Raw genomic sequence first — 72,089 nt, 5'->3', positions numbered from 1 at the left:
TCTCTGGATGCTTTACTATAGTCCCAGGCTGCAATGATCAGCTGTAAGGTGTCTATAATGAAGCTTTATTGATAATCCTTGGTCCCGTTACAGCAGAAAATTTTTAAATCCAATTGTCACTGGGACAAAAAAAAATTTGTCTGGAGCTACAATTATAAAATATACAGTTCTGACATACAAATTCTTTTTTACTATGAGAACGGTCAATCTGTGGAATAGCCTGCCTCAGGCGCTGGTCACAGCAGGGACAGCAGAGAGCTTCAAGAAGGGTCTAGATGCCTTCTTACACCTAAATAACATTGATGGTTATGTTATATAGAATTGTTTCCCCTAAATCCCTTCCTCATCCAATCCCTTCCCTTCCTTGGTTGAATTATGAAACTATGAAACTATGAAATTCAACTTAAGTACAAACCAAAGGAAGCTATCTTGTCCGTAACCCGGGAACTGCTTATTTGGAGTTTTCTGGCAACAAGTAATTGGTATCCAGTCCTACACAGATTCCTACAGCTGAAGGTCAGACTTCTGAGATTAAAAACGGATGAAATGGCGCCAGGGCTCAAGTTTGCATTTATAACTACAATAATAATGAAAATCTTAGCTATCAACCTTAATGGGGCAGATTTGCTTACCCGGTCCGTTCTCGATCCAGCAGCGCGTTCTCTGCAGTGGATTCGGGTCCGGACGGGATTCACTAAGGTAGTTCCTCCGACGTCCACCAGGTGTCGCTGTTGCGCTGAAGTTCCCCGGAGGCGCACTGGAATGCCCTGAAATTCACTGGCCAATACCTAGTGAAGGTAAGTGTAATTTTCGCGACACATTTTTTGCTTTAAATGCGGCGTTTTTTCCGAATCCGTCGGGTTTTCGTTCGGCCACGCCCCCCAATTTCCGTCACGTTCATGCCAGCTCGGTTGCGCCACAATCCGATCGCGTGCGCCAAAATCCCGGGGCAATTCAGGGAAAATCGGCGCAAATCGGAAATATTCGGGTTATATTGGAGAAACCCCACTGATTTTGATGCAATTTATATGCCTCTGTATGTCAGTATGTTTTCTTTGCTACCATTTTTGGGATCATATGACCTTTTTTTTATGTTTGCAAAATGGCTAAAAAGGGCCATTTCAAAGATTTGGGTGCTATTTTCCATTATGGGGTTCAACGCCAAGAATGACCGCCATAATATTCTAATAGATTGAACATTTTGAAACTCACACGAGGATTAGAAGTGGATCCCAGCACCAAAAGTAAAATTTCTTGTTTTATTTAGTACATGTTAAAATACATACAGGTCGATGTTGCCATCTGTAGTAGATGACGCGTTTCGGGGCAACAGCACAAGTTGAGTGGCTTTAGTCATAGCACACATTGTAGCATACGTTTATCAATAACAGTGCAGTCTGTACTATGTGCAGGTTCCTGTGTATAGTGCAGGGGCGCCATATTCAGTATTCCTGGTGCCCCTTCTTCATAAATATGGGACCCCCTGCACTGCTTCCAGATTGTGCACCAAGTTTTTTTTACACACTTCTGTTGGACTCTGCATAGGCTTTAATTAATCTAGGTCATCTTATGCTATGACTAAGGGCACTTAACTTGTATTGTTTATCAGTCACATGTCCTTGTCAGTAAGTCTTTCTTGAGATGTTTCATGTTCTGGCAGTGATTTTCATTCTTCAGTTGCTCTTCATATATCTTCACCCGGCTGCAGTGTGCATGTCCTCCATATGTGTGTGAGAGCTCGTGAGAGCATGTAAGAGTCTATGTGAGATCCATATGAAATTCATGGGAGCAACAAACTGTGAATAAATTTGTAACCAAATATATTAATTAATATTATATAGATAGAGCAGTGTAACTTCACAAATTAAATTGTTGCTGATAAATGTTTTATAATTAATTTGGTCTCAGAGTATCATCCAATTTACAAAAAACGTGTTTGAAGTACAATGAGAATTATCAGATGAAAGTAGGTGACACAATGGCCCACATTTATTACAAACAATGCCGTCTATGCTGGGTGCAGTTTGCCTGTGTAGTGTACAGGGGGCTCACTGAGAGTGGGGGAATAGAGAGTATCAAGAGTATAAAATATGACTTTTAATAGATATGCACTAAAAGAATAACATGAATGTGTTGAGGTAACCAACCTTCACCACAAATAGGTATTTTTAAAAAAAAAATATCGACAAAACTGGCCCCAGCTCAAAACCTGTTGAGGTTGAGCTAGACTGAGACCAGAAAAAACAGCGGGGGTATGGGCTACTGAATGTTACCATAAGCCCTGCATATAGCGGATGTCGGGTAAATATGGCAGAGCCACCCCTCTCACAGATGGTTCGATAACATGCGGACAGCTACAGATTAGCACCAGTATTATAGCCGTGTATTTGGCCTGACCTGGAGTAAACCTAAAATGTATCTGCTCGTGTCATTAGAGGATAGGGGACTGCTAATAGGTCTAACTGGAGTAAAGATAACTCCTAGCTGCTCGACCCCTACAGCTGTCAAATATTCGCTATCCTGAGCTAGCACTCCTAAGATACTAGGACCCAACGCGTTTCCTGACTCACTAACATTCATCAGGGATCAGATATATTATAGAGAGATATACACATATTGTGTGATGTTACACATTCGCATAGCGTGTCCCCGCATTGATAACAGCGGCAGCGCGCGCGAGGGGACGCTAGGTTTTTAAAGCCAAAGTCCTTCCCCTTCATGAACAGAGGAGTGGCCCACGGCCAATCACGAGGGTCGGAACGGGCCCAGCCCTCGAAACAGGAGACGCCCCCAGTGTGTTCGATGTTCCGGCCAATAGCAGAGTCGGAGGCGGAGGTCCGCCCACAGTCACGTGATCGAAGGCGGGTCACGTGAGTGTGCGGGCGGGACACGCCCCCAAACTCCGAGTCACATGGTCGCAGGAGCCGAGTGGACCGGAGGACCGCCCAGGCCGCGCCCCAGTGTGTGGTCATTGGTAAGCCGGGGGTGTATAAACAATACAAAGGATATAGGACCACTCCCCCCTATGGAGACACGAATCAGGGGGACTAAACGGCACAATAATGAAAAGAAGGGTAAAAAGGGATGCTCGTCACCTAGCATCCTTGATCGGGTCTGTAAACAGCCTGTACCCAACAGAGACGGGGGGACAAGCCGAGAAACACAAAGGTACTTGCGAGTACAGAAGACGAAAGAGGGACAAAGAAGGAGCCTGCAGTAAAGCAGCACTCGGAGATTGTCCTACTACATAAAGGGACAGAAAATGGGGGTCACGTGTAAAAACGGCACCATAAGAAAGCAGGGGACACACGTGGTGAGACAGGGGTGGGAACTTATTTCTGGGAGTACTGGTGCAGAAAATTGCTTACCCATGAGTGATAGAAAAAAAAAAAAAAAGTGTACAGGGGGCGCCAGATTCAGGATTTCTGGTGCGCGGTCTTCATTAATCTGGCGCCCCCTGCATTGCCCCGACAGAGTGCACTAACTTTTTTTGGCCAAACACAACTTTTTTCAACAAAACCCGAACTTTAAAGGGTCTCCCTACCACATATCTAGCATTGTAGCTAAGCCACATGAAATAATAAATGGCCCACACTTATAAAAGTTTTTGCACCAGTTTTCTGTCTGCACTGAAAAGAAAGTGGAAACTGCTTGCACGTGTATTTATAAATTGTCTGAACCAGTTATGTGTCGTGGCTGCACTGTGTCTGACAAGACAAAAATAAATGTGCACCTAAAAGGGCATTCCAATGCAGAGTCGGACCATGCATCAAATTTAGTACTGCGACTTGACCACACAAAATGGTGGTACGGACTTCCACACATGTATTTATAGATTGTCTGCACCAGTTACGTGTTGTGGCTGCACTGTGTCTGACAAGACGGAAAAAAATGTGCACCTAAAAGGGCATTCCACTGTAGAGTTGGAACGTACATCACATTGAGTACTACGACTCAACCCCCAAAGAATGGTGTTGTAGACTTCCAGAGCAGTGCAGGGGGCACCAAATATATGAAAACCGTGCACAACTTTTGATGAATCTTGTGCCCCCTGCACACTGTACAGGAAAACTACAGATAGTACAGACAGCAACGGTTTTGATAAATGCCGGCCAATGTATGGACAGTAGCGGTTCTGTCATTGGGATGATGTTCTGAAGAAACAGTTTTTTTTTACATTCTCCACTGTACTACAATCTTCAGAATTATAATTCCAACACTTTGATGGAACCTGGGAACACAACCCCATTGTCATCTGAGGACCTGCGTAAAATATATTGTGAGAATTACACATGACTGATGCCATGAAAAGTAATTTACAAAAATGCATAAGAATTTTACGAAGTTAGACAAAGGTAACATTTCTGCTGTATCTGGACATGTCAAACCCAAAAAAAGTGTAAGGATGCATCAGTTACGGTGTAGCATTGTATATACAGTAGTCGTTTATCTATTTACAGTTACTGGTAGTGATGAACGGACCCGGATCATAATATTTGGGTCAGAGCCGAATAATGCAGGTTCAGGTCCCTTGACACAACTTTAGACTTTAGTCCATATTTGAGTTCATGTTCGGCTCATGGGTAACACCTGCAATCGGTGCTGGCACTGACCGCAGGTGTTAACCCTTCTATGTAATCCCTTACAGCAACTTGGACTTAACCCGAACCTGAACGGGTCTCCTCATCCCTAGTTATGATCAATTTACTTTTGTGAGCTGTTACAAGCAGGAGGAGGAGCCATGTGAAGCAACAGCTTATAAATATGTAGAATATATTAACTATTTCCCTGCACTGATACATTAAGATGTCCGAATAAACTGCTAAATGTCTCATTGTGTGAACAGGTACAAAACAAAGGATCACATGCACAACAGGATACAATAGAAGTCATTAAATTCTCACAAACAATGAGGAAAAGGTTATTGTCACCTCGCAGCAAGTCTAAAGCTCGGAATTGTAGATTTGTATATTCTCCTCCCTTTTATCATTTTCTAGTCAATATAAACAGTCGAGAGACTGAAAGAGGCAAATAAACCCCCAAGGAAATACAAGGTAGGTACAATACGGACAAATGCTTTAGATACATTGTTCATCTGCAATAGATGCTTTCAGGACAGAACTATAACCATGGGATGGAGAGTATAAAATAACACGAATATTAACTATTATTAATGAATAAATAAATTAATTTGTTAAACAATTATATCAAATTATTTTATGTTATATGAACCTAAATGTATTTTTTGTGTTACTGTGTTATGTACTAGATTTTTTTCTATTTTATAATATTGCAGTTTCATTGTTAATCATTAACTAATAATTTATTAATTTGTTGAATGATTATATAAAATTAATTTATTTGATATATGATCTGAATTGTATTTTTGGTGCTGGTATAAGATATTTATATGTAATGTACTAGATTTTTTTCTTGTGTTTTTTATGTCACTTTTCCACATTTATTTACAGGAATCAAAGGTCACCTCATTAAATATTTAAAACACATAATGTGGGCGGAGTTTAATTTTTTCATAAACAATGATTGGTTTTAATGTTTTCTAATTTAAATTTATTTAGAATTGTCATATAGAGAATGTAAGTAGAGTTTGAAGGTTTAAACCCAAAATGTCCATCTGGAGAAGTCTCATCTTTCTTCATCTTGTGAGTATTGGTAAGAATTATTCTACTTTATGAAGAACTGAATATCTTAGGTCCATTGTGTCTACATGAAATTAGTGATGATGATACTCATTCTATTCCCAGTTTATCTCACTCCGACAGATAAAGATTTTCCTAGTAAAAAATGTAAGTGTTATTTAAATACAGGATTTTTACTGCTAACGACGCATGACTGTATAAAATATTATAACCTATAAATAGTGGTAAGCGGACCAGGGGGTTCTTTCAGGTTAGGCTGAACCTAGACCAAAAGTCCTGGTTTGTGTACCTGGACTCGAATCCAAACACCTGAGGTCAGTGCAAATGTGTTGGTGGCTTTTGAAATAAGTCCACAGGTTAAAGAAAACCTATTTCTGGCTAGTACACATAGGGGCAGATTTACTTACCTGGTCCATTCGCGATCCAGCGGCGCGTTCTCTGCGGTGGATTCGGGTCCGGCCGGGATTCATTAAGGCAGTTCCTCCGACGTCCACCAGGTGGCGCTGCTGCGCTGAAGAGCGTCGGCACGCACTCAAGTTCACCGGCCTATTCCTAGTAAGTGCAAGTGCAGGTAAGTGCAAGCTCCGCGACACATTTTTTTTTTAAAATGCGGCGGTTTTTCCGAATCTGTCAGGTTTTCGTTCGGCCACGCCCCCCCGATTTCCGTCGCGTGCGCCAAAATTCTGGGGCAATTCAGGGGAAATCGGCGCAAATTGGAAATATTCGGGTAACACGTCGGGAAAAAGCGAATCGGGCCCTTAGTAAATGACCCCCATAGTGTACACATTTCCAAAGAGTTTTGTTTAGTAAAACTGACTTTTTCCGATAAAAAGATAAATTGGATAAAAGTTTACCCCTCTGTATGCAGAGCTACGTCCCTAGTCCCATGGGAGTGGCCATTGAGGTGGGGCAGACACGTATGATGTTCGGAGGGGAAAAGCGACAGGGTTAGCAGATACGGGGGACATGGGATGTTTTTTTTTTCATTTGAAATTGTTGCATGATGGAGCAGTTTCCCAAGGGGATGGGGAACAGCTCCTCACTGGCCATTCCCATGGGACTAGAGGCACAGCTCTGATACAAAAAGCTCGTTTTATGATAAAAACTCTTTGGCAATGTGCACACTATTCTCTATGGGCTCCTGATGACAGGCTTCCTTTAGCACCTGTGATTATTGCAAGTACCCATAACGGGTGCTATCCCATACATGCCACGGGCCACATCATTTTGTCTGAGATCTTGATGCTCCCCGTGAAGTCATGTCAAGATTTTCTGAAAAATGGTGGCATGCATGCATGGTACGTACAGGTAAGGGATGACATCCGCAATCAGCACCGATGAAAGTTCACCCGAAAATGGAACTCAAACTTCTTGCTGAAGTCTGTGTTCAATATTGCAGCTCAGGTCCGCTCATTACTACCTATAACTACATGAAAATAAACTTATGAATATATAAAGTGCTATATGGGACCACCCTGGACCACACATCATGTCCAAATTCTTCCATGTAGCTTAGTTTCAATGTTAGGCCCATAGATAGCGGTAATAAGTGGCAAAATTAGGGATTTCCACAGAAATGAAGCCTACCTGAGAAAAGTAGGCCATTGCAGGAGTCCGATTGTATAATTAATTGCTGCTTATATTTTCTTCTCACAGTTAAGCGGGCTATACCAGGTGAAGAAATAGAAATTGATGATATATCAGGTAAAGTTATATTTAATGCATAATTTCCAAAAAGTCCATTCCTAGCTATAGCTCGTATTAAGTGGACCTGAACCACAATATTCAGGTCCATGTCGAATAACCATGAACACATACTTCAGCTGGCACAGATCTTGGGTGTTATTCCTCACATGTCATTGGCAAAGGCGTCAGTGACATGTAATTCCCGGCGGCACATGAGTGCTACAATTTTTTGGAGGATTTTGTCACTCCCTGTGAGGTAACGGGGAGAAACAAGATCCCAGGAAAAATGGCAGTTGTCATGCCGACAATGAAATACCACTGACGCTTATGATCATGTCACAATTACCTTTCCAAGATCCTGGTAGAAACAGTCAAAAGGTTCAAGTTTTGGAAACAAAAAGTTAAAAAAAAATTGTGTTTTGTAACTTTTTGGCTTTAGTTTGACAAAAAAAGAAATAAAGATTGCAACTTTTTGAAGTTCACCACCACGAATTCCACTTTTGAAATGTGGGTGGGACAGGTTAGCTTTCATACACAACATTTACCAAGTACTCACAAAAGTATTATTGCAAGCTCATAGTGTAAGAGGACGGGCCAGAGGGTAGAATATTATTGTAAGGCACACTCCAGGAAGATTGATTTTCAAGGATTCATTTTCAGGGGTGGAAGTGAGTGACATGAATTAAGATTTTATTAAACATCCTCCAAAGGCTCCTTAACCCCTTATCGCTCCGTGCCATACATGTACGCCGCAGAGGTGTGGGGATGTATGAAGAGGGCTCAAAGGCTGAGCCCTCTTCATACACAGGTGGGGTGATGCCGCCACCAACTTGGTTCCAATCGTCGAACCCCCGAATGGTATCGGGGGGTGGCAATCGGTTGCAATAACAGCCACGGGTTTTCGGCAGACCCGAGGCTGCATGGTTTCTGCAGACTTGTTACAATGAGCCAGTGGCTCATTGTAATGAATACTGTGCAAAAATGCCATATACTGCAACACAGTAGTATTGCAGTGAATGGTAGGAACAATCAGACCTTTTAGGGTAATTTACCCTAGAGGGTCTAAAAAACTAAAAGTTTAAAAAAAAGTGTAAAAAATAATTTTAAAAAGTAAAAAACCTAAAAGTTTAAATCACCCCCCTTCCCCTAGAACTGATATAAAATGCAATAAACATTAAAAATCACAGATACTTTAGGTATCACCGCGTCTCAAAATGCCCGATCTATCAAAATATAAAAACAGTTGATGCCGACGGTGACCTCGATAATGGAAAATAGTGCCCAAATGTCTGAAATGTGTCCATATACCATTTTACATCACATAAAAAAATTTATAAAACGTTATACAAATTTTGCACAGTCCTCAAAATGATAGCAAATTTTGGCTCATTTAGCAAAAATGACACATCACACAGCTCCGTACACCAAAGTATGAAAAAGTTATTAGCGTCAGAAGATGTCAACTTTTTTTTCTTTTTCGTACTCAATCATTTAACTTTTGTTAAATATAGATAAGATAATATAAAATATAGATAAGCCTACCCGAGTATAAGCCGAGACCCCTAATTTTACCAGCAAAAATTGGGAAAACCTATTGACTTGAGTATAAGCCGAGGGTGTAGTATACAGCCAGCCAGCCAGCCCCATGTAGTATACAGCCAGCAAGCCCCCTGTAGCATACAGCCAGCCCCAAGTAGAATCCAGTCAGCCCCAAGTAGTATACAGACAGCCCCAAGTAGTATCCAGACAGCCCCAAGTAGTCTACAGATAGCCCCATATAGTATACAGCCAGCCCCAAGTAGTATACAGCCAGTTCCAAGTAGTATACAGCCAGCCCCATATAGAAAACAGCAAGCCCCCTGTATGTTAAAAAAATTAACTTAATACTCACCTTCTGGCAATACTCACCCTGATCCTCGGCGGCGGCTCCCGATACCCGGCGGCAGCTCCTGATCCCCGGTGGCAGTTCCCGATCCCTGGCGGCGGCTTTTGTCTTCTTTCTTCTCTAGCCGGCAGAGTCGCGTCCATGCAATCTCCCTGCTGGTGCACACTATGATGCGGCGGTGTCGCCGCTGATCTCTCAGCCGGCTAGAGAAGAAAGAAGACAGAAGCCACTGGGAGTCGTCATCGGGGATCGGGAGCCGCCACCCGGGATCAGGAGCCACCACCAGGGGGTGAGTACAATTTTTTTTTAAATTGACTCGTGTATAAGCCAAGGTGAGGGTTTTCAGCACATCTTTTGTGCTGAAAAACTTCGGCTTATACACGAGTATTACAAAATAAGCCCTCAATGAAAAAGTTATGGATTTTTGAAGGTGGAGAGCAAGAAATGAGCGAAAAAAACTTAAGGGATTAAAAACTTCTCTACTCTTCCCACACTGATTTCTTGCCATTTTTTGGAGGGGGGAAACTCTTTATAATAAGAGAAGAGCAACTTTATAAATTTTTTTGAAACATATCAATATAGTACGTATGTCATTGTAACCTATTTCTTATTTATGACCCTGCAGAATTCTGTCCTTATCCAAATTCAGAACATCATAGATATGAAACGTGCTTCAGCAGTTGCACAAACCTAAACAGCACCCCAGCGAGTTGTACAACTCGATGGAGCTATGGATGTACTTGTAAAGATGGTTATGTCTACCAGTATGAAGATGGTAATGTCTACCAGTCTGAAACGTGTGTCCCTATCTCAAGTTGCAAAGTCATTTGTCCCCGAAACATGCTTCTTAATCCCTGTATGAAATTTTTTGAGCCAACCTGTTCCACCCTTTTCAAACCAAAGCGGCCAACTCATGGCTGTGTGCCCCGTTGTGTCTGTACCTCTGGATATGTCCTGTCTGATGCTCCTGTCCCTACATGTGTAAACATATTAAGATGCATCAAGCCAATGACAGTATAAACACTTTTCTTAAATCTACTGTATGTAATTTGAGGTCAGCCCAATAATTGAAGATCTTGATGGTACTTATAGGGGCACATGTATCATAGTTTTGTCTCTCTGTGGTGAATTTTTGAGACATTTGGCGGCTCTTTTTTGCACCTTATATATGATCACGTCTTTTTACTTGTGATACATGTTCAGTTTTTCCTATCCTGGCAGGCACAAATTTTGGCTTATTTTTGCTACTTTTTGTTGCAAATGTCTCAAATCCACATGGACACAAGCCATGTGAGGGGGTTATATACAGGAGAGAACACAAGCCACGAGAGGGTTATATCCAGGAGAGGATACAAGCCATGTGAGGGGGTTATATACAGGAGAGAACACAAGCCACGAGAGGGTTATATCCAGGAGAGGATACAAGCCATGTGAGGGATTATATACAGGAGAGGATACAAGCCATGTGAGGGATTATATACAGGAGAGGATACAAGCCATGTGAGGGGTTATATACAGGAGATGATACAAGCCATGTGAGGGGGTTATACACAGCAGAGGATACAAGCCATGTGAGGGGGTTATATACAGGAGAGAACACAAGCCACGAGAGGGTTATATCCAGGAGAGGATACAAGCCATGTGAGGGATTATATACAGGAGAGGATACAAGCCATGTGAGGGGTTATATACAGGAGAGGATACAAGCCATGTGAGGGATTATATACAGGAGAGGATACAAGCCATGTGAGGGGTTATATACAGGAGAGGATACAAGCTATGTAAGGGGTTATATACAGGAGTGAACACAAGCCACATGAGGAGGTTATATACAGGAGAGGACACAAGCCACGAGAGGGTTATATACAGGAGAGGACACAAGCCACGTGAGGGGGGTTATAGACACTACTGTTAATTTGGGATTTAACATGTTGCATTTTTAATGCATTTTGAATCCTATTACAACATTTGAATTTACAAAATGCATAGTAAACGCAATGGTAACACATGCGTTAACGTGGCGTTTATATTGCGTTTGTAAAAAGTAAGGAAATAAGGAAAATCACCTCTCCACAGCTGTTGTAATTAGTTTCAAAATGCATTAAAAACGCAATTAAACCACTATATTTGACCTCACCCCTTGAAGTAACCAATTAAAAAAAAATTAAATAAATAATTTTTTTTAGAATTATGACGAAAGAGGTTACTGTGAAAAATGTTAAACATTTAAAGCACGTGAAATAATTCCAATTTACATGTTAAAATCGGGTCCATGAAAAAAAAAAACCTTCCTTTTCACCTGCTCTGGACCAGGTGCAGATTTGCGAGCAAAAATGGCGCAAAATAGTCGAAAAAATGGCAAAAAGTCGCATGGAAGATCTGAAAAACAAAGATACTTAAGGCACACTGCACAAAGGTGCAGATAAGGCATACCTGAAAAAGTCACAAAAAATGGTGCAAAACGGCAAAAGTCTCTAAAATTTGCGAATTTTCCTATCTGAAACTATGATACATGTGCCCCACTGTGTCTTAAATTGAGTAATTTTTTAAATTTTGCATAATATTCCTTTGCTTAGTAAGGGGTAGGTGGAATTAAAAGCAGAAGCATATATTTTCCATGAGTTTTCAGATGGGGTTATGGGTAATTTTTCCAATTTCCAAAATTGTGTGATGGATCTATGGCTCTAAAGACTGTTGTAAAGCTGGGAAGGCTAAGCAATTGTTTTCGGGGGTCTTAATAAGGTATCCTTAGAAGAAGACAGCTAAGAATTCCTACCTCATTAAGAAGCCCATGGCTCAGTTGAGCCCTACGGGCCCACAGATAGTTCTATTATATATTCCTGGGTACTTGATACTCTGGCAGCCCAGCTGCTGCAGGCTCTTCCTGGAAAGTGCTATACAGTATCATGTCTGATATTCCAATGAGTTGCTAGGCATCGAGCATCGAGCATCTAGTAGCCACTTAAGAGCAATCGGCAAAAAATAAAGGAGGTAAAAGGCAGAGGCTAGAAGGTTTCCTCAACTCAAATTATGTATTTCTTATCACTAATCAAATTTACAAAAAAAATAATGTAAAATGTATTGTAAAATTCTTCTGATGGAATTTAGGGAATGATGTTTACTCTTTGTGTGTGTCGAAATAACGGGATCACCTTAAGGATCGAAGATTCTTTACCATTTAATGAAGCTAAAAAAAGCTAAAAGTGGCCGGGACAGGGCTGCTTAAAAAAAATAAAGATGTACTTACCTCCCGGTGCCCTCCCGTATCCAGCGCTGCTGTCACTCCGGTCCGGGCGCCATGTAAACAAACATGGCCGCTGGAGCAGCGCTGGATTCAGCTTCCGGACGGCCGTGGCCGGGCACGCCTATCCGTCCCTATACACAGCATTGTGTATGGGGGCCGGAAGGTTGTCAGGTCAGGCCGGAACTGAGTCCAGTTTGTTTACATGGCACCCGGACCGGAGTGACAGCAGCGCTGGATACGGTAGGGCACCGGGAGGTAAGTACATCTTTATTTTTTTTAAGCAGCCCTGTCCCGGCCACTTTTAGCTTTTTTTCAAAAACTCGGACAACCCCTTTAACAATCTCATTTGCAGAACAGGAAAAAAGGCAGCCACCCAACTACAATTATGAATAACAAAATATTTTCTTAATCTTTCTTTATCTAATGCTACTTGAATCCCGGAATAGTAAATAACTGCTTTTAGCTATATAAATATATAGATTTTACATTTTTCTCTCTCTATCTGACTGTCTCTCTGTCTCTCTCTGACTGACTGTCTCTCTCTCTCTCTGACTATCTTTTACTGTCTCTTTGTCTCTCTCTCTCTCTGTTTCTCTGTCTCTTCATCTCTGTCTCTTCATCACTGGTTTAAGTTCAAGTATGTATAAGTAAAAATATGCAAAAACACTTAACACTACACATTATAATAAATAAAAAATAAATACATAAAATATAAGCCCCTAAAATGTCACTTTCCCATAAAAACACTTAATAAAGTATAAAAAACACAAAAACACAAAAAAACCCCGCATATTTGATATTGCCGCGTCCGTAACAATCTGCATAATAAAACAGAATCATTACTGGACCCACACGGTACACGCCGTAGGAAAAAAACCGCAAAAACGTTCCGAAAAAAGATAATTTTTAATTATACCCTATCAAAAAATGCTCTAAAAAGTAATTTAAAAAATGTTATGCACTCCAAAATAAGCCCACTAAAAAGAACAACTCTTCTCGCAAAAAATAATCCCCTAACCAGATTTATCTGCCAAAAAATAAAAAAGTTCTGCATATGAAAAGATGGTGATGCTAAAATGAACAAGATTTTCTCCAAATTGGTTTTTATTCAGTACAATTGAATAAAATACACAAAACCCCCACATATTTGGTATCCCTGCGTCCGTAACAATCTGCATAATAAAACAGAATCGTTATTAGATCCGCAAAGTGAACCCCGTAAAAAACAACCTAAAAAAACTCTCTCTGATAAAGATGATTTTTTATTAATGCCCTTTAAAAATGCTCTAAAAAAGTGATTTTAAAAAGTTACGCAATCTAAAATAAGACCACTAAAAAGAGCTATCATTCTTGCAAAAAATAAGCCCTTAAACAGATTTGTGAGGTGAAAAATAAAAAAGTTATACATATGAAAGACGGTGACGGTAAAATTAACAACAATTTTGCCAAATTACTTTTTATTCAGTAAAAATGGGAAAAAATAAAAAAATATATATAAATGAAGTATTTTCATAAACGTGGCGACCCATAGAATAAAAATAATATACTATTTTCATGGTATGGTTAACGGCCAAAAAAAAAAAACACATAAAAATTTTCCTAAAAATTGATGATTTTAATTTCCTCCACCAACAAAGAGTTAATTAAATCTCACCAATTAGCTATAGATGCCCCAAAATTATGTATTAGAAAAGTGCATCTCATGTGGCAAAAGAAATAAGCCCCTATAGGTCCACAATAAAAAAAAAAGAAAAAAATTATAGCCTGTACAATGTGACATAGCAAATCTGATCTGGATGGCGCCTCCTTCCCTTCTATGCCCGGCCGTGCACCCATACAGCAGGTTACCACCACATATAGGGTATCGGTGTACTCGGGAGAGATTGGGTAACAAACTTTGTGGAGCCTTTTTTCATTTTATCCATTACAAATGTTTAATTTTCCACCCAAAATGGGTGTATTGTGAAAAAATATTACAATTTGCAGACTCCACCTCCATTTTGTTTTAACCCCTATAAAACACGTAAAGGGTTAACAAACTTCTTAAAAGTGGTTTTTTATACATTGAGGGGTGTAGTTTCCACAATGGGGTAATTTACGAGTCTCACTATTATTTAGGCCTCTCAGTGTCAATTAGAAGTTGAGCAGGTCCATCTAAATACAGGTTTTGGCGATTTTACAAAAAATGTGAAAAATGGCACCCAAATTCTGAGCCTCATAACATTCTAGTAAAATATGTGGAATCTGAAAAACCCATGCCAACATAAAGCAGACATTTGGGAAATGTAAGTTATGAATTTATTTGGGTGCTATGACTTTCTGAATCAAAAGTAGAGAATTTAGAACGTTGAAAATAAAGAATTTTTCAAAATTTTTGCCAAATTTTGTTTTTTTTCATAACTAAACGCAAAAGATTTCATCCAAATTTTTAAACTAATTTGAAGTACAATGTGTCACGAGAAAACAATCTCAAAATCCCCTGGATATCTCATAGCGTTCCCACGCTATAACCACTTATAGTGACACAGGCCAGATTTGAAAAATGGGGCCGCGTCCTTTAGGCCAAAAGATGCTGTGTCCCGTAGGGGTTAAATAAATGTGCAGCAGATGTGTCAGGTATCAGTAATACTTCCCACCACAACCACATCCAATGGTCTACAATATGGTGTTACACGTTAGCATTTTATATCCTTTTGCTGTCACAATTAGTTGTAAATATCCCATTGTATGAGCAAGACAAGGGCAGAATAAGGAATCACATGCAAAATACAGAAAGTAACAGGAGGCAAATTAACCTGAAATAAATCACAAGTTCTCGTGTATAAACAATGGCATGAAAGTCAATGTCACAGAGCAGCTGACGTGGAACTTCTAAGGATACAGTGTTTGGATATTCCCTTTGATTTTCTGGTCAACATAAATAGTCGAAAGTCTGAGACAGAAAAATAAACCTCCAAGACTGTACAACAGGTATGTACACACAATATGCTATTGAAAACCTAAAATTAATGAATGAATATAGCATTAGGTCATTTTATGCTTAAATTGTTATATGCTGCTACCTAAAAACTTTATAAAAAAAGAGGTTCCAAATGATAAAATAAATGTTAATGTTTGTATTATGAAAAGTTATACAATTTTCCCATATATTTTCTGTATCAATTATTTGTGGTTTTCTAGATCTCTGCTTGCTGTCCAGTGAATAGAAATCTGTCCGTTGTCCCACAGGTGCAGGGCTCAATGAAAAAATATATTGGAAAATTGCATAACTTTTCATTATAAAAAAAATATATATTTTTTTGCTGAAACAGGGACATCCCTTTAAAGTGAACCTGTCACCAGCAATGCTATTTTTAGCCTATGCAATGCTGATTGTAACAATCTCTTTGTCAGCATTCTGAATCATTTTAGTACTTTATAAAACTTTATTTTAATATGTTTTATTATTGGCTCCCTACCAGCAGCATATGGTGAGTCCTTGGGAGGGGCAGCTGCAGCCTGTGTGTGCCTGTGCCTCCTAATACATTTTCCTCTACTCCCCACCATCCCCCTCCCTCCCCTGCCTTCTCAATGGACATGGCAGTGAATGTGGAGGAGAGGAGACTGAGACACAGGCACACAGTCTTCTGCATCCTCCCACCGAGACTCAACACATGCTGCTAGCAGGGAGACAAGTAATGTAAAAGAAAGTTTTATAAAGTACTGAAATCATTCAGAATGTTCACAAAAATCAGCATAGCACAGGCTAATGGAACCTGCCAACAGCTAAATGTCTCATTCATTGTGACAGATTTGTTTTAAGGTCACAATGCCTAATACGGTATTTACTTTCTTACATGTTTCTCTATTTTGTAATTTTAAGTTTTGTATTGTTGAGGTAAAATCTTAGAAAACAAAAAAAGAACCAAAACCTCCATTGCATTTAACTTCAAGAAATTATCGGAATTGCATTTCTTAGGTATAAACGCAAAATGGCCTTAGGGAGATGCTTCTTCTTTCTGCAGCTTGTGGGTTTTGGTAAGTAGTTTGTTCTGTTGTATTGAACTCATTAGCCTAAGTCCTTTGTACCCTAAATCTCTACACTTTAAATAAAAGCCGATGTAACTATTTCTCTTTGTAGCTTACCCATCTGCAACACAGGAAGACCTTGATAGACCAATAGGTAAATCAGATACATTTTTTTTTTGCTTTACTCAATATTGTGAATCCTTCATAAGTTTTACAGTTATGGAATGGAAAATTATGTTCTTATGTTTTTCTTAATGTTTGTAATAGTACATTATACCTGTAGTTCTGTAAGTCATGAGTGGACCCCTTGGGACGATTTTAAAAATCTGTTTAGGTACCGAACCCAATCTTTGGTGTTGACTGTTTAAATGCTGCTGGCACAGTCGCCAGTGGTATTTGAACTATTGCAACCGTATCGGCACAAACATAGTATCAGCATTTTGGGGAGGGTCATCGCTCTCTGTGATGTCCAAATGCCAGTATCAGTTGTGGGAGTTAATGGCGGGGGGAGGTGGTTAGAATTTGAGCCAAACCCAGACTCAAACTTCTAATGAAGATCGGGTCCGGTCCGAGGACAAGAATCCACAAAGTTTGGTACAAACCTGAACTTTGCAGGTCAGATCTGCTCAACACTAGAAACTATGGCAACACAGGTGGAGGAAGGGGCCGGAGTCTCAGTGCACTTAGGACATGTATTGGGGAAACCAGGACAAAACTTACTGACCCTTGGCATGGTATGCCAAAAGTGCAAAGATTTGTGACACACAATCTTCAGACAACGGGAGACCAGTTTTGGTGTAGAGAGGGCAATATTCCATTCTTCATCAGTGGACTTATCTCAAGACTCTTTCCAGTTTCGGAAGGAGGACAAATGTAGGTTTATTTTGATTTTGTAGGCTACGACGTAAAAACATTTTCTTTGCTAAAAATTCCATATTGCTTCTTTTTGTGTACCTGCAGATCTCTGCCCTGACCCTTACACAACATTTCGCCAAAAGCGCATGTGCTACAACAATTGCGACAACCTTAACAGCACAACGGAAGCCTGTGTAAAGCCGTTGTTCTATGGATGTGACTGCATAGATGGTTACGTCTACCAGTCTGCAACCTCCAATGTCTGTGTCCCGGTCTCCAGCTGCAATGTCATTTGCCCTCCACACATGCATTTTGATCCTTGCCTCACATCATACCGACCAATCTGCGGCAAAAAGACATTGCCTGCTTCCGTTTGCCTGCCCCGTTGTGTTTGTGACCCTGGATATATACTGTCAGATACTCCTGTCCCAGTGTGTATTCGTATTATCAACTGCTTAAAGGCAATTCCGATAGAGCTGCCACCCTCAAAAGTCTAAAACGCAATTGCAGGAGAGCTTGAAATTGCTGCTTTTGATGGCACTTTTGATGTCTAAACCGAGCAAATCATACATTTGATTATTATTTTTCCTATTTGGTGGAGAGGGTCAATTTTTTCTCATTATATATTTTGGCCAAGTTTTCAGATTGCAAAAAGGTAATTTTGGTTATGCGTGGACAATTGCCTGTAGGACAGCAGGGAAGATCATAAAAGGCTAAAACAGGCAGTCCCCGGGTTACATACAAGATTGGTTCTGTAGGTTTGTTCTTCCGTTGGATTTGTATGTACGCCGTAACAGACATATTTTTAGTGCAAATTGTTTTTGGTGTCTGTGACAATTGCATTTACTCAACAAGGTTTAATAATAAAGCTTAATCGCAGAAACCCTTGATAACACTCACAGTTCATCATTACAGTCTGGAGCTAGTATTCAGTAAATAATCAGAATCCAAAGGTTAGTCTGTTACTATGAGTTGTCTGGAAGTTGGGTGTTCTTAAAGTCCATAAGTCGGTCTGTTAAGTCGCTAAGTTATCCAAAAGTTGGGTGTTCCCACCAAACAAGTTAGGCCCTGTCCACAGATCACGAGACTGGGGGGTCCAATGGCGTCCCTGGTACCTCCATCGGATCCCTCATCGCTCCTTGAGATGAATGGAGCAGATGGCCGGACATGTCCATTCTGCTCCATTCATCTCTAGCAGAGATATCCAAGCAGTGGGCCAGGGACCCCATCGGATCCCCCATTTTCATGAGCTGGGGTTGTCTTATCACTGAGACCCCCACCAATTAGCTTGGTTGGCCCCATCCTGTGGATAGAGTCTAACTTGTTTGGTGGGAAAACCCCTTTAAGTCGCGGACTTCCCAACTCATTGCTTGTATATTTGTTTTGGTTTTTGAAAGGCTTGAAATACAAATCTGAAATAAAAATCTTTCAGTCCTTAATGTTAAATTCTATTTAATTTTCAACTGTGATTCAGTTGTAGTTAGGAAATAAAAATACAAGAAGAACATAAAGGTAAAATGATTATTTTTTTACAAAAACTTGACCAGACCAATATTGTCCTTATTTTGGAAGATGTGTGAACCACCACAAATCTGACTCATCTCCTCTTGGTACATGTCTTATCGCCAACTGTCTAGATTTTTTTTTTCCTTATATTCTCTTCTTGGTCTCCTCTAAATAAAGATATAAGTAGCAGTTCTGATGGATATAAAAAATATAAAGCCTCCACGTCAGATCATTAAGTCCTAATGTATGACCTACACTTTATCAACATGCACGACAACCACTTTGACCGTGACCTGTGACCTGGTTCCCTTTGATGTGGTTTTCTTAATGCTTTCCTCAACTCCGATTTCACCTTTGACTTTAGGTGAGAGTCTCATCTAATGACTCTCCTTCTAAGATCAGATCAGCGATATAAAATTTATTTCCCCTAAACTGCACTGCAGAGTTTCAGTACATTTCATATAATGTAGCTCCAGAATGTCCCATATTTCCTGATAATTCCTGTGATAAGTTTCTCTATGTCAGCTTAAAAGCAGGAGGCAAACGAGAGGAGTGTGGATCTCATAAGAGGCCATTAAGAGGGTCATTTACTAAGGGTCTGATTCGCGCCTGTTTCCCGTATTTTTCCGATTTGCACTGTTTTTCCCTGAATTGCCCTGGGATTTTGGCGCATGTGATCGGATTTTGGCGCAATCACGCCAGGTTGCATGCAATGGAAATGGGGGGGGGGGGGCGTGGCCATCGGAAAACCCAACGGATTCGGAAAAAACTTGGTATTTAAAATGAAAAGTGTCGCTTGACACGCACTTACCTGCACCAAGAAATAGAAGGTGAACTGCGGTGAACTCCAGCGGATCTCGGAGCAGCAGCGACACCTAGTGGATATCGGCGCACGGACCTTTGTGAATCCCAGCCGGACCCGAATCAGCGGCAGAGAACCCGCTGCTGGATTGTGACTGGACCGGGTAAGTAAATGTGCCCAATTGTGTAGATGCACGGCAAGATCCAGAGAATTGTTGTTAAAGGACAATTCTTGTGTCCAATATCTAGGACTTATCCACGGGAAAAGCAATAATACACAATAAATGCCTCTGTGACCTGCACCTTGCTCCAGAACAGGAGTCTGATTACCACCCTTTAGGTAGAGCTTAACTTTTACTACAACCCCATTGTTAAGATTAGAGCAGATCTCAGAAGTGGAACCTGCATCTATAAGTATTTATCATGAGTAGTGGTGAGCGGACAGCATTTAAAGAGTTAACAGTGGCGATCTGTGTTAGCACCAATTGTGGGCATTAACGCAGGGGGAATTTGAGCCAAACCAAGCCTTGAGCTTCTTATAAAGTTCAGGGTCAGGTCCAGGGAACACGAACCTACAAAGTTTGGTAAGAACCAGAACTTTTCTGTTTGTGATCCCTCAACACTATTCATGAGAATATTTCATAAATATTATAGATGAGAAAACCTCTTTAATTGTTAAATTGTTGGTGAATCTTGATTGGTCAGGGAGGGATCTGAGAGCGGAATTGTAGATCCTGTTGTTCAATGGAAGTGAGAGAGACACCTCTCTCTTTGTACCTGACTGTCTCTCTGACTGTCTCTGACTGTCTCTGTGTTTATACCAAAAAAAAACGCAAGTAATTGTGCAAAAATAGAGCTGTAATGGGGAGCTAAACGGCCTAGTACGGTGGAGTGTCTACACCAGAGTGGCTGAAAAATCAACTGAGTCTCCTCACACCAGTACAGTAGGTAAAAAGCATTTATTAATAAAATGTAGCAGTAATTATAAACAAAGGTGCATATAACCAAAATTAATAAAAATAAAAAAGGTTAGCCCAATAGTAACGCGTTTCGGGAAAACTCGTCTATAATTATACAAAGGAGGGGCTAAATAGATAACCAATCGTTGGGGAAAACCTTAATTAGGTAAAAAATACAATGCATATATAAACAATAATTCATATAATGACAAGACACAACTGACCACACTGTGCCCCTCACATATATCATATACACCCCTCACACCACAACAGACCACACTATGCACCCATATATATCATATATACCCCTCACACCACAACTGTACACACTGTGCCCCCACATATATCATCTATACCCCTCACACCACAACTGACCACACTGTGCCCCCACATATATCATATATACCCCTCACACCATAACTGATCACACTGTGCCCCCACATATATCATATATACCTCACATCACAACTGATCACACTGTGCCCCCACATATATCATATATACTCCTCACACCACAACTGACCACACTGTGCCCCCACATATATCATATATACTCCTGACACCACAACTGACCACACATATCATATATACCCCTCACGCCACGACTGACCACACTGTACCCCCCATATATCATATATACCCCTCCCACCACAACTGACCACACTGTGTCCCCACATATAACATATATACCTCTCACACCACAACTGACCACACTGTGCCCCTCCACATATATCATATATACCCCTCACACCACAACTGACCACACTGTGCCCCCACATATATCATATATACCCCTCACACCACAACTGACCACACTGTGCCCCCACATATATCATATATACCCCTCACACCACAACTGACCACACTGTGCCCCCACATATATCATATATACCCCTCACACCACAACTGACCACACTGTGCCCCTCCACATATATCATATATACCCCTCACACCACAACTGACCACACTGTGCCCCTACATATTTCATATGTATCCCTCACATCACAACTGACCACACTGTTTCCCCTAATATATGATATATACCCCTCACACCACAACTGACCACACTGTGTCCCCACATATAACATATATACCTCTCACACCACAACTGACCACACTGTTCCCCTCCACATATATCATATATACCCCTCACACCACAACTGACCACACTGTGCCCCTACATATTTCATATGTATCCTTCACATCACAACTGACCACACTGTTTCCCCTAATATATGATATATACCCCTCACACCACAACTGACCACAATGCACCCCCACATATATCATTTACACCCTTCACACCACACCTGATCACACTGTACCCCCATATATCATATATACCCTTCACATCACAACTCACCACACTGTACCCCCCACATATATCATATATATCCCTCACACCACAACTGTCCACATGGTGTACCCACATATATCATATATACCCCTCACACCACAACTAACCACACTGTGCCCCCACACATATCATATATACCCCTCACACCACAACTGACCACACTAAGCCCCTCCATAAATATCATTTATACCCTGCAAACAACAACAGACCACACTGCGCCCCTAATAAATCACATATGCGACTCAAACTACAACAGACTGCACCGTACCCCCCACCATGACATATATACAACTCACATCACAATTGAATACTCTATGCTCCCTATGTAAATAAAAAATATAATAAGTATTAAGCAGACCACGCTCCTGAATTATATATAATACAACATGTCCCCCAAATCAATAATCGTACACTGTCCCCACTACATTAATAAGACTTTGGTACAATTCTCTAGGCTTGAATTTTATACATTTTTGCATTATACTTTACAGGACGATGCATTTTAGATACAGACTATCCCTTTAAATGTATTACTTAAAGCAAACTATCACGTGGTTCATATTACAACATCTCTCGTCATTGCCAGCACTGGCAGGAAGGAACAGACAAACAATTCAGGATCAGAAAGTTCTGTGTGATAAAGGGGGTTGTGAAAAACACAAACAATACAAATAGTCTTCATTGTCTTCTGTAGTGACTCACCCGAGTGTCATCGGTGGAGTAATAAGTTCTTACTCCTTACCCAATATTTAGCCAATGCAAATTGTGACCCATATCCTGCAGGACGGGCTCCTATATAAGGCACAGCAGTGAGACCGTCCTCAGGAGGCGTGGAATCTTCTACAAGGTATGGCCGCTCCGCTGCCTTTATGTATAGATACAGGTCTTATCTCTTACTACCTGGAGATTCCTGAGGTCACAGGTAGCGAGCGCTTAGCTTTCTGCTTTGTACCTTTCTCTTATTCTGCTCAAAGTTTCACTCACACTAAATTTCCATATTGTCCTCTCTTGACAATGTGTGTACAAGACCTTTACACCTGAACCAAAAGTTGGATATTCATTAGTGTTGAGCAGACCCAACCACAAAGTTATCTCAGGCCCAATCCCAAACTTCATCAGAAGTCTGGGTCCAGGTTTCTCTCAACCTGGGACCTATTGTGGTCATCAACTCTTTAAATGGAAGGGGCAGGGTGCCACCATTTTGGGGAGGACCGTCGCTTCCACATGATGTCATGCCACAGGTTACTTTGCTAGCTGATTTTAAACAGTTAACATCACTGATTGGTGCCAGCAACAAATATGGGTGTTACTTTTGATGGTTTGGGTTCCCGTTCGGCTCCCAGACCCAAACAATTTTGTTTTTAAATTCAGGTCATCACTCATCACGAATAGCTCATCACTATTAGGCTTAATTCATGCACACGTGTGCCCGCCGTACGGTAGCACGGTGGGCACACGGCGGTGCTGGGGAGAGGAGGAGGGGATGAGCTCCGCTCACCCCTCGCCTCTCTGCATAGAGAAACATGGAGCACGGTGCCTAATTCCGGGGAAAGATAGGACATGTCCTATCTTTCTCCCGGCTATGGAATAGTAAGGTGTCACATGTGCGCCAATTGCCGGCCAATGCGGTACGTATTTCCGCCGTATATACGTCCACACCGGCTATTTGAATAAAGCCTAAGTTGGTTAGAATGTTATGTTTGATTTTTTTCTGTACAAGAGGACAATCATATTATTAATATTATTATTACTGTTGGTATTTTATTTGCTATTTTTATTACTATCATTATTTTCTTCTGCGTTTTAATGTTTTTTTTTTTTTTCATCCACTTCCCTTTTATGTAGAATTTTCCCCTTTAACTTATTATTTTTTTTCAGTGGAAGTATAAAATCTGCTATATGTTATATACTCCTATATGCAAAATTAATATTTCAACTTTTAACTAAACTTTTTTCCTTGACTTGTTAGTACTTGCCCTCTTCATCATCTATTCTGTCCTGTTCGATGCAGAATTAGTTTCTGTGTCTATGTGATGTGTGCACTGGACTGACTATAGATGCAAGACTGAAAATGTTAAGCTTTGTCGCCTCTGGTGATTAAACCTTTTTCCTGGCTTTTGATTTGATTTAACCTGTAATAACTTAGCACCATATTTTTTGTATGGACCATTCATATATTTATGTAAATTAATCCTGTCCTCTCGTTGTCGTCTCTTTTCCAGACTAAATACATTTAGTGGTTTTAATCTTTCCTCATAACTGAGAGCAGACCCTCTCCAATAATGAAGTGTTAAATATAAAATACTTTAAAGGGAACCTGTCACCAGGGATTCATTTTCCCTAAAGACAGGTTTCAGAAGCCCATTACACCTGCAGTGTAAATCTGCCTTTCTACTTTCTCTAAACATTTGCATTACAATATAATTGTGTGTTATAACTTACCTTGCACCCTGCCAGAATCCTTTGTGTTGTCCCAGGGGTTGGGTTTTGGTTTGCATGCATTTAAAAAAACAGCATGTGACTTGTGTTGCAGACTCCTCAGCTTTCAGCCCCCACCCTTGTGCTCCCGTGCAGCTCCTTCCTCCACACTGATGACAGGCTCACCAGGCTGTGACCTCTGTGAAGGAGCAGGAGGGAGGAGCTGTACATGAGCACCAAGGTGGGGGCTGAGAGCTGAGCAGACAAGTCACATGTTGTTTTTTTGAAATGCATCCAAACCAAAGCCCAACCCCTGGGACCACGCTGCAGATTCTGTCATATTGCAATGCAAATGATTCGAGAAATCAGAAAGACATATTAGTAGAGATGAGCGAACATACTCGTCCGAGCTTGATGCTCGATCGAGCATTAGCGTACTCGTAACTGCTCGGACGAGTATTTCGCCCGCTCGAGAAAATGGCAGCTCCCGCCGTTTTGCTTTTTGGCGGCCAGAAACAGAGCCAATCACAAGCCAGGAGACTCTGCACTCCACCCAGCATGACAGGTGACCCTGGGATAGACTAGCCGCTGCCCGCGCTGCTCGGATCATTCTCTGTCTGGATGCCGCTAGGGAGAGAGCTGCTGCTGCTCAGGGAAAGCGTTAGGGTGTTCTATTAGCTTACTGTTAGGCAGGAGTGATTCTTAAAGAACCCAACAGCCCTTCTTAGGGCTACAATAACGTTATAATTTTTTTTTTTTTTTATTTGCAGCTAGTACCATATTGTGAGGAATTAGCAGGGGGACTTGCTACCGTTGTGTTTAGCTCTTAGTGACACACATATCCACCTCAAACACCAAAGTGGGAAAATTTATTAGGGGTTTGAGTAGAATTAGGCACAGTCTGCCAGTTTCTTTTTATTTTACGTTTATTTTTTTCATAACTCAGCGTCATCTCATCTGGCATAGTAGTGTGCTGTAATACTTGGCTAGAAAATAGCCATAGGAGAATCCAAATGTCTTAATTACGCCTGCAGTAGCGTTATATATATTTGATTTCTGGTTGATCTGCTGGTGGCTGTACTTGCTGCAGTGCATCTACTATCAAATTGGGAGCAATTTGGAGTCAGACTTGCGACCACTGTGTTTTAGTGACGCACATATCCATCGCAAAGACCGAAGTGGGAAAATTTATTAGGGCCCGGGGTTGTATTTCAATTAGGCACAGTCTGCCAGTTTCTTTTTATTTTACGTTTTTTTTTTCATAACTCAGCGTCATCTCATCTGGCATAGTAGTGTGCTGTTATACTTGGCTAGAAAATAGCCATAGGAGAATACAAACGTCTTAATTACGCCTACAGTAGCGTTATATATATTTGATTTCTGGTTGATCTGCTGGTGGCTGTACTTGCTGCAGTGCATCTACTATCAAATTGGGAGCAATTTGGAGTCAGACTTGCGACCACTGTGTTTTAGTGACGCACATATCCATCGCAAAGACCGAAGTGGGAAAATTTATTAGGGCCCGGGGTTGTATTTCAATTAGGCACAGTCTGCCAGTTTCTTTTTATTTTACGTTTATTTTTTTCATAACTCAGCGTCATCTCATCTGGCATAGTAGTGTGCTGTTATACTTGGCTAGAAAATAGCCATAGGAGAATACAAACGTCTTAATTACGCCTACAGTAGCGTTATATATATTTGATTTCTGGTTGATCTGCTGGTGGCTGTACTTGCTGCAGTGCATCTACTATCAAATTGGGAGCAATTTGGAGTCAGACTTGCGACCACTGTGTTTTAGTGACGCACATATCCATCGCAAAGACCGAAGTGGGAAAATTTATTAGGGCCCGGGGTTGTATTTCAATTAGGCACAGTCTGCCAGTTTCTTTTTATTTTACGTTTTTTTTTTCATAACTCAGCGTCATCTCATCTGGCATAGTAGTGTGCTGTAATACTTGGCTAGAAAATAGCCATAGGAGAATACAAACGTCTTAATTACGCCTACAGTAGCGTTATATATATTTGATTTCTGGTTGATCTGCTGGTGGCTGTACTTGCTGCAGTGCATCTACTATCAAATTGGGAGCAATTTGGAGTCAGACTTGCGACCACTGTGTTTTAGTGACGCACATATCCATCGCAAAGACCGAAGTGGGAAAATTTATTAGGGCCCGGGGTTGTATTTCAACTAGGCACAGTCTGCCATTTCCTTTTTTATTTTACGTTTATTTTTTTCATAACTCAGCGTCATCTCATCTGGCATAGTAGTGTGCTGTAATACTTGGCTAGAAAATAGCCATAGCAATAGGATAGCATCGTTTGGTTTTAAAAACTAAAAAACACAAAAAAAAAAAGTGAAAAAAAAGTGAAAAAAAAAAAAGTGAAAAAAAAAAATACAAGTTATAACTCTCATTTTCAAAATGTTTAACCCGAGGGCTAGGGGTAGAGGACGAGGGCGGGGACGTGGGCGTCCAACTACTGCAGGGGTCAGAGGCCGTGGTCCTGGGCGGGGTGAGACACCACCTGCTTATGAGGGAGCAGGGGAACGCCGCAGAGCTACACTCCCTAGGTTCATGTCTGAAGTTACTGGGACTCGTGGTAGAGCACTGTTGAGGCCAGAACAGTGCGAACAGGTGATGTCGTGGATTGCCGACAATGCTTCGAGCAATTTGTCCACCAGTCAGTCTTCCACGCAGTCCACCCATGTCACCGAAATCGGCACTCCTCCAGCTCCTGCACCTCAGCCTCCTCCCCCCCAGTCTGCCCCCTCCCAGCAAAATTTGCCATTTGAACCGGCATACTCTGAGGAACTGTTTTCTGGACCCTTCCCACAGTCACAAACCACTTGTCCGGTTGCTGATGAGCAATTTTCCGATGCCCAGGTTTTCCACCAGTCGCAGTCTGTGGGTGATGATGACCTTGTTGACGTAGTGGAAGAAGTGTGTAAAGAGGTGTCCGACGATGAGGAGACATGGTTGTCAGACAGTGGGGAAGTTGTTGTCAGGGCAGGAAGTCCGAGGGGGGAGCAGACTGAGGGATCGGAGGATGATGAGGTGACAGACCCAAGCTGGGTTGAGAGGCCGGGTGAACACAGTGCTTCTGAGACGGAGGAGAGTCCTCGACCAGAACAGGTTGGAAGAGGCAGTGGTGGGGCCAGACGGAGAGGCAGGGCCAGAGCTGGTGCATCAGCGCCAAATGTGTCAACTAGTGAAGCTCCCGTGGCGAGGGCTCCTGCGGCGAGGGCTAGATTTTCAGAAGTCTGGAGGTTCTTTAAGGAAACACCGGATGACCGACGGACTGTGGTGTGCCACATTTGCCAAACCAGGATCAGCAGGGGTTCCACCACTACTAGCTTAACTACCACCAGTATGCGCAGGCATATGAATGCTAAACACCCCACTCAGTGGCAACAAGCGCGTTCACCTCCGGCCGTGCACACCACTGCTCCTTCCCCTGTGTCAGCTGATAGTCAGCCCCCTGCCCAGGACCCTGCCACAAAAACCCCATCGTCACCTCCACGATCCTCCACAGCATCCACCAGCGTTCAGCTCTCCATACCCCAGACGCTGGAGCGGAAACGCAAATATAGTGCAACCCACCCGCACGCCCAAGCCCTTAATGTGCACATTTCCAGATTGCTAAGCCTGGAGATGCTGCCCTATAGGCTAGTAGAGACCGAGGCCTTTCGCAGCCTCATGGCGGCGGCCGCCCCTCGGTATTCGGTCCCCAGCCGCCACTACTTTTCCCGATGTGCCGTCCCAGCCCTGCACCAGCACGTGTCAGACAACATCATCCGTGCCCTGACCAACGCCGTTTCTGACAAGGTCCACCTGACCACGGACACGTGGACGAGTGCTGCCGGGCAGGGCCACTATATATCTCTGACGGCACATTGGGTTAACTTGGTGGAGGCTGGGACCGAGTGTGACCCTGCGGCTGGTCATATACTGCCGACGCCGAGGATTGCGGGGCCTACCTCGGTCCAGGTGTTTGAGGCCTACTATGCCTCCTCCTCCTCCCACCCCTCCTCCACCTCCTCCTCCGAACGACCATCCGTGGGCATGGCGCCATCAGTCGGTAGCTCTAGGCACAGCAGCAGTGCCGTCGCTAAGCGACAGCAGGCGGTGCTCAAACTGCTGAGCCTAGGCGATAAAAGGCACACCGCCCAAGAACTATTACAGGGCATCACGGTGCAGACTGATCTGTGGCTGGCACCGCTGAACCTGAAGCCAGGCATGGTTGTGTGTGACAACGGCCGTAACCTGGTGGCGGCTCTGCAACTCGGCAGACTGACACATGTGCCATGCCTGGCCCATGTGTTAAATCTGATAGTTCAGCGTTTCCTCAAGACATACCCCAATCTGTCTGATTTGCTCACGAAGGTGCGCCGCATCTGTGCGCATTTCAGGAAGTCCAGCACAGATGCTGCCACTCTCAGGGCAGCGCAGCGCCGCCTCCAACTGCCCGCTCACCGACTGTTGTGCGACGTGCCCACGAGGTGGAATTCAACACTGACCATGTTATCCAGAGTTTACCAGCAGCGCCGAGCGATTGTAGACTGCCAGATGTCAACTTCCACCAGAACTGGTAGTCAGGTCAGTCAGCTTCCTCAAGTCTACAATGAGGAGTGGACGTGGATGTCTGATATCTGTCAGGTGCTGAGTAACTTTGAGGAGTCAACACAGATGGTTAGTGGCGATGCCACCATCATCAGCCTCACCATCCCGCTGCTTGGCCTGTTGAAAAACTCTCTGGTCAGCATGAAGTCGGAAGCTTTGCGCTCCTCACAAGAGACAGGGGAAGAAGATTCCCTTGTTGATAGCCAAAGCACCCTTAGGTCTGTTTCTCAGCGCATATCGGAGGAGGTGGAGGTGGAGGAGGATGAGGAGGAAGAGGAGGAGAATGTTGGCGAGACACAAGAGGGGACCATTGTTGAGTCCTACACTGTTGAGCGTGTATGGGCAGAAGAAGAGGAGTTGGAGGAGTTGGAGGAGGAGGAAATGGACAGTCAGGCCAGTGAGGGGAGTGAATTCTTACGCGTTGGTACTCTGGCGCATATGGCAGATTTCATGCTAGGCTGCCTATCCCGTGACCCTCGCGTTCAAAGAATTTATTCCAGCACCGATTACTGGGTGTTCACTCTCCTGGACCCACGGTACAAGCAAAATCTTTCCACTCTCATCCCTGCAGAGGAAAGGAGTGTGAGAATGCATGAATACCAGCAGGCCCTGGTGCACAAGCTGAAACAGTATTTCCCTTCTGACAGCGCTAGCGGCAGAGTGCATAGTTCTGCGGGACAAGTAGTGAGGGAGAGTAGGCGAGCAGGCAGCTTGTCCAGCACTGGCAAGGGTACGCTTTACAAGGCTTTTGCCAGCTTTATGTCACCCCAGCAAGACACTGTCACCTGTCCCCAGTCTCGGCAGAGTAGGGCTGATCTTTACAGAAAGATGGTGAGGGAGTACGTAGCTGACCATACCATCGTCCTAAATGATCACACAGCTCCCTACAACTACTGGGTTTCAAAGCTGGACATGTGGCACGAACTGGCGCTCTACGCCTTGGAGGTTCTTGCCTGCCCTGCCGCTAGCGTCTTGTCAGAGCGGGTTTTCAGTGCAGCTGGTGGCATCATCACCGATAAGCGTACACGCCTGTCGACTGACAGCGCTGACAGGCTGACGCTTATTAAGATGAATAAAGCATGGATTTCTCCTAATTTCAAATCTCCAGCAGGTGAAGGAAGCTCAACCTGAATAATTTATCCACTCCTCCTCCTCCTCATTTTCCTCCTTCTCCTCCTCTTTCTACAGTAAAGCAGAGGAAACTGGCTGTTTTTTGACAGGGCCCACTGGCTCTAGGTATAGTACTTTATGCATTTAATTTTTCTGGAGGGCCACCGACACGGTCCTCTGTTTTAAACAATTTTTGGGAGTGCCACATACAGGCACTTAATCTATTCAATTTTTCTGGAGGGCCACCTTTCCGGTCCTCTGTTTTAAACAATTTTTTGGGACTGCCACATACAGGCACTCAATCTATTCCATTTTTCTGGAGGGCCACCTACCTGCTCCTCTGGTTTAAAAACTTTTTTGGACTGCCACATACAGGCACTCAATCTATTCCATTTTTCTGGAGGGCCACCTACCTGCTCCTCTGGTTTGAAAAATTTTTTGGACTGCCACATACAGGCACTATCCAAATTGAATTGTCTCCATAGCAGCCTCCACACGTTGTCTCCATTGCTACCTCCAAAAGTCGTCCATATAGCTGCCTCCATACATCGTCCCTTTATCAAACGAGGTTTGTCAGGCCGAAATTTGGGTTGTTTTCATGGATTCCACATCAAAGTTGTTAACTTTGTCGCCACCCTGCTGTGTTATCCACAAAATACACTGGCAAACTTTTACCATTTACGGATATTATTTCAGCGCTTCTTGCGCATCTGTTTACATTCCCCTCACCCGCCATATCCTAAACTTATAAGAACGCTACTACACTTGATCTTATACAGAAGGTTCTTAGAAGTGCTGTTTGGGGAGTAGCCTAGAGACAGGGGCTTGGATTGGCGAAAGCTCGCCTGGCAGCGGAGCGCCAGCTCCATGCGCATCATGCGCTTCTTGCGCATCTGTTTACATTCCCCTCACCCGCCATATCCCAAACTTATAAGAACGCTACTACACTTAACTTGGTGCAGGCTGGGACCGAGTCTGACCCTGGGGCTGGTCATATACTGCCGACGCAGAGGATTGCGGGGCCTACCTCGGTCCAGGTCTCAAAGGCCTACTATACCTCCAAATCCTCCCACCCCTCCTCCACCTCCTCCTCCTCCGAATTACCATCCGTGGGCATGGCGCCATCAGTCGGTAGCTCTAGGCACAGCAGCAGTGCCGTTGCTAAGCGACAGCAGGCGGTGCTCAAACTGCTGAGCCTAGGTGATAAAAGGCACACCGCCCAAGAGCTATTGCAGGGCATTCCACATCAAACTTGTTAACTTTGTCGCCACCCTGCTGTGTAAGCCACAAAATATACTGGAAAACTTTTTTCATTTACGGATATTATTTCAGCGCTTCTTGCGCAGATGTTTACATTCCCCTCACCCGCCATATCCCAAACTTATAAGAACGCTACTACACTTGATCTTATCCGAAAGGTTCTTAGAAGTGCTGTTTGGGGAGTAGCCTAGAGACAGGGGCTTGGATTGGCGAAAGCTCGCCTGGCAGCGGAGCGCCAGCTCCATGCCAAGAACCAACTAACATAGTTTTAACTGCAGCACCTTTAATCTACTACTAGTTCACTGCCTCCATACATGGTCCCCTTATCAAACGAGCTGTGTCAGGCAGAATTTTGGATTGTTTTCATGGCTTCCATGTTAACTTTGTCGCCACCCTGCTGTGTAATCCACAAAATATACTGGCAAACTTTTATCATGTACCGATATTATTTGAGCGCTTCTTGCTCACCTCCTTTGGTTCCTCTCTGCTACCCATTGGTTTGAAGCCTGAGTCCATTTAGGGTATGTCGCCATGCCACTCTCTAGCCTTCCGCTGCTGCCGCTGCCTCTGCATGCCGTCCCCTATAGTGTCAGGGTCAATTATTGGATGTTTTAGATGCTATCTAGCTTCATTCTGTCACTCTGTCATGGCCATGCTGTTGCCCATAATTTTGGCATAATGGTGCGATTAAGCAGCCTCAGAGGCATCCATGCATGCTGCCCCTGCTGTTTCCTGTCCATTTCCGTGGTGTTTCCATCCTTTTCTGAGGTTCCCAGGTGTTTGGCCAAGCTTCCCTGTGCAGAGCCTTGGTCCCCTTGAAAAATGCTCGAGTCTCCCATTGACTTCAATGGGGCTCGTTACTCGAAACGAGCACTCGAGCATCGGGAAAAGTTCGTCTCGAATAACGAGTACCCGAGCATTTTAGTGCTCGCTCATCTCTACATATTAGCAATGTAGCTGTAATGGACTACTGTAACCTGTCTTTAGTGAAAATGAGGTCCCTGGTGAATGGTTCCTTTTAAAGGAAAGTGGAAGTGTTTCTAGGACATAATTAGTATAGCCTGAACTTTGGTGAATCTGAATATTTATGTTTTATCCCATATTTATCACCATATAATGAGAACAGTAACAGTTCCAATATTTGGAATTTTCCAGGAAAACTAATATAAGATTTAGGACCTGGTACCATCATAGGTGCAAAAAGAAGACTCTGGGTTTACCAGTTATGGGGCCAGGATCATGTCCTATATATATTGGGGGCCACAGGCCTCAACCTGTCATAGAATAATTGATCTCTTTATCTTCTTCTCCCTGGAGGTCTTCATCCGCTTCACCCTCCTCATCTCTTACCTATTTTGCCTCTGACATTTTTACTACTTTATTTCCCTTATTTCTCTTCCCCTTCTCCTCACTTCTCTGTTATTCTTTTTGCTTCCATATTATTTTTTCTTATATAATTTTCTTAAAATTGATTTGAAATGTTTAAAGTAAATGTTAACTTTTTATTCACCTTTATATTTAATATTAATCCGATTTTTCAGATCGATATTAGAGATGGCTTCTTCTCAGAAACTCATGAAACATCTCATAGCAGGTGAGTAACAAAATACAGGCGGTCTCCTACTTAAGGACACCCGACTTACAGACGACCCCTAGTTACAAACGGACCTCTGGATGTTGGTAATTTACTGTACTTTAGTCCTAGGCTACAATAATCAGCTGTAACAGTTATCACAGGCGTCTGTAATGAAGATTTATTTATCCTGGTCCTGATGACAATCCAACATTTTTAAAATCCAATTGTCATAAAGACCCAAAAAAGTTCTGTCTGGGATTACAATGATAAAATATACAGTTCCGACTTACATACAAATTCAACTGAAGAACAAACCTGCAGAACCGATCTTGTACGTAACCCAGGGACCGCCTGTATGCAGATAATACGCACCTCCCAGATAGTCGGTACACTACTAGGATGACCTACCAATAGTCATATCTAGTGAATGGATGTGAAAACAAGGCAGGGGCGAATCCTGAACTGTAACTAGACTGATGCTCTGGGAGTCATCACATAGAGACCACTACCTCTAGAGAGACTCAACCCACAATATCAGGGTCAATGCCAAATATTGCAGGTTTGAGTCCCCGAACATCATCTTCAGGCAAAAGATAATGGGGCAGATTTACTTACCCGGTCCATTCGCGATCCAGCGGCGCCTTCTCTGCGCTGCATTCGGGTCCGGCCGGGATTTAATAAGGTAGTTCCTCCGCCGTCCACCAGGTGGCGCTGCTGCGCTGAAAAGCATCTGAACGCGCTGGAGTTCACCGGCTCGGGCTGAGAGAAGGTAAGTGCGCCCCGAGCGACACATTTTCCGTTTTTAAATGCGCTGGTTTTTCCGAATCCGCCGGGTTTTCGTTCGGCCAGGCCCCCCGATTTCCGTTGCGTGCATGCCGGCGCCGATGCGCCACAATCCGACCGCGTGCGCCAAAATCCCGGGCCAATTCAGTTACAATCGGCGCAAATCGGAAATATTCGGGTAACACATCGGGAAAACGCGAATCGGGCCCTTAGTAAATGACCCCCAATATGCTGGCACCGATCCTGGGTGTTAACTATTTAAATACTGCTGGTACGAGTAAATAGGTAACATCGCTATTTAAATACCAGCAGCTTGTGTACACATCCATTTTCCAGAGGATCGTCAGTCCCTGTGACATCATTGGTGAGCGATGATTCTCCATAATATTCCATATTAACATCACAGCAAGACATGTAAAGAGCCACACCTGAGATAGGTGCCAGCATTAGTTGTGGGAGTTACCAGTGAACCTGAACCTTAAAGGGGTTGGCGACTCTTTGACATAAGTTGCCGATAATCCCTGAATGTTCATCGAGTGTTTCAGTATACCTGCTACTTACTTCTGTGCTGTGTTCCGACCCTCCGTGTGTTATTGTTTACATGTTTGAGCTCTGATGAATAGGAGGAGATGTAGCAGGAGATTTATGAGGGATCCTGCTCCCTCCCCTCTTCCAATCTCTGTCACTGAAAATGGACAGTGAAAAGAGAGATATAGTGGGAGACGCCATGAGGATGACATAGAGCAGTGACAGATAAAGCTGTGTATATGCAGAGGGCAGCATGGAAATAATAGGGAAAGGCTGAAGCTATCAGGTGAGGGAAAGACACAGGTACAGATACATGCAGAGACATGTCTAATGGAAGAGCATCATTGAAAAGCAGCCAACCTCTAATTGAGTCATCAATCTGAAATCAGGGATATGTTAAGTCAAGGAGGACAGTGTGAAATACTGTAGGGAGATATATATGGACAGCGGGCTTAGAGCGTACTCCTAGGCATGCATTATACATTATGACCACTAGAGGGTGCTATCTGCACATATCAGTTTTAATATGTGAGCGGTAACTGCAGAGTAAGAAGAGCTGTGCACAAACAGCCTGATCATAGGAAATCAAGTTCTTATTACAGGAGATGAAATGCTGTAAAGGTGGTAGTACACACAACAATTACCAAAATGAAATGCGAGTGAGCGGTAGACACCTGATTGAATGCATTTTCTATTGCTGAAAAAAACACCCTAGTTTCCTATTAAATTACCAGTAGGGGCTAATAATAATAATAATTCCTTTCTTTATATAGCACACACAGATTACGCAGCGCTGCACAGATCTTGCCAAATTGGTCCCTGTCCCCAATGGGGGGGGGATTTTTGCAGATGTTGACCCAGGTCCCCAGTGCTGCAAGGCTGTAATGCTAACCACTGTTAGGGATTTTTATGCAGGGCCCCAACAGCCCTCTTGACTTTTGTAAGGTGAGTCCTAATTAACCCTTTAATGGAGGATGAGATAGCTGCCGGCAGCGAGCTGACAGAGTAAAATGAAAAACACAGTTGGTCTTCCAATGCACTCACATCAAACTGTTTATTTCAAACAGATACAGCTATATTTTAACACATGAAGATCAGCATTTGGGATGTTGATAAGACACTTAGATTCTATTGGCCATTATGTTTTTGTACCAGCACATTCTGGGAAATATGACTAGGCCTTGTTTACAGCCATGCTTATCTACACAATGGCTCCTAGAAGCTTCTTCATAACCAAAATAAATAACAAGAATACAGAGGCCCGAAGGACAGTAAGAAATGCCAAGGATATTGTGAAAAGGCAAACAACAGTTTAAATGAGAAAAATAGCTGAATTAAAACATTTAACTCTATAGGTTCTAAAAGGGAAGCATACCCCCCCCCCCCTCCCCAAGGTGGCCGCTGTATCTAAGATGGCGGACAGTAGTCAAGATGGCGTCCGAAACCAGTGCGACCTCCTTAACAATTCCCCCCTTTGAGCTTTGCTGGCCTGTAACTCCATCCTGAGCGACCTCCTCAAGCTCCAGGTACCCACAGGTAGGCTAAGCCCGTACCTGCTGGACTTGTTAACTCTTCACCAGATCCCCTGGAGGCTGGTCACTCAGGGGTTACAGGCCCGCACACTCAAATCACATCACTGAGTTCCCATAGTCCATAGGTTTGTAAACAGGCAGCATCATCCTCCGCTCCGGGCACTTCTCCTGTCCTGGTTCTTACCGCCTGGATGGACATCTGGGACATGGTGGACTTGATGAGGGGGACTACACAACGCGCAATAAGTGACAAGAGCAAAATCACAATCCCCAATATCACCCCCACTTAAAGGAAACCCTTCCAATCCCCCAACCACAAAGTGAAGGACAAAGTGTCCACCCCAGAGTTTCTCTTGAGTTCCCTGGACAGTCCTTCAATCTCTTTACGAGCATGGGTAATGGATCCATAGGGGGCGATGTCATCTGGGATGTATATGCGACAAGCCACTCCCACCATCTTACAGACTCCTCCCTTCTCAGCAAGGGTCATGTCCAAAGCCATGCGGTTCTGGGAAGCATCTCCGATATAATTCACAAATCTCTGTTGATTACAATAAAAACAGTTACCCAACCAACATCTTTGCTCATAGCACTCTGGGGAATAATGGACTCTAGACCTGCCCATATCTGATTGTGGGCCTTGTACTCATCTGGGACCCTCCCTTGGTGCTCCCACTGTATCTATATAAACGTTGTCATCCAGGTGCTTCTCTCTCAGACCTTCAGAATTCTTTGGGATTCTCTACCTTTTCTTTATGTGTCTGATCAACCTTATCCCTGGGGATCACGAGGAAGGAATACACAAGTGTTATCACCGTACACTCACCTTCCCAGCCTCTAGGCCTGACCTGACTCTCCTATCCCCACAAATCCTGTACACATCAGACACTGCTAATACAGGGTTACCTGTGCTGTCAATGTTAAAGAAGGTCATTGTCTTGTTGCACCAACCGTAGGTAAAGTCTCCTACCTGGGGGTATCCTGGTCACCCCTATAGGTACAGTGATAGTCATGGTTGGGGTGTCCCTGAGCATACAGTCAGTCAGAAGAGACCAGCTAGCAAGAAGAATAAGTAAGCGTGGAAGCGTGCTGACTTCCCTGTAGCTTCAGACGTGGCACTGGTCAGCAGGACTTGGAAAGGACCGTCGTAGCGAGGCTCCAGACTCTCTCCCTGGTGTCTCTTTACCGCCACGTCGTCTCCAGGCTTCAGGTTATGCGTCCTGAGGTCTCTGTCTGGATCTGAAAAAGGAATCAGAAACACTTTTGCGGACCTTTTCCAAGGCCTGGCTCAACTGTATGGCATGTTCCACCTGGTTTCCTGCCATCAGCTGCAGGGTCTGTGGGAAGTAGGGGCCTAGCCTGGGTGCACAGCCAAAAAGTACTTCAAAGGGGACAATCCCATCTTTCTGGTGGGTGTGGTCCTAACTGAGTAGTGGGCAGCAGGAAAGCCCTCGCACCATGGTTTCCCTGTTTCTTCCATGGCCTCCTGGCTCTCTAACTTAAGAGTGCAGTTTAGTCTTTCAATCCCACCACTAACTTGGGGATGCTAAGGGGTGTTCAGGGCCTGTTCTACACCCAGGAGGGACAAGGTTTCAGGTCTTTACCTGTCCAGTGAAGTGGGTTCTGCGACCGGACTCTATGGTCTCTGGAAGTCCAAACCTGCAGAAAAAATCTCACTCACCAACTTCTTGGCTGCAGCTCTGGCAGTAGCCTTGGTCACGGGAGAAGCTTCTGGCCACCCTGGAAAGAGATCAATGCACACAAGCACGTACTCCTACGTACCACTTTTTGGTAGCTGGATAAAATCCATCTGCAGTCTCTGGAAGGGATACAGCAGCTTAGGTGTCACCTTCTGTGGGGTCTTTACCACCTTACCCGGGTTGTGGCGGGCACAGACTATATAGGCTTTCACTAGTCTAGTGACAGGGGAAGTAATGCCGGGGCAAACCACTTGCGGTTTATGAGCACTAGCATGGCCATTTGGAATATGTGTGTGTTTCCGTGGGCTACTTGACTTACTGTCGGGTGCAGGGCTCCTGGCAGGCACACCCTCTCTCCCAGCATCCAGGTCCCATAGGCATCTGGGCTCCAGCTTTCCTCCACTCTTCCTTCACTTCTGATGACACTCGGGCCATCAGGGACTGGAACCCCTGTGGATCAAACTTTTAGCTCAGAACTCACCGCTGAGACTTCAGGACAGTCTCTGGGCTCCATCTGTGCAGCTGCCTTCGCCATCCCGTCAGCCACATACTTGCCCTTGGCTTGTGGAGTTACCAAATTGTGTGTGCTTTTAGTTTTACTATCCCCACCTCTTATGGAAGTAAGAGAGCATCCATGAGCTCTTTAACCAGCGTGCCATGCTTAAAGGGGGTCCCTGCAGAGGTGAGGAAATCTCTAGCCTTCCATAAGGGTTCATAGTCGTGTTTAGACCCTAGAACTATACCTTGAGTATAGATGTTCGCCCTTTTACCTTCCACCAGCTGTAGCACTTCCCTGAGTGCCATCACTTCACCTCCTGCGCTGACCTGTGTGGAGGGAATGGTTCTGCTTGTACTACCTCATGTGCGCCACTGACCACTGTATATCCAGTGTAGAACCATCTGTCTTCTCCTGCAGACCTGGAGCCATCTATGAGAAAAAACTCAACATCTGGGTTAATCGCCCTTCTCTTCCCCCCTCTCTGAATCCTGGAAGACTGGCGATAGAATGAAGGATTCAGAGCTGTGCACCTTATCAGTGTATCCTGGGGCATCAGGAGTGCACACTGGAGTCTGATCTGTCTGGCCTTTGCTCAGATGCTTGGGCTGTACTTGGGTGAGGACACTGCAAGGTATGTGGGGTTTGCACTGTAACTGAGTGATCTAGGGTCTAGGATCAACTCACTGGCCTTGCTGAGCAGATTGCTGGCTGCAGCTACTGACACATGAGGGGCTCCCCTCATGACTGAGTCTAACCGGGCCTAATAGTGAGCCACTGGGGAGGCCACCACGTTCCTAGGCTAGGACACCTGTCTCCTAGATACTCTGTGCAAAATAAAATAAAAGGTCTGGTTCAGTGGCATGTGCCTAGGGCCGGGGCAGACAGGATTTGCCAGCTTAAGGCCCCTTCTCCACTGGCGTTTTTCACGCGCGAGTTCTGCGCGTGCATTTGACGCTCAGAACTCGCATTGCACTCTGTCCCATTGTATTCAATGGGTCTTTCTCCATTTGCGTGGTTTTCAACGCGCGTGCTTGCGTTCGTTTGCACGCGCGTCAAAATCGCAGCATGCTCTATTTTTGCGAGTCACGCGCAATTTTCACGCCCCATTCAAGTCTATGGAGATGCATCAAGAACGCATTGCACTCGCAATCATTGCAAGTGCAATGCGAGTGCAATGCGTTTTAAACGTAAGGGTTGCTAGGTGACCAGTATAACAGTATTTCCCCTGCTCGCGAACGATCATTTAATTTAAAAAACACAATGAAGAACAGTGAAGAATAGAATAAAACCAGTGAACACAGTGAAAACAGTGACCACAGGATCATTTAAGATAAAAACACAGTGCAGAACACAGTGCAGAATAGATTACAGATGTTCGGCACATCTGCTTACTTGCCGGGAGATACGCGCGGAGCGCTGCGAACAAAATAGCATGTGAAGAACAATATATATGTGTGTAAAGAACACATTGCAGATGTTTCCATACATCTGCAATGTCTTCTTCACACATATATATTGTTCTTCACATGCTATTTTGTTCGCAGCGCTCCGCGCGTATCTCCCGACAAGTAAGCAGATTTCCCGAACATCTGTAATCTATTCTGCACTGTGTTCTGCACTGTGTTTTTATCTTAAATGATCCTGTGGTCACTGTTTTCACTGTGTTCACTGGTTTTATTCTATTCTTCACTGTTCTTCACATCTGCTAACTTGTCGGGAGATAATATACGCGCGCGGAACAGTGAAGAATAGATCGCAGATGTTTGCAACTGATCAGAAGACATTATTTTTCAATTAAATAAAACATTTTATTCCCGAACCTTGGTCCCTTTGAAAAAGTCCCATGGACTTAAAAAAACGCGCGTGAAAAACGCACCGAAAACGCAAAAAAACGCGAACAAAAATGAAACAAAAACGCAGCAAAAACGTCAGTTTTTCACGCATTGCACACGCACGTGAAACGCAACGCTAGTGTGCAAGAGGCCTAAGGCTATGGAATGCATCAATTGCCTCCTGACTAAGGGCAAATGGGGAAGAGGCAATTCAGTCAGAAAGGGGCAGCATTGGGCTGGAGGCAGCAGACCTTATCCCAGGCTGCAGGAGCTGGCCGGTCCTAGAAACATGTGAAGAGGCTTAATGCCTCAGGACAGGGGCACATTCTGGACTGCCAGCTTTATTCCCTCTGTCAGGTGTCTGCCTGTGGCTGAGAAGCAGTGGCCTAGGAAGACCACCTTCTCCTGGCAGTACTGGAGTTTGTCTCAGGAAACTTTGCAACCCTTCTGGAACAGAAAACACATAAGATCAATAAATGCATCCTGGCAAACAAAAACAGTAGGTCCTCTGCATACTGAAAGGAGAACATCCAGTAAGGGGCTAGTCTGCCAGTCTACTCCCTGTAGGGCCGTGGGGTATTGGCTGGGTGAGTTTTACCCCCCTTGTGGGAGTCTACATCAGGTATACTGGAATACTGAACTGGTAAAGGCAAATAGGTCCTGGTAATCTTCATGTAAGGGCACAGAGAGGAAAACATTTGCCCAATCAACAGTGAATAATATGTCATTCTCAGGGACTGCTGCCAGTTTGGGCTAGGGACCACTGGGCTTCAGTGCACTCATTGGCAGCTTAGAGATCATGGACCATGCTACATGTATCCGGCTGTTCTTTCTTGTCTTTTCTTGACCGGGAATGGGCTAAAATCATCATCGGACTAGCAGGGGAGAGTTCTACAATGAAAGGCGATAACTCTGTTTGGGGGGGCTGTTCTCGCTGACATCCTTGTCCATAACCACCCCCCTTGTCTTGCCCTGTCGGGGCCGTCTCCGCCACTCACTACAGTAATGTCTCCTCCCCGCAACGCCCACTTGGGTTGGCCGGTTGAGACTTCCGGAGATGTTGTCAATCTCACTTTGGCGTGGTCTGTGAAACATCCTCTATTCCCTCTGAACGTCAATGTCAGAGTCCTCCACCTCATCTCCAGCCCAGTGTTCTGCGCTACCTATAAAGTTCTGGCCAGACTCCAACGTCTCAATAAAATCCAGGTACACTTAAGATGGTTTTTAATCAAAAAGGAACAAAAGTCAGTCATAGGCTCTGTAATACAGTTGGGGGGCTCATTCTTGCTTAGTCTGTTCGTGGGTTACACAGGAGGACATCACATCATACTGTATTCTTGTTCCACAACCAAATAAATTCCTTCAAGTCTTTTTTAGATTGTCAGGGAGAAGTCTAAACGCAGCGATCTGCCCCCTTCTGTAAACAACTTCAGCTTACTGTAGCGTCAAGGTCAGAACAGAACACAAAGTGATAACACAGCTCAGACAGAGCCCAAGATTTTTGGAGAACTTCAGCGTCAAGGCCATGTACATGTCTTCACAAAACAAAACGCAGCTCCAACAGCCCCCACCCTTTTGTTAACCCCTTAAATGCCAGAAAGCAGGTGCCGGAGACATTGTAACACTTTTTCATAGTAAATTTTCTCTAATTGTCGGGATCAATAAATTTGAATAATACTCAAACAACCTCCCACACTCCAAGACCCTTAGCAGACGCCCCAAGCATGGTCAGCTGTTATCCTACAAAGCCCCACAACAGCTTTTATGGCTGCCAACAGCAATCAACTTTCATCGACTTGAAGGGAATATAACTTAAAATGGCCGCCACTGAAAAATAAACTGTCTTAAAATGGCCGCCACTGAAGAATGGTAGGGAGTGTCATCTTCTCTAACCACCAGATACAGGGGTGGAGTCTGGATTACAGGGGCCATTTTTCACTCCAAGGAAAATATAATAATATCTCTTTTTCTCAAATTCTTTCCGCATCAAAAACTTTGAAATGTCCCTTATTGCCTGTCTCTTTCTTCATTGGGCACTCTGAAGGATTCCTGTCACTCTGTCCTGGTCCATCCGTCAAAGTCAGAGGCTATAAATGTCTGTTTGAAAAGTTTTCTCACTTGTACAATCATCAGATCATCTGACACATCCCAAAACCTTCAAACCTTCAATATTTTTTACTTCAAACCCAAAACTACCAGCCCTTATGTCCGATCATGTCAACTTGCACTTTTCCATCAGTTCTACTTAACTCAACAACCTTTTGTCTACTTACATCATGCCAATCTTCTGTCTACCTACATCTTTTTGTCTGCAATGCACTTGGCTCAATTCCAATTCACAACTCATCATAAATGCCTACTACTGCAACACAACCAAACTTGTCCCCACAGACACAGCGAATGCCAACACCTCGATTTACTGACCCCAAAGAAACTAGATACCAGACATCCACAGAGGACTCTACACCAAGTCAACTCTGACCTGTCACTACTCTTTCACCGACTACACCAAGTCCACTCTCTTACCGACTCTTTACTAAGTCACTACTAGTTCTTACAGTCCCACGAGGCTGTTCAGACTCCCAAAAAAAAAAGAAAGCTAAACACACACTTGATCAGAGCGGGTCTCCGCTGCTCGTGCACAAATTGAGCTCTATACCTCTATGGGTAACCCTATTGGCACCAGTCAAACAGTACTAGACACTATGATAATCACAACAGAATATCTCCCACTCTCCCACTCTAGCATTGCAGACATCTAAGGGTTACTACTTCCCGTCTCACTGCTTCAGCTAACATCACAGACTGTCTGACCATCCGTCACTGTCCAGTCTCTGTCCAGTCTCTGTCCATCACCGTACAAAGTGGTTCTTTGCCAAAAACTCTGAGCTTAGGTTACAGTGAACAACAGTGGCAAATACATAACACAGAGACAGTCTTACCCGGTCCGTCCAACCAGTGAACCAGAAGTGACAAATCAAGGTAGACAAGAAAAATTAATCTCTTACCCTGAGAGCTCTCTGGTCAGTTCTGTTCACCAAGCCGGCGGGGACCCTTCACGGAGGCTGTCTTGGTGTTGTTGTTGTTTACTCCTAAGCCCACCCAGATGGACGCCAAATATTGTTAGGGATTTTTATGCAGGGCCCCAACAGCCCTCTTGACTTTTGTAAGGTGAGTCCTAATTAACCCTTTGAGGGAGGATGAGATAGCTGCCGGCAGCGAGCTGACAGAGTAAAATGAAAAACACAGTCGGTCTTCCAATGCACTCACATCAAACTGTTTATTTCAAACAGATACAGCTATATTTTAACACATGAAGATCAGCATTTGGGGTGTTGATAAGACACTTAGATTCTATTGGCCATTATGTTTTTGTACCAGCACATTCTGGGATAAATGACTAGGCCTTGTTTACAGCCATGCTTATCTACACAATGGCTCCTAGAAGCTTCTTCATAACCAAAATAAATAACAAGAATACAGAGGCCCGAAGGACGGTAAGAAATGCCAAGGATATTGTGAAAAGTCAAACAACAGTTTAAATGAGAAAAATAGCTGAATTAAAACATTTAACTCTATAGGTTCTAAAAGGGAAGCATACCCCCCCCCCCAAGGTGGCCGCTGTATCTAAGATGGCGGACAGTAGTCAAGATGGCGTCCGAAACCAGTGCGACCTCCTTAACACCACTAAGCCACTGTGCTGCAAGGCTGTAACGCTAACCATCACACCATTATTTTAATGGCTCTGTAATAAAGTGGTTTTTACTATTCCTAATGTAGGCAGATTTTTTATATCTCCCAAAAGTAAAGACTTTCCCCTACAGTAAGTTACAGATAGGAAAATCTATTTAGAAATAACAGTCAAAAACTAATGTTCCAAAATTCTGGGATTTTTGGTGAATCTAGTACTTTATACTTTTTAAAAGCAGAACCAGACCCTGGTACCGGTCAACGACATTCAGACCAAATCTAATCAGGATTCTATGTATAATATTCTGCAAATGTATTTTAGTCATTGTATTTTATAGTTTATTTTTTCTTGTCATTTTTAGTTTGCTTCGTATTTCTGGCTGAGCAGAGTTTAGCTGCTGCAAGTAAGTCCTCACTATGTGACCTGATATTCATGGCATGCTGTTATTTTGGTTGCACATCTCAGGATCACTTTTGGTCTTGCTGAATGTTTTTTTAATGTTTTTTTTTTACATTTATCAATTAATTTCCATTTTTTTCCTTTCGTTTATAATGAAATGAAATCTGCAAGAAAATGTATAATTTTTTGCTCTATTACAGGGATGTGGGTATATTTGACCCCCTTAAGCCTTTGCACTGGAGTTTTGCAACTGTATATAGAATTTCTAGTAAATCAAATGTAGTAGGAGAAATGTGGTGTAACATGCATCTCCTCTAAAAACCGTACATAGAGGGCACATTACATGCTACAGCTACAGTTACACTGTCCCATTCATCCACCTACCACCCGTTCTACCTTTATAGGTAGAATTGTGGTGGTAAGTTCCCTTTAAAGATTTTCCGTGCAACTTTTTACTTATATATCACTTTTTTTTGCTTTTTTTCAAGGAAGGATTTTTTTTTAATGAACCCTGTTTTAACATGTAAATTGAAATTATTTCACAGACTTTAAATGTTTAAAATTTTACACATAAACCTTTCCAGCAGTAAAAGTTAGTTTTTTTTAATTTATAAATTTGTACTTTTTACATCATATTGAAATGTATTGGTTACTTCCAAGGGTGAGGTCACAGGTGTCGTCGATGACACGTCCGTTTTCAAACTCATCACAACAGCCGAGAAGAGCAGATTTGTCTAATTACACTGCTGTCAACATGGTGTTTACGAAACACGTCCGTTAACGCAATTTTTAACACATACATTAACACCGTGTTAACACACTTTTTTGTTAACAATATGTTAATGAACATACATAAGCTGCAAAAAAAGCTGCCTAATGTCTTCATTATACACCAAGGAAAAAAATTGTCCGCTAATAAGTTTTCCCATTTTTTTGCTGTAAAATGAGGTGTCTCAGTTTATATTATTGGCCTCAACTTGTTTTAAGTTAGTTGTAACATTAGTTATGTGGCTTATAATGACTTGTGTCTATCTGTTGCTGCGTTCTCTTTTTGAGTTGTTGTATTTTTTGGTTTGTCCTCCTCAGGTGATCAGTGTCCTCCCAATAGCGTCTACGGCTGCAAACCCCTCTGCTACAACACCTGTGACAACCTCAATGCTACAGCCTGCTATCAGCCCTGTACGGAGGCCTGTCACTGTATCCAAGGATACGTCTACAAGTCTGAAGGTTCCTCTGAGTGCGTCCCTGTGTCATCCTGTAATGTCCCCTGCGCTGAGCACATGACCTTCAATGAATGCTTACGAGTGCCCCATTGACCTGCGCGACCTTGGGTATCCACTATGAACCAAGCGAAAAAATATGCTTGTCACGTTGTGTATGTGATGACGGATATGTCCTGACAAATGAAGACCAACCCCGATGCATCAAGACAAAATCGTGTCCAAAATTCAATTAACATTGCTGAATTATAGGGGGAGCAGCCGGTAATGTAATAAAACCATAATGGAAGTAAAAAGCCATTGTAATTCTCCATCTATGGACTTCAGGCACTGAAATAGAGCTGTAATACTCGTCCACTGATGACATCTATGAGGGTCAGATGTGAATGGCGTCCTATTCCTTAAGTACCAAAATTTGTGGACATCATTGACTGGGTCCATTTACTCAAGAATTTATTTACAAAAAAAAGGTCTACTAGTCCTCACTGAGACCCATGGGTCATAATAGTACTAAAATGTCACTTTTATTCATTATGTTAAAAAAAAATCAACAGACAAATTATGTTATAGTGTAACTCATGGAAAAGAGTTTCTTCTCAACACACTATTAAAGAATGATGTGGTCAGTAGTTGGGTTTGTCTGTATTTTGTGATTATTAGCCGCGTGATGATTGGTACTAGGAGTTTGTAACACATTCAATGTTAGACAGTATCTGTTTTCAACCAGTAGATGTCGCTGTTGCTTAATTGTGTTAGATTATGTTTGATACATTTTTGCAACATTGTGTGATTGGATCATGGTTCTAGTATAAATAACCTCCCTATTTGTTGTGCTATTGTGTATTACAAACTTAGCAGATAATTCTCACTGCCAAATTATTATTGTGGTACTTTGAGTGTCCCTATGGTGGTACAGTGATAACACAACACACGCACAATTACGTCGGCTAAGATCTCTGTATATATCTTGGGCTGCATTCACATGGCCGTTGCCTGCCGTACCATAGTACTGCGGGCACACGACGGCCCCGGGGAGAGGAGGAGGAGGTGAGCGCTGCTCACTCTCGCTCCTCTCCATAGGGATATATGGCTCCCAGCGCCATATATACTGAGAACAGAAAGGACATGTCCTATCTTTTCACGGGGTACGGAGCGGTACGGTGCCACACTTGTGCATTGCCGTCTACGGGGGACGTATATACATACGACCCCAATACAGCCGTGTGAATGCAGCCTAACTGGAGCTTACAAAGATCTTAGCTGACATATTTGTGTGTGTTGTGTTGTCACTGTGGCACCATAGGGACACTCAAAGTACCACAATAATAATTTGGCAGTGAAGATTAACTGCTGTAATACACAATAGCACAACAAATACATTTATACTAGAACCATGATCCAATCATACATTGGGGGTCATTTACTAAGGGCTCGAGTCGCGTTTTCCTGACATGTTACCCGAATATTTCCGATTTGCGCCGATTTTCCCTGTATTGCCCCAGGATTTTGGCGCACTCCCCTAGCATTACCTAATTTTTTTAATTTATTTTTTTCATTATGAAACACATCCAGCGAGAGAACCAAGTCAGAACTTTGGCTTCAGCCCCAGAACATAAAACTGGTTCTTGTCCTCAGAACAACTCAAGGTATTTGCAAGGTATTACCCAGAGGAATAACAGAGGACATAACAGAGGACAATGGGGCACATACACAATACATACATAGGTATCTACAGACCAAAGGTGGACATCCACCAACATGTGTTTTTTTTCCTTTGTCAGGGGTAAATCCTTATGTAAACAAAAGGTGGAGTGAAAGACATGACACAGGCAGCAGTAACATCACACACTCTGCCTCCTCTTGTATGAGAAGTCCGGGACCAGAGAAGAAAGCAGCAGGAGAACAGGGACAGGGGTAGGTATTTTTTAATTTTTCTGTTTACTGAGCACTTGTTTACTCACTAAGGGAGGGATCCGACATTTGTAAGGGTGTGTTGGGTAACATATATACTGGGGTTGTGCTGGGCTACACATATATACTGGGGGGAGTGTGCTGAGCTACTTATATACTGAGGGCATATGCTGGGCTACATGTATGTTGGGGGAAGTTTGCTGGGCTAGATATATACTGGGGGGGAGTGTGCTGGGCCACATATATACTTTGGACATGGGCTGGACAGGCTGTATACTGAAGGGGGGAGAGCAGGCTGTATACTGAAGGGTGGAGAGCAGATTCTATACTGAGGGGGGCAGGCTGTATACTGAGAGGGAGCGGGCAGGATGTATACTGAGAGGGAGATGGCAGGCTGTATACTGAAGGGGGGAGAGTAGGCTGTATACTGAGGGAGGCGGCAGGCTGTATAATGAGAGGGAGAGGGCAGGCTCTATACTGAGAGGGAGATGGCAGGCTGTATACTGAAGGGGGGAGAGTAGGCTGTATACTGAGGGGGGCAGGCTGTATAATGAGAGGGAGAGGGCAGGCTGTATACTGAGGGGGTAGGATGTATACTGAGAGGGAGTGGACAGGCTGTATACTGAAGGGGGGAGCACAGGCTGTATACTAAAGGGGGAGCGCAGGCTGTATACTGAGGGGGGCAGGCTGTATACTGAGAGTGAGAGGGCAGGCTGTATACTGAGGGGGGGCAGGCTGTATACTGAAGTGGGGAGTGCAGACTTTATTATACTGAAGGGGGCAGGCTGTATAATGAGAGGGAAGGGCAGGCTGTAAACGGAGGGGGTTGGCACGCTGTATACTGAGAGGGAGAGGGCAGGCTGTATACTGAAGGGGGGAGAGCAGGCTGTATTCTGAGGGGGCAGGCTGTATACTGAGAGGGAGAGGGCAGGCTGTATACTGAGGGGGCTAGGCTGTATACTGAGAGGGAGAGGGCAGGCTGTAAACTGAGGGGGATGGCAGGCTGTATACTGAGGGGGGCAGGCTGTATACTGAGGGGGGGCAGGCTGTATAATGAAGGGGGGAATGCAGGCTTTATATTGAGGGGGCAGGCTGTATACTAATAGGGATAGAGCAGGCTGTAAACTGAGGGGGGCAGGCTGTATACTGGGGGGGGGGGCAGGCTGTATACTGAAGGGGGGAGCACAGGCTGTATACTAAAGGGGGAGCGCAGGCTGTATACTGAGGGTGGCAGGCTGTATACTGAGGGGGGCAGGCTGTATACTGAAGGGGGGAGCACAGGCTGTATACTAAAGGGGGAGCGCAGGCTGTATACTGAGGGGGTAGGCTGTATACTGAGAGGGAGTGGGCAGGCTGTAAACTGAGGGGGTGGCAGGCTGTATACTAAGGGGGGGCAGGCTGTATACTGAAGGGGGGAGCACAGGCTGTATACTAAAGTGGGAGTGCAGGCTGTATACTGAGGGGGGCAGGCTGTACACTGAGAGTGAGAGGGCAGGCTGTATACTGAGGGGGATGGCCGGCTGTATACTGAGGGGGGGCAGGCTGTAAACTGAGGGGGGGCAGGCTATATACTGAAGGGGGGAGTGCAGGCTTTATTATACTGAGGGGGGCAGGCTGTATACTGAGAGAATAGGGCAGGCTGTAAACTGAGAGGTTGGCATGCTGTATACTGAGAGGGAGAGGGCAGGCTGTATACTGAAGGGGGGAGAGTGGGCTGTATTCTGAGGGGGGCAGGCTGTATACTGAGAGGGAGAGGGCAGGCTGTATACTGAGAAGGCAGGCTGTATACTGAGAGGGAGAGGGCAGGCTGTAAACTGAGGGGGATGGCAGGCTGTATACTGAAGGGTGGAGAGCAGGCTGTATACTAAAAGGGGAGCACATGCTGTTTACTGAGGGGGGCAGGCTGTATACTGAGAGGGGGATGGCCGACTGTATACTGAGGGGGGGGCAGGCTGTATACTGAAGGGGGAGTGCAGGCTTTATATTGAGCGGGCAGGCTGTATACTAAGAGGGATAGGGCAGGCTGTAAACTGAGGGGGTTGGCAGGCTGTATACTGAGAGGGAAGGCAGGCTGTATACTGAGGGGGAGAGCAGGCTGTATAGCGAGGGGGGCAGGCTGAATATTGTGGGGGCCGGCTGTATACTGAGAGAGAAGGCTGTATACTGATGGGGGCAGGCTGTATACTGAGGGGGGAGAGCAGGCTGTATACTGAGAGCAAGAGGGCAGGCTTTATATTGAGGGGGCAGGCTGTTTACTAAGAGGGATATGGCAGGCTGTAAACTGAGGGGATTGGCAGGCTGTATACTGAGAGGGAAGGCAGGCTGTATAATGAGGGGGAGAGCAGGCTGTATACTGAGGGGGAGAGCAGGCTGTATACCGAGGGTGGCAGGCTGCATATTGAGGGGGGCAGGTTGTATACTGAGAGGGAAGGCTGTATACTGATGGGTGCAGGCTGTATACTGAGGGGGGAGAGCAGGCTGTATACTGAGAGCAAGAGGGCAGGCTGAATACTGAGGGGGGCAGGCTGTATAATGAGAGGGAGAGGGCAGGCTGAATACTGAGGGGGGCCGGCTGTATAATGAAAGGGAGAGGGCAGGCTGTATACTGAGGCGGGGGCAGGCTGTATACTGAAAGGGGGAGTAAAGGCTTTATACTGAGGGGGGCAGGTTGTATACTGAAAGGGATAGGGCAGGCTGTAAACTGAGGGGGTTGGCGCTCTGTATACTGAGAGGGAGAGGGCACGCTGTATACTGAAGGGGGGAGAGCAGGCTTTATACTGAGGGGGGCAGGCTGTATACTGAGGGGGAGAGGGAAGGCTATATACTGAGGGGGGTAGGCTGTATACTGAGAGGGAGAGGGCAGGCTGTAAATTGAGGGGGGGAGCGCAGGCTGTATACTAAAGTGGGAGCGCAGGCTGTATACTGAGGAGGGCAGGCTGTATACTGAGGGGGGCAGGCTTTATACTGAGTGGGATGGCCGGCTGTATACTGAGGGGGTGGGCGGCTGTATACCGAGGGGGGGCAGGCTGTATACTGAAGGAGGGAGTGCAGGCTCTATACTGAGGGTGGCAGGGTGTATACTGAGAGGGATAGGGCAGGCTGTAAACTGAGGGGATTGGCAGGCTGTATACTGAGAGGGAAGGCAGGCTGTATACTGAAGGGAGGAGAGCAGGCTGTATACTGAGAGGGAAAGGGAAGGCTGTACACTGAGAGGGAAAGGGGGGCAGTATACTGAGAGGGAGAGGGCAGGCTGTATACTGAGGGGGGGGGCAGGCTGTATATTGAGAGGGAGAGGGCATAATGTATACTGAGAGGGAGAGGGCAGGCTGTAAACTGAGGGGGTTGGCAGGCTGTATCCTGAGGGGGAGGGCAGGCTGTATAGTGAAGGGAGGAGCACAGGCTGTATACTGAGGGGGGCAGGCTGTATACTGAGAGGGATAGGGCAGGCTGTAAACTGAGGGGGTTGGCACGCTGTATACTGAGAGAGAGAGGTCAGGCTGTAAACTGAAGATGGGAAAGCAGGCTGTATTCTGAGGGGGCAGGCTGTATACTGAGAGGGAGAGGGCAGGCTGTATACTGAGGGGGGTAGGCTGTATACTGAGAGGGAGTGGGCAGGCTGTAAACTGAAGGGGATGGCAGGCTGTATACTGAAGGGGGGAGAGCAGGCTGTATACTAAAGGGGGAGCACAGGCTGTATACTGAGGGGGGCAGGCTGTATACTGAGAGGGAGAGGGCAGGGTGTATACTGAGGGGGATGGCCGGCTGTATACTGAGGGTGGGGGCAGGCTGTATACTGAGGGGGGCAGGCTGTATGATGAAGGGGGGAGTGCAGGCTTTATATTGAGGGGGCAGGCTGTTTACTAAGAGGGATAGGGCAGGCTGTAAACTGAGGGGGTTGGCAGGCTGTATACTGAGAGGGAAGGCAGGCTGTATACTGAGGGGGAGAGCAGGCTGTATACCGAGGGGGGCAGGCTGCATATTGAGGGGGGCAGGCTGTATACTGTGAGGGAAGGCTGTATGCTGATGGGGGCAGGCTTTATAATGAGAGGCAGAGAACAGGCTGAATACTGAGGGGGGCAGGCTGTATAATGAGAGGGAGAGGGCAGGCTGTATACTGAAGGGGGAGAGCAGGCTATATACTGAGGGGGGCAGGCTGTATACTGAGAGCGAGAGGGCAGGCTGAATACTGAGGGGGGCCGGCTGTATAATGAGAGGGAGAGGGCAGGCTGAATACTGAGGGGGGCAGGCTGTATAATGAGAGGGAGAGGGCAGGCTGTATACTGAAGGGGGAGAGCAGGCTGTATACTGAGGGGGGCAGGCTGTATATTGAGGGGGAGAGGGAAGACTGTATACTGAGGGGGAGAGCAGGCTGTATACCGAGGGGGGCAGGCTGCATATTGAGGGGGGCAGGCTGTATACTGTGAGGGAAGGCTGTATACTGAGGGGGGCAGGCTTTATAATGAGAGGCAGAGAGCAGGCTGAATACTGAGGGGGGCAGGCTGTATAATGAGAGGGAGAGGGCAGGCTGTATACTGAAGGGGGGAGAGCAGGCTGTATACTGAGGGGGACAGGCTGTATATTGAGGGGGAGAGGGAAGACTGTATACTGAGGGGGGTAGGCTGTATACTGAGAGGGAGAGGGCAGGCTGTATACTGAGGGGGGTCAGGCTGTATACTGAAGGGGGGAGTGCAGGCTGTATACTAAAGGGGGAGCGCAGGCTGTATACTGAGGGGGGCAGGCTTTATACTGAGGGGGATGGCCGGCTGTATACTGAGGGGGGGAGTGCAGGCTTTATACTGAGGGTGGCAGGCTGTATACTGAGATGGATAGGGCAGGCTGTAAACTGACGGGGTTGGCAGGCTGTATACTGAGAGGGAAGGCTGTATACTGAGAGGGAAGGCAGGCTGTATACTGAAGGGAGGAGAGCAGGCTGTATACTGAGAAGGAAAGGGAAGGCTGTATTCTGAGAGGGAAAGGGGGCAGTATACTAAGAGGGAGAGGGAGGGCTGTGTACTGAGGGGGGGCAGGCTTTATACTGAGAGGGAGAGGGCATAATGTATACTGAGAGGGAGAGGGCAGGCTGTAAACTGAGGGGCTTGGCAGGCTGTATCCTGAGGGGCAGGACAGGCTGTATAGTGAGAGGGTGGGGGCAGGCTGTAAACTGAGGGGGATGGCAGGCTGTATACTGTGGGGGGCAGGCTGTATACTGAAGGGGGAGAGGGCAGGCTGTATACTGAGTGGGTTGGCAGGCTGTATACTGAAGGGGGAAAGCAGGCTGTATACTGAGGGTGGCAGGCTGTATACTGAGAGGGAGAGGGCAGGCTATATACTGAGTGGGAGAGTACAGGCTGTATACTGAGGGGGGAGAGCAGGCTGTCTACTGAGGGGGCAGGCTGTATACTGAGAGGGAGAGGGCAGGCTGTATACTGAGGGGGGAGAGCAGGCTGTCTACTGAGGTGGCAGGCTGTATGCTGAGAGGGAGAGGGCAGGCTGTATACTGAAGGGGGAGAGGGCAGGCTGTATACTGAAGGTGGAGAGGGCAGGATGTATACTTAGAGGGAGAGGGCAGGTTGTATACTGAGGGGGGCAGGCTGTATACTGAAGGAGGGAGAGCAGGCTGTATGAAGAGGGGGCAGGCTGTATACTGAGAGGGAGAGGGCATGCTGTATACTGAGGGGGAGGGCTGGCTGTATACTGAGGGAGAGGGCAGGCTGTATACTAAGAGGGAGAGGACAGGCTGTATTCTGAGAGGGAGAGGGCAGGCTATATACTGAGTGGGAGAGTACAGGCTGTATACTGAGGGGGGAGAGCAGGCTGTCTACTGAGGGGGCAGGCTGTATACTGAGAGGGAGAGGGCAGGCTGTATACTGAGGGGGGAGAGCAGGCTGTCTACTGAGAGGGCAGGCTGTATACTGAAGGGGGAGAGGGCAGGATGTATACTTAGAGGGAGAGGGCAGGTTGTATACTGAGGGGGGCAGGCTGTATACTGAAGGAGGGAGAGCAGGCTGTATAATGAGGGGGAGAGGGCAGGCTGTATACTGAGGGGGAGGGCTGGCTGTATACTGAGGGAGAGGGCAGGCTGTATACTAAGAGGGAGAGGACAGGCTGTATACTGAAGGAGGGAGAGCAGGCTGTATACTGAGCGGGGCAGGCTCTATACTGAGAGGGAGAGGGCAGGCTATATACTGAGTGGGAGAGTACAGGCTGTATACTGAGGGGGGAGAGCAGGCTGTCTACTGAGGGGGCAGGCTGTATACTGAGAGGGAGAGGGCAGGCTGTATACTGAGGGGGGAGAGCAGGCTGTCTTCTGAGAGGGCAGGCTGTATACTGAAGGGGGAGAGGGCAGGATGTATACTTAGAGGGAGAGGGCAGGTTGTATACTGAGGGGGGCAGGCTGTATACTGAAGGAGGGAGAGCAGGCTGTATAATGAGGGGGAGAGGGCAGGCTGTATACTGAGGGGGAGGGCTGGCTGTATACTGAGGGAGAGGGCAGGCTGTATACTAAGAGGGAGAGGACAGGCTGTATACTGAAGGAGGGAGAGCAGGCTGTATACTGAGCGGGGCAGGCTCTATACTGAGAGGGAGAGGGCAGGCTGTATACTGAGGGGGGGAAAGCTGTATACTGAGGGGGGCGGCAGGCTGTATACTGAGGGGGAGAGGGCAGGCTGCATACATACGCTGGCATTTGATGCACCAGAATATGATAAATCCCCTGCATGGAGCTTACTCAGGTGTGCACTAGAACATTGCATCATGAGATATATTAGTGAATATGCCCCTTCCACAGATGAAATCTCAGATCAAAAAAGTGACTGTGGAAAATACTATGTTTGTGGTGCACCCGATCGGATTGTGGCGCATCGGCGCTGGCATGCACACGACAGAAATCGGGGAGCGTGGCCATCGGAAAACCCGTCGGATTCGGAGAAAACGCCGTATTTTTTTTAAAAATGTGTCGCTTACCTGCATCCAGTGTAGGACGGTGAACTTCCGTGCACTCCGATGGAATTCAGCGCAGCAGCTACACCTGGTGGACATCGGGGGAACTACCTTAGTGAATCGCTGGAAGACCCGAATCCTCCACAGAGAACGCGCCGCTGGATCGCGACAGGACCGGGTAAGTAAATCTGCCCCTTTGTGTCCAAAACCATCTCCCGGTTAATATCAGGTAGAGCAGGTGGAGTAGTCTGTATTGTACATGATCTCTCCTGTAATCACCCCTACATAATATTACAAGCTTTATATCCAGAAATTACAAGTCTCCATGCATAGGGCCACTCAGGATTTACGGCAACATATTAGTGGAGTTATACAACGAGAAAAAGTCTAGATGACAAGATGACTGCTGCTTCCACCAAGGCTTTATTTCTTTCTAGACAACTGCTTATAGTGCAGAATCATTCCCCAAATTCTAATTTTACTAAAATAATGTATCCCTACTTGTATTTTAATAATGTAGTCATGAAATGAGTAGAAAACAAAAACATCTGCTTTGGGCAGAGAAGACCAGTCTGTACAGTATAGTGCAGTGGTGGCGAACCTATGGCACGGGTGCCAGAGGAAGCACTCAGAGCCCTCTATATGGGCACCCTTGCCATCACCCCAGCACAGAGTTCGCCAAACAGGACTAGAGGCCTCTTGCAGTCCCAGGCAGCCCAGGAGCCTAGAAGGAAGGTACAATGATAACCAAAGCTTTATCTCCTTCTTTCTACTGTATTAATGTCCTCAGGTGCCTATACAGTTTGAACCCGTGACAGAGCAGGGAGTAATAAGTTACTGCTTAAACTGTCGCATTGACACTTTGCGAAACATACACGGGGTTCGGTTGTAGTTTGGGCACTCGGTGTCTAAAAGATTTGGCATCACTGGTATAGTGTATGCCTCCTCTCATTGCCTAAACTAATGGCGGACACCTCTGTATTAACCATTTAATAGGATGTGCCGTGCTACTGCGGTGTGCTGTCATTAAAGGTGTTGGCCACTTTGTGTTAGGTAACCTTGCATCATCCCCCTCCATCAAAAAGTATTTGCGCACTTGCATTGCCTAACTTTTATTACTTTATTTTTTTTATATTATAAATCACATCCAGGGAACAAAGTTAGAACATTGGCTTCATCCCCAGAACATAGAGCTGGCGCTACATCCACAAGACAAATTGCCCCGGGGATGTAACTGGCAATCGGGTCACCTGCACCTGTGCAGAAAGCAAACGGCAAGAAGCTCCCTGCAAAGCAGGTTTTACCTATTGTGTTCTGTTAAAGGTAATGTCGGGTTTAAATAATCATATTTTAGAAATTCTTAATTAATAATACAATACAATACAATGCAACTTTATTAATCTCCGGGGGGGAATTCTGTTGTACATAGTGTCCACGCAATTGCTACACATAAGAGTCAGGTGTAGATAGTAGAGAGATACACAGGACACAGGGAGTAACATCACACGTCTGCAGTCTCCGGTAGAGAAGCGCAGGGCGGAGGTAGCTTTTATTTACTACGTATTCTTTTATTTTTCCGTTTACTGACCCTATGTCCAATTACTAAGGGGGAGGGGTAGCTCCTATATTTGAAGGATATGTTGGGCTACATATATGTGCAGGGGTTGTGCTGGGCTGTGTAAATACTGGGGTCTGATTTGAAACATATCAGGGGTGTAACAACAACCGTAGTGACTGTTATGTGGCCCATAAGGCACTGGGGCCTGGGATGGACGTCAGAACAAAAATTTATGAATGTCATTCTCCCTGGCAGCTCCTTGCAGATTAGCGTGATGGAAGGTTCTGGTGCAGTAATAAGAGCCCCCCGTGTCGTCCCTGATGACCAGGTAATCTGCCCGGCCACCCACCTGACCCACATAGCCCGCTATATCTGCTGTCACCTGGCCCATGCATATCATCTGCTGCCATCCAGGTCCAACTGTTTCATCTGCCACTGTCTGGACCACACGTTTTATCTGTGGATGCCCTAACAGCCCATTTCCCCTGCTGCCCCCCGTGGCACCCACTGTATTACACTACACAGCTTGTACTACTCCCATCCTCCATACACTGTATTACACTACACAGCTTGTACTACTCCCCTCATCCTCCATACACTGTATTACACTACACAGCTTGTACTACTCCCATCATCCTCCATACACTGTATTACACTACACAGCTTGTACTACTACTCCCATCCTCCATACACTGTATTACACTACACAGCTTGTACTACTCCCATCCTCCATACACTGTATTACACTACACAGCTTGTACTACTACTCCCATCCTCCATACACTGTATTACACTACACAGCTTGTACTACTCCCCTCATCCTCCATACACTGTATTACACTACACACCTTGTACTACTCCCCTCATCCTCCATACACTGTATTACACTACACAGCTTGTACTACTCCCATCCTCCATACACTGTATTACACTACACAGCTTGTACTACTCCCCCCATCCTCCATACACTGTATTACACTACACAGCTTGTACTACTCCCATCCTCCATAGAGTGTATTACACTACACAGCTTGTACTACTCCCATCCTCCATACACTGTATTACACTACACAGCTTGTACTACTCCCATCCTCCATACACTGTATTACACTACACAGCTTGTACTACTCCCATCCTCCATAGACTGTATTACACTACACAGCTTGTACTACTCCCCCCATCCTCCATACACTGTATTACACTACACGGCTTGTACTACTCCCATCCTCCATACACTGTATAACACTACACAGCTTGTACTACTCCCATCCTCCATAGACTGTATTACACTACACAGCTTGTACTACTCCCATCCTCCATACACTGTATAACACTACACAGCTTGTACTACTCCCATCCTCCATAGACTGTATTACACTACACAGCTTGTACTACTCCCATCCTCCATACACTGTATTACACTACACAGCTTGTACTACTCCCCCCATCCTCCATACACTGTATAACACTACACAGCTTGTAATACTCCCATCCTACATAGACTGTATTACACTACACAGCTTGTACTACTCCCCCCATCCTCCATAGACTGTATTACACTACACAGCTTGTACTACTCCCCTCATCCTCCATAGACTGTATTACACTACACAGCTTGTACTACTCCCATCATCCATAAACTGTATTACACTACACAACGGGGCAGATTTACTTACCCGTTCCATTCGCGATCCAGCGGCGTGTTCTGTGCGGTGGATTCGGGTCTTCTGGCAATTCACTAAGGCAGTTCCTCTGATGTGCACCAAATGTCGCTGCTGCGCTGAAGTTCCCCTAGGTCCGCCGGAATGCACCATTCTATACCTGGTGAAGGTAAGCAACACTTGTTCTTTTTTTAAATGCGCCGGTTTTTCTGAATCCATCGGGTTAACATTAGGCCACGCCCCCGATTTCCGTCGCGTGCATGCCAGCACCTATGCGCCACAATCCGATCTCGCGCGCCAAAAACCCGGGCAATACAGGGAAAATCAACGCAATCAACGTGTATTACACTACACAGCTTGTACTACTACTCCCATCCTCCATACACTGTATTACACTACACAGCTTGTACTACTCCCCCCATCCTCCATACACTGTATTACACTACACAGCTTATACTACTACTCCCATCATCCATAGACTGTATTACACTACACAGCTTGTACTACTACTCCCATCCTCCATACACTGTATTACACTACACAGCTTGTACTACTACTCCCATCCTCCATACACTGTATTACACTACACAGCTTGTACTACTACTCCCAACCTCCATACACTCTATTACACTACACAGCTTGTACTACTACTCCCATCATCCATAGACTGTATTACACTACACAGCTTGTACTACTACTCCCATCATCCATAGACTGTATTACACTACACAGCTTGTACTACTCCCATCCTCCATACACTGTATTACACTACACAGCTTGTACTACTACTCCCATCCTCCATAGACTGTATTACACTACACAGCTTGTACTACTCCCATCCTCCATAGACTGTATTACACTACACAGCTTGTACTACTCCCCCCATCCTCCATACACTGTATTACACTACACAGCTTGTACTACTCCCATCCTCCATAGACTGTATTACATTACACGGCTTGTACTACTCCCATCATCCATAGACTGTATTACACTACACAGCTTGTACTACTACTCCCATCCTCCATAGACTGTATTACACTACACAGCTTGTACTACTCCCATCCTCCATACACTGTATTACACTACACAGCTTGTACTACTCCCCCCATCCTCCATACACTGTATTACACTACACAGCTTGTACTACTCCCATCCTCCATACACTGTATTACACTACACAGCTTGTACTACTCCCATCCTCCATACACTGTATTACACTACACAGCTTGTACTACCCCCATCCTCCATAGACTGTATTACACTACACAGCTTGTACTACTCCCATCCTCCATACACTGTATTACACTACACAGCTTGTACTACTCCCCCCATCCTCCATACACTGTATTACACTACACAGCTTGTACTACTCCCATCCTCCATACACTGTATTACACTACACAGCTTGTACTACTCCCCCCATCCTCCATACACTGTATTACACTACACAGCTTGTACTACTCCCCCCATCCTCCATACACTGTATTACACTACACAGCTTGTACTACTCCCCCCATCCTCCATACACTGTATTACACTACACAGCTTGTACTACTCCTCCCATCCTCCATACACTGTATTACACTACACAGCTTGTACTACTCCTCCCATCCTCCATACACTGTATTACACTACACAGCTTGTACTACTCCCATCCTCCATACACTGTATTACACTACACAGCTTGTACTACTCCCCCCATCCTCCATACACTGTATTACACTACACAGCTTGTACTACTCCTCCCATCCTCCATACACTGTATTACACTACACAGCTTGTACTACTCCTCCCATCCTCCATACACTGTATTACACTACACAGCTTGTACTACTCCCATCCTCCATAGACTGTATTACACTACACAGCTTGTACTACTCCTCCCATCCTCCATACACTGTATTACACTACACAGCTTGTACTACTCCTCCCATCCTCCATACACTGTATTACACTACACAGCTTGTACTACTCCCATCCTCCATAGACTGTATTACACTACACAGCTTGTACTACTCCCACCCATTTTTATATTCAAAATTATATATATATTAGTTATCAGCTTTGCCTTTAAATCAATTAACTTCATTGCCAAAATATTCAATGGTGAAATGTCTCCGTTCCTCTTCCAATCTCGTGTCCCTGCAAGGAACAGACAAACAGTTCCGGAAGGTTCTGTAAAAACAAAATCAATACAAAGTGTCTCATTATCTTCTACAGTCACTCGTTAGAGTATCAGAACAAGAAGCTCATAGATAAAGTAACGAGTCATTTCCTAATATTAAGCCAACGCAAACATCCCGCAGGAGCCCGGAAACTTCTACAGGACATAACCGGACTCTACTTTGTCTATTACCGGATGGTTACAGGTCACATGTCTTACTCCAGGGTCATCCTGAGATCTGCAGGTTAAAGGTTATTCTTCTTCATCTCTTTTCTTAATAATATTAATAATCTTTATTTATATAACATATCATAGGGGACAGAACAAATATAATATTACATTATAAAGAACAAACTGTCATATGGATCAATAGGAGGAAGGGCCCTGATCACAGGAGCTTACAGTCTATGAGGATGAGGGGGTGACAGAAGAGCTTACAGTCTATGAGGATGAGGGGGTGACACAAGAGCTTACAGTCTATGAGGATGAGGGGGTGACACAAGAGCTTACAGTCTATGAGGATGAGAGAGTGACACGAGAGCATGCAGTTTATGAGGATGAGGGGGTGACACAGGAGCTTACAGTCTTTGAGGATGAGGGGGTGACACAAGAGCTTACAGTCTATGAGGATAAGAGGGTGATACAAGAGCTTACACTCTATAAGGATGAGGAGGTGACACAAGAGCTTACAGTCTATGAGGATGGGGGGTGACACAAGATATAACAGTCTATGAGGATGAGGGGGTGACACAAGAGCTTACAGTCTATGTGGATGAGGGGGTGACACAAGAGCTTACAGTCTATGAGGATGAGGGGGGTGACACAAGAGCTTACAGTCTATGAGGATGAGGGGGTGACACAAGAGCTTACAGTCTATGAGGATGAGGGGATGACACGAGAGCTTACAGTCTATGAGGATGAGGGGGTGACACAAGAACTTACAGTCTATGAGGATGAGGGGGACATAAGAGCTTACAGACTATGAGGATGAGGGGGTGACACAAGAGCTTACAGTCTATGAGGATGAGGGGATGACACAAGAACTTACAGACTATGAAGATGAGGAGGTGACACAAGAGCTTACAGTCTATGAGGATGAGGGGGTGACACAAGAGCTTGCAGTCTATGAGGATGAAGAGGTGACACAAGAGCTTACAGTCTATGAGGATGAGGGGGTGACACAAGACCTTACAGTCTATGAGGATGAGGGTATGACACAAGAGCTTACAGTCTATGAGGATGAGGGGTGACATAAGAGCTTACAGTCTATGAGGATGAGGGGGTGACAGAAGAGATTACAGTCTATGAGGATGAAGAGGTGACACAAGAGCTTACAGTCTATGAGGATGAGGGGGTGACACAAGACCTTACAGTCTATGAGGATGAGTGGGTGACACAAGAGCTTACAGTCTATGAGGATGAGGGGTGACACAAGAGCTTACAGTCTATGAGGATGAGGGGGTGACAAAAGAGCTTACAGTCTATGAGGATGAGGGGGTGACACAAGAGCTTACAGTCTATGAGGATGAGGGGGTGACACAAGAGCTTACAGTCTATGAGGATGAGGGGGTGACACAAGAGCTTACAGTCTATGAGGATGAGAGAGTGACACGAGAGCATGCAGTTTATGAGGATGAGGGGGTGACACTGGAGCTTACAGTCTTTGAGGATGAGGGGGTGACACAAGAACTTACAGTCTATGAGGATGAGTGGGTGACACAACAGCTTACAGTCTATGAGGATGAGAGGGAGATACAAGAGCTTACACTCTATAAGGATGAGGAGGTGACACAAGAGCTTACAGTCTATGAGGATGAGGGGTGACACCAGAGCTTACAGTCTATGAGGATGAGGGGGTGACACAAGAGCTTACAGTCTATGAGGATGAGTGGGTGACACAAGAGCTTACAGTCTATGAGGATGAGTGGGTGACACAAGAGCTTACAGTCTATGAGGATGAAGGCGTGACACAAGAGTTATAACAGCTTATATAATGGTCCATGCATTTTTTATGGGAACAGTATAAAATAATTTAATAAATAAAAATTCAGCCGCCTTTTTGTATACAAAGTCCAAGGTGAAATTGACCGCAGAGAAGCCTGGAGCTTAGTATGTTTCTGGTGTTTGCTGGATAACAGATGGGAGATAGGACACAGGATGGATTAGTAAAGAGAGAGAGTTGAAATTTCATGCTGTTAGTGAGTTTGATAGGCTTGCTTAAAGAGATGGGTTTTTAAAGCAGGTTTGAAACTTGGAGGGTGGGAATTAGTTTGATTGTCCGGGGAAGGTCATTCCAGAGAATTGGTGCAGCTCGGGAGAAGTCCTGGAGACGTGCATGAGAGGTTTGAATTAAGGTAGAGATGAATATAAAGTCACTGGTAGATAGAAGAGCACAGGCTACTCTTATTATATCTTTACTCTTATTATATCTTCTGATAATTACTATACTGTTGATCTACTCAAAATTTAGTTTACTTTTTATTCTTTTTTTCTAACTTGCAGTTATCAAAATGGTGGAACTTAAAATGAAATACATCGGAAACTTTTGGAATTTATCCAGAATTATCATTATAGACCTGGAAAATGTACAGCTCCAAACTGGAGGACAGCTTCAAAAACTGTAAATAGGAGTCCAGGACCTTCTGCTGTTGTCAGTTATGGCAGGTTTGGCAGAATAACTTTTAGGAGATGTCTGTCTATCCCTCTTCAGGATTACAAACTGAAAAAAAGTATCAAAACACATAAAGCAAAAAAGTCAAGATTCTAAGATTCTTCTGTCTTCCTTCACCTTTTAGAATGAATGATCTGTAGAAAGTCTCATTGTGTGAACAGGTGTTATAATATAATGGATCTCACACACAATACAGCGTGTAACACAGGACAAATTAACCCCAAATCTGGAATAAGATAAACAACCAATGAGAGGTCATAAGCATCAGTGTTACCTGGGCAGTCACTGCAGGTAAGTCACCACCGATCCCTGTACAGCTCCTCCATTAACAGAACAGGACTGAGGACTTACCTGGTAGTCACAGTAGAGATAACGTATTATTGAATTAGTCTGATGCTTATTGTTTTGATATATTCTTATGTTTTGTAGATAATAATCACCATGGAATTGGAAATGTATGGTTTACTGATGATTTTAGGTAAGAGAAACACCTTCATTATGCCTTTGTATGCGGCTTAGTCTTTTAATGTGTCATATTTTTCTACTCATCTGTCTCTCTCATATCCATCTATGTCATATCTATCTATCCATCTATGTCATATCTATCTATCTATCTATCTATCTATCTATCTATCTATCTATCTATCTATCTATCTCATATCTATCTATCTATCTATCTATCTATCTATCTATCTATCTCATATCTATCTCATATCTATCTCATATCTATCTATCTATCTATCTATCTATCTATCTATCTATCTATCTATCTATCTCCTATCTATCTATCTATCTATCTATCTATCTATCTATCTATCTCATATCTATCTCATATCTATCTATCTATCTATCTATCTCCTATCTATCTATCTATCTATCTATCTATCTCATATCTATCTATCTATCTATTTATCTATTTATCTATCTATCTATCTATCTATCTATCTCCTATCTATCTAATATCTATCTATCTATCTATCTATCTATCTATCTATCTCATATCTATCTATCTATCTCCTATCTATCTATCTCATATCTATCTATCTATCTATTTATCTATCTATCTATCTATCTCCTATCTATCTAATATCTATCTATCTATCTATCTATCTATCTCCTATCTATCATCTAGCTGTTTATCTTAGTCTGATGCACCTTTTTTAGTGACTTTTTGAGCGAATTTGGGTATTTGTGCAGTTTTTTGGGCCTTTTTCCAGCATTTGGCTGGAGTTCACCCTGTAGCAGTTTCCTGGTTTTCGCCTAATTTGTCTTTGTATTTCTCCTGCTTCCAGATGTTTGCACCTTATGTAACATTGATTTGTAGCCTATATGGGGGCAAATACAAGAACAACAACATGCCAGTCCTGACCATGCGTAGGAAAGCCAATGGTGTGATAGCACAACAAAATTGTGCCTTTAAGGCTCAAAAAAAAACTTAATTTGACAAAGACAAATCTGGTGTAAAAAATAGACTCACAAAAGGCGCAAAAAAGCTCAAAAAAGGGGAAAAATAAGATAAAAGACCCCCTATCTATTGGAGCATTGCACTCTGAGTAAATATAGTGAACCATTTTAATTCCCCATTTGTATATCCAGCAGAGAACAGTCAATCCGATTATATATTTTTTTTGTTGTTAAAAATCCATCCAACTAATCTCTATCTATGCATCTATCTATAATCTCCCTATTCACCTATGTTTATCTATCCATCCAGCTAATCTCTATCTATGCATCTATCTATAATCTCCCTATTCACCTATGTTTATCTATCTTTAGCAACATTTTCTGATAAAGTTTAAATATGTTTTTTTCCAGGTTCCACCAGTGTGGATTGTAGATTTTTATCACGTAAGACACAACATAATGTATATGTATATCTTTGTATATGTGATAGACATAAAACATATGTATTCTGCTGTTATTTGCAGTTATCTGCCCCATAGGAGCCAAGTGGTCCGACTGCTCGGGCTGCGGCTCATATTGTCAAAAAAAAGATGTGGTCTGTCCAGCTGGATGTAGAGTGGGCTGTGTGTGCAAGACAGAGGGGCAGAAAATATATAAAGGAGCCTGTATCCCCGCTGCCGAATGCCCCTCCGAAGGTGGTAAGTCTCATCTTCGGCTACTCCATGGCTTGTGCCGTACAGAAGAATTCTGATCTGGTTTAGATGGAGCCTTGGTTCCTAAAAGTCTCCTGGTCTGTGTTATGTTGGGGTTTGGCAGCCGACCCATTCCCCCACCATAGGTCATACAGACATACATGACACATCACCATTCAGCAATGCATTGGCTGCTCTGGTCACTCGTTGGGCCCATTACTGCACTGAATGGGAACCCAGGAAGAGCTGATGAAATATGGTAAAGGAGCTATTATTACAGTATTACAGTGCTGGTTAACACGGATGAAAGTTTGTTAACTCATTGTTATTAATTATCATTAGAGATGACCCAATAGTAGATCTCAGTGTTGGGTTCGGTGTGTGCGGCCAATCCAGAAAATTGATGCCCCTAGTACCTAGCCATGGCTATGACACCCCCTGGCCAATTATAGCCATCGCTAGTTCATTGGCGAGTCAGTTTACCAGATTGGCTGTTCGGTTGTCAATTAGGCAGGTCCTATCACACAGTGATGGTCAGTGTAATATTCCAGAGTGTGGACGGGGACTCTCTGAGCATACACTTCATGATTCCTCTGTGCTGTGAGATACTGTGTACTGACAATGTGCTTAGATTATCAGGATACAGGGTATATATACACTTTCATTTACCTTCTGAACATTGTCCTAGTAAAGAGAGATGAGGCAGATAAAAGATAAGATCCATGAGATGCATATAGCACACAATGAAATACTCTCCTCTGCTACATCTCTGTGCTGCCACACCATCAGATCTGATGTGCCAACCCTGATCAGATCTCCACCAACCCTTGGATAAAGAACTTATCTGTCTGTGGCTTGTAGCTCTCCTCTTGCTGCTTCTGTTGTTTGCCGGAAGTCATTGTCTGTGTATCAGTGTGTGCTCTGTCTAGGAATAGAGGGGGGAGGGGCTAGAGGCAGAGAAAAACTCAGCTCCACAGTGCCAGGCAAGATGGCTGCAACTCTGTCAGAAGATCCAAGATCAGAAACCAGGGGCAAGTGAAATTGTGTAGACCAGGACTGATAGACAGGTTGGAATTATATCTGTAAAGTACTGTATTGTTGTTAATAACAGTAATTTTAGAGAACATGTTATTTTGTAAATCTGAGTACATTTAAGAAACTTGTCTTCATGGGAATACCTCTTTAAGTCATGGCTTGAAGAAGTTATCATGTAGTCTGGGTAAGATGGAGAAAAAAAAGGAAACATTAACAGTTTCAGTCACTTGCAAGTTAATTAGTATAAGTATAATTGTATTGATGATGTTTCTTTAACCCTGGACCTGGACAATGTTGCATTTTATTGTCCTCTCGTTTTGTTCACATGTAGAAGGAAAAACAATTGAATATCTTTCTCATTTTTGTTATTAAATTTAGATTCTGCCCTAACCTGTCCTCCTGATGCAGAAGAATCTGACTGTGCCGGCTGCTGGTCCAAATGTCCTATTGCGGGGAACAGTTGTCATAGTGGATGTAAGAGAGGCTGTGCATGCAAAGAACCTGCATATTTCCTCCATAATGGAGCGTGCTTTCCAGGCTCACAATGTCCCTACATCCCGCAAAAAGGTAAGAACATTTAGGGGAAATCTTACATTTCCTTACAATTCCAGAAGATGAATGAATGTATTTGTATGACTCCGGAGCAGAACAATCATAGCCTGAAAAAAATTTTTAAAATTTTTTTAGAAGGAGAGTGTCCCGATGATATGATATGGAACCCCTGCTCGGGCTGTGATGATTACTGTCCAGTTTCAGGAGAAAAATGTATAAAAAAATGCAGGAAAGGATGTGTGTGTAAGGACAAAGACCATCGGCTGTCACTTGGAAAGTGTATTTACAAATCTTCTTGTGAGCAGACCTCTGTTTTTGGTAAGAAATTATTATTTTTATTATTATTGTTGTAGGCGAAGGCAAGTATTATCTATTATCATCATTTTAAAAAAAAAATTATTGTAGGATTTTTTTAAATTTGTGTTTTATTGAAATAATATACAAAAAAAAATTTAGGTTACGCATGGTGACAAATTTGTAGCAGTCTTTTAAATTCAGTAATCAAAAAACTTCCCTCTTATTTCAGTTGTGTTAACCTCTGGAAAAATGCTTAAATTTTTAAAAGATATCTACCATAAGGATAAAGGATTGTACACCAAGTACACTGACATACTGGTGTGTGCCCTCTCCGGCAGGATCTGATCTTCTTTAAGCTTCCCATTCTTTGTTTTGAAGAAAAACAAATTATGCAAATGAGACTGAGGGGCTCCAGGATCCATTAACACCACTGAGGCTTATTTGCATAATTATAGAAGCCACTTTTTGTAACGACAAGGGCATATAAAGCTAAGAGAAGAGTGTATCCTGCTAGAGGGGGCACACACCAGTATGTCAGTGTGCTTGGTGTACAATCCTTCATCATGGTGGCAGATCTCCTTTAGGTATCCAAAAATATTAGATTTTTTTATCAGACAACCAAACATGCGCAGAAATTGTTGAGAGCCAAGTTACGTTACCGGGTCCCTGGCTAGGGAGGAGAAAGAGGACGGCAAATTCATGGAGGTCTACCTGCGGTTACAATTTATAGAGTCTTTTTTTGTGGAAATGAGGCACAAGAAACTAAAGTAACACCGGATCTTGACTGCGAGGGCCCATCCCAGCATGTGAGTGCGCTTGGTTTACAATACCTGGTTCTGGTGGTAGATTTTCTTCAATATTCCATGTAAATTACTGGGAAGATGGAATAAAATTCTAAATATGGTCTAAAAGACAAAAAATGCTGTCACTCCATTTTCTTAGAATCATTAAACTTTATGGGTTTCACCGTGCAGTACAAACGACACGTCCTTTTTATTCTTGGGTCAGGGTAATTGCGATTGATCATTTCTGTTCAGCAACTTTAAAAAGATTCAAATCCTTTGGGAAAAAATATTAACATATTTAACTTTTTTACACTTTTATGTGTGGAGCTGTACAAGAAGTCTTTTGATGTTTGGCAAACTGATGATGATGACATTTTTGGCAAAAAAAAAACTTTTTAACTTTTTTTTAAACCACTTTGGTTGCTTAAATCCAATGGTGTTTTCTTCATCATAGAATATAATGCAATACAGGCAGTTCCCAATTTAAGGATACCCAACTTACAGACAACCCCTAGTTACAGACGAACCTCTGTGACCTCTGGTGAAGCTCTCTGGATGCTTTACTTTAGTCCCAGATTGCAAGGATCAACTGTAAGGTGTCTGTAATGAAGCTTTATTGATAATCCTTGTAGCCATTACAGCAACAAATGTCGAAAATCTAATTGTCTCTGTAGTTCCACACAAAAAATTTTTTTTGTCCCAATTATAAAATATACAGTTCCGACTTACATACAAATTTCAACTTAAGAACAAACCTACTGAACCTATCCTGTACGTAACCCGGGAACTGCATGTATAAGTGTTCACAAGTACATTAAAGCAAACTCTAATATCCTCCTTTACTACTACATCCTGCCTCCTGCAGAATGTAATAGTGATGTTAGAATGAGAGTCTTAGGAGCCTACCAGATACATCACAAGAGTTTACAATTGGAGAAAAAACATCTATTGGTAGCAACACTGTTCAAAGTAGACGGCATCTGCTCTATAATGCAACAATCATTAGCCCTGTGTTGAGAGAGCTTGACTTAATAATGATGATATTTTCCCCACCATCTTTATTTTAGTTCCATCTTGTCCTGGAAACACCAGATGGCACCCGTGTGCTCCATGTGATGCCTACTGCTTTCCTGAAAGCAAATGCAAGAAGAAATGTGTACAAGGTTGTGTATGCAAGAACCAGCATTTTGTATTCTATAATGGGGATTGCATCAAACGAGAACATTGTCCTTCACTTTATTCTCTAGGACACCTTAAGGACACAAAATTTAAGGTGAATCTTTGTGATTTTCTGTTCTTTCAAGAAATTAACTTTGAGTAGATGTATCCATATCAATGAAATGCAACCATAGAATGTTATGTGCCCACCAATGTGCCAGCTGTGCTCTGCAGCATCTGCTCTGTGTGGTATAAAGATGGGGATAGTTATGAGAAACCCTCTGAGATATCCCATCTGTCTTAAGAGAGTTGTTCCAGGTTTTAATTTTATTATCTTTCCAAAGCACAAGAGGTTAACAGTCTGATTAGTAGGGACTGACTACTGGGACATAGAATCATTACTTACCTCCTGTGTGAAAATGATCCAGTGGCTTCATCTTCTCCCTGGGCTTTTGTTGTAGGACACAGGAGGCAAGAAGATGTCATCACACTACCTGCATCATAGAGAGTTCATATCTCTGTCTATGCTTGTGATTTATAGGTTTGTCATAAATATGTACATACATTTGGTCCTCCCCCTCTTATGGACCCACTATATGACACTTGGCAAATGTGGACCTCCTCTGCTCCCATTCAATTCTATGGGGGTGCAAGAGATTGCCAAGCACAACATACAAACATTAGAGCTCATTTCATTAGTAAGAATGGGATTTCCTTTTCATATGTTCTGCAAACCATGACCCATAAAAATGTTGGAAAATAATGACACAGCCAATCATTGGCTTAGGTGGGTCACCATTTTGGTCAGTGCTTGGTTGAGCTTGCACCTTCGGGCAGAAGTCTTGTTATAAATCAAGTAATGGGGGGGGGGGAACCAAGGATCTAGACCAGAGCGGTTTGGTCAAGGAAAAATAAATAATTGTTGGTAGGGCAATCGATGTAAGGGATGACTAGCTGCTACAACCAATGATTGGGGGTTTCCAGCATGTTGGATGGGAAGAGGAAGTAGAAATTTGCAGGAACCTAGGAGAACCTAGGAATCTAGGGAACATGGTGGCTGAAGCTTCAGCTCTTTTATTGGCCAATATAACCTTTAAAAGCGTCAAAAGTTTTCTTGGCATCTTTAGTACTTATTTTTTACTTCTATTTTTTTAGTCCTTGATCTGAGTTACCACAAAACAAAGATGTCTCCAAGTATATAATGAATAATAACCTCCTTGACACGCGACCGAGGGCGAACTACAATCAACTAGATTAGGAAGCAAATCTGAAGTTCCTAAATTAGTCTGTTTGTCAGTGAACTAGTGTTTGTCCTGATACAATGTATGATCCATTGTAATAATTATATATTATGACTGAAATAGTAAAAACAGATGATTTTATAGTCACTATTGGTTGTATTATTGTCTCCTTTCCTTGTTTGATAATATTTAGGGTCTGATTTATCATGCACTAAATTCGCCAGCTTATGAAGGTGTCTCCACCATATCCACTGTTCTCATAAATCCTGGTGGGCGGCACTGCTGCTCTGCATCGGTCAAGCACTTGTGTGCCAGGTAGAGTTGTGCCATAGCCTGCGCATGAAGGGACCAGGCTATAGGCACTGCACAGGTGCGGACCAGTAACCCCCCCCCCCCACTCTGGCTCACTCAGCCTCCGTCTGCCCTAGCTTTGGAAGTGGTATAAGTGGGAAATAATGTGAGGAGTTGTATCTATTTCAGTACACCAGCAAACTGGCACAAAAGCCCTGATAAACTTGCGCCAAAATATTCCAGAAGTTGAACTTCTGGTCAATATAAAGATAGAAGAACAAAAGTTGACTTTGAGTCAGTCCCTGACATTCATACGTAATGTGAAAACTTGATGTGGTTCGTGGCCAAATAAACAATACATTGTTTTAAGTATGAGTTAGATAGATAGATAGATAGATAGATAGATAGATAGATAGATAGATAGATAGATAGATAGATAGATAGATAGATAGGGTTTAGGAAGAGGCAGCACTCCAAAAGGTAATTTCAAAAAAGTGGGGTGTCTTTATTCCATGAGCGACGTTTCAGCTCCTTACGAGCCTTTTTCAAGCATTATTTTAGTTTTCAGTCTTTATGGTTCTATATATGAATCTACCTGGATTGCATCTTTGGAGACACTACTGTAATCCTTACCAGGTGCTTCTTATTTGCTTAGTAATTACTGGAATGACTTGGCCGCCATCTCTGTCTCATGTCTGGTGACTCTGAGCTACATCTGCTGTTTGCACGCGGCTTCTGAGCCTTATACCTTATGTTCTTAGAGTAGCTGAGCTTATACTAAAGTAAGTTAAACATATTTGTGACCCCAGTCCGTCCCCCTCCACCTGGTTCAGCTGCAAAGGCTGCAGCTCATATAGGACCACACAATCCACATGTGATATGTTTGTAGGAAACTCACCTTAGTCATCAATAAACTCAATGGTCTATCCCCTCATATCACTCTTCCTACTCAAAAGGAGGTTTGGGCTTAGGTTGGAGAATGGTCAAACAATGGGAGACCCTGAAGGCCTGTTTGTTTTTGTACCAGCCTGGATTGAGTCTAAGCTACGGTAGTTGGACTTTTTAGGTCTATATTCCCCACCGTGCTCCAATTAGTCAGTTATTCACCAGGTGCTAAATTTTTTGGGTTTGTTATCTTATGCTCAAGAGACGTTAATTCAGTTATGGGCCCAGCTCTAGATAGACATCATAACGCCCCGCTACCCCTTGACTTTATGTCCTTGACCTTTTTAACTCCATTGATTAGAGAATTGGGCTGTCATGACCTGTGGCACATACAACACCCCATGGATCAAGTTTACACATGTCACAGTGCCAGTAGACACTCATTATCAAGGATTGAGTATGACTTGGGTAACACCACTGCTAATTCATGGATATCTGACATGGTTTATTTACTCAAGTTGGTATTGGACCACTCTCCTCTCCTTACTATTAATTATTCCTCAATGCAAACTCACCCCCATGGCTTGAAATTAATCCCTTTTGACTCAAATAGTTACAGCCCACAGACAGAATCCCATCTGGCCCTTTATACCCCAAACAATTCACCGACCACTGTATGAGAAACACTAGAAGCTTATTTCAGGGGCTTATTATGTTCTCTATATCTATTATTTGTTAAAAGGGAAACATCTAGGGAGGCATCAGACCCAACCCAGCAATGTCAGTCCCTTCAGGCAATATTTATAACAAGTCCCTTGGGTTTGAACAGAAATAAGTGGTTGCAGTCAGGCCGGCAGTATCTACATGCACTGTATGAAGAGGCCAAGTGGGCAACAACACTTCTACAAACAGGAAAATGTATCTAGCAGTATTATACAAGAATAACAGAAATATCACATGGTCATAAGTATTCAGCCCCTGGTGATAAGTATTCAGCCCCTGGTGATAAGTATTCAGCCCCTGGTGATAAGTATTCAGCCCCTGGTCATAAGTTTTCAGCCCCTGGTCATAAGTATTCTGCCCCTGGTCATAAGTATTCAGCCCCCGGTGATAAGTATTCAGCCCCCGGTGACAAGTATTCAGCCCCCGGTGATAAGTATTCGGCCCCCGGTGATAAGTATTCAGCCCCTGGTGATAAGTATTCAGCCCCTGGTCATAAGTATTCGGCCCCTGGTCATAAGTATTCAGCCCCCGGTGATAAGTATTCCGCCCCTGGTCATAAGTATTCAGCCCCTGGTCATAAGTATTCAGCCCCCGGTGATAAGTATTCCGCCCCTGGTCATAAGTATTCAGCCCCTGGTGATAAGTTTTCAGCCCCTGGTCATAAGTAATCAGACCCTTACTCAGTACTGAGCAGAAGAAGCTTTTGGGCTAGTACAGCCATAAATCTTCTTGGTAAAGTTTCTCACACCTGGATTTGGGGATTTTCTGCCTCTTCCAAGCTGATCCTCTCCAGTTCCCTCTGGTTGGATGGTGAATACTGGTGGAAGCAATTTTCAAGTCTCTACAGAGAGCATCTATTGGGTTTGGTTAAGGGCTCTGGCTGGGCCAGTCAGGAATGGTCACAGAGATGTTCTGAAGCCACCGACCTGTTATTTTAGCTGTGTGATTATGGTCATTGTCTTGTTGAAGGTTTGGCACAGCCTGAGGTCCA

At 44.0% G+C, this 72,089-nt stretch overlaps 2 protein-coding genes and 3 long non-coding RNA genes across 6 annotated transcripts; all 5 read left to right on the top strand.

Annotated features, from left to right (window-relative positions):
• Positions 1-5,769: 5,769 nt before the first annotated feature.
• Positions 5,770-9,922, top strand: LOC140065551 (uncharacterized). Its single transcript, XR_011847948.1, has 3 exons — positions 5,770-5,807; positions 7,317-7,364; positions 9,857-9,922. It is a non-coding gene; the product is annotated as an uncharacterized lncRNA (long non-coding RNA).
• Positions 9,923-15,336: 5,414 nt separating this feature from the next.
• Positions 15,337-18,143, top strand: LOC140065550 (alpha-tectorin-like). Its single transcript, XM_072113146.1, has 4 exons — positions 15,337-15,445; positions 16,434-16,492; positions 16,596-16,637; positions 17,444-18,143. Exons 2-4 carry the CDS (start codon positions 16,447-16,449, stop codon positions 17,833-17,835), a joined length of 480 nt encoding a protein of 159 aa, XP_071969247.1. The 5' UTR covers positions 15,337-15,445; positions 16,434-16,446; the 3' UTR covers positions 17,836-18,143.
• Positions 18,144-22,573: 4,430 nt separating this feature from the next.
• On the top strand, positions 22,574-45,504 carry LOC140065548 (alpha-tectorin-like). Of its 2 annotated transcripts, XM_072113145.1 has the most exons (4): positions 22,574-22,808; positions 32,910-32,962; positions 43,871-43,912; positions 44,995-45,504. In XM_072113145.1, exons 2-4 carry the CDS (start codon positions 32,923-32,925, stop codon positions 45,222-45,224), a joined length of 312 nt encoding a protein of 103 aa, XP_071969246.1. In that variant the 5' UTR covers positions 22,574-22,808; positions 32,910-32,922; the 3' UTR covers positions 45,225-45,504. The 2 variants fall into 2 exon arrangements, with proteins under 2 accessions (XP_071969246.1, XP_071969245.1); XM_072113144.1 differs by lacking the exon at positions 22,574-22,808 and having other exon boundaries at positions 32,886-32,962.
• A 1,395-nt stretch (positions 45,505-46,899) lies between these two features.
• LOC140065547 (uncharacterized) lies at positions 46,900-55,864 on the top strand. Its single transcript, XR_011847947.1, has 3 exons — positions 46,900-47,042; positions 55,130-55,301; positions 55,792-55,864. It is a non-coding gene; the product is annotated as an uncharacterized lncRNA (long non-coding RNA).
• A 6,005-nt stretch (positions 55,865-61,869) lies between these two features.
• Positions 61,870-62,563, top strand: LOC140065546 (uncharacterized). The gene is made up of 3 exons (XR_011847946.1): positions 61,870-62,028; positions 62,160-62,326; positions 62,465-62,563. It is a non-coding gene; the product is annotated as an uncharacterized lncRNA (long non-coding RNA).
• Positions 62,564-72,089: the final 9,526 nt, after the last annotated feature.

Source organism: Engystomops pustulosus, chromosome 6 (genome assembly GCF_040894005.1).
Source record: "Engystomops pustulosus chromosome 6, aEngPut4.maternal, whole genome shotgun sequence".
Classification (NCBI taxonomy): domain Eukaryota; kingdom Metazoa; phylum Chordata; class Amphibia; order Anura; family Leptodactylidae; genus Engystomops; species Engystomops pustulosus.
Note: the sequence above shows the minus strand (reverse complement) of the source record. Positions and strands in the feature narration are given on the sequence as shown.

Excerpts from the sequence above, each read along its gene's own strand:
- LOC140065550 (XM_072113146.1), top strand. The coding sequence starts at position 16,447 with ATGGCCTTAGGGAGATGCTTCTTCTTTCTGCAGCTTGTGGGTTTTG. Across the intron at positions 16,493-16,595 it reads TCTGCAGCTTGTGGGTTTTG|CTTACCCATCTGCAACACAG; the intron begins GTAAGTAGTTTG and ends TTCTCTTTGTAG. Across the intron at positions 16,638-17,443 it reads AGACCTTGATAGACCAATAG|ATCTCTGCCCTGACCCTTAC; the intron begins GTAAATCAGATA and ends GTGTACCTGCAG.
- LOC140065548 (XM_072113145.1), top strand. The coding sequence starts at position 32,923 with ATGGCTTCTTCTCAGAAACTCATGAAACATCTCATAGCAG. Across the intron at positions 32,963-43,870 it reads CATGAAACATCTCATAGCAG|TTTGCTTCGTATTTCTGGCT; the intron begins GTGAGTAACAAA and ends TGTCATTTTTAG. Across the intron at positions 43,913-44,994 it reads GCAGAGTTTAGCTGCTGCAA|GTGATCAGTGTCCTCCCAAT; the intron begins GTAAGTCCTCAC and ends TGTCCTCCTCAG.